This window comes from Anabrus simplex, chromosome 5, assembly GCF_040414725.1.
Source record: "Anabrus simplex isolate iqAnaSimp1 chromosome 5, ASM4041472v1, whole genome shotgun sequence".
Taxonomy (NCBI): domain Eukaryota; kingdom Metazoa; phylum Arthropoda; class Insecta; order Orthoptera; family Tettigoniidae; genus Anabrus; species Anabrus simplex.
In genome coordinates this window covers 371,106,133-371,178,221 of record NC_090269.1, presented here as the reverse complement: position 1 = coordinate 371,178,221, position 72,089 = coordinate 371,106,133, and the positions used below count along the sequence as shown (strand labels likewise).

Here is a 72,089-nt window from a genome sequence, read left to right as displayed (position 1 = left end):
ACACCTCCCTCCCCTGGGGAAAAATGAATGCAATACCTCCCGCAGTCACTTTTACTCTTACATCCTGTTGGAGGCTCTATGCTCCTGATCGTGGGTGTGCTGTGTCAAGTCATCCCTAACATTTATTCTGCCCGTAGTAGGGCGCTCATACAACTCTATTCCCGGCAGCGTTCCCGAGAGACTGGGGGCCCTTCCAGCCAGTCGAGGATGCTGAAAATGGACAGTGATGTCCTCATTAGAGACCTTAGCTCTGTGGTCATTAGTGATCACGTTTTGAAAAACACATAAGTTGGGACAGCACTCCCGGTTGTCTTCTATGCATCTGCTTATAGATTTACACCTTCTACAGCAACCACAACAGTAACAACAATAGCAACAGACTATTATAAGCACTGCATACAAAATACTACCAGTTACAATTTGATATACACTTGTATACTGTTGGGTCATTTTCCTTTAAAATTTTTCTTCTTTCTGTAATACCAGTGTTACTACTTTCTCAGTCTTATGACTGGCTAACCTTAGGTTGCTTATATGGTTCAGTAAGCTTCCTACTGTGACCCTATTTAATTCAGGTACATCACCTAATTTGATTTCACTGTCCAATTGTTCACAGCAATCATATATCAGCATCACTTCTGGCACGAAGTCCTTTTTCGTAGTAGTATTCACTGAACCTGTACTCTGAATTTTACTTGTGGGACTGTAAACTGTACATAAGTCTGTAAACTGTATTATTCCCACATCGTTTAAACTTATATCACTAGTAATAGCCTGGCATACACTAGTCACCTTTGTTTCAAGAGACGATACAAAAATATACATATTATCATCAATAGGTATCCATATGAGTTCATAAACTGACATCACACTTTCTTTGCTGTCTTCCGGAATATAACCAACACCAGTTAACAACTTGACAATACAACTACCTTGTGACATTACATTATTAATGCGAAAATTAGCTTTGCATAATCTCTGTCCATTGTCAGTCCACTTACACTGTTTCACTTGTTCATCACTTAATTCTACATATGTCTGTCTTTCTTGATCCATTAATATATACTGTTTCTCATTAGATAAATACACAAAATGGTTTGGATTACTTTTCATGGGAGTGGGAAAAGGTATACAAATTGTACTTTATTTTGTTAGTAAGAGATGTTCGTAAAATATACACCAAAGTAGCTTGAGTTATATACACACTCACTGATGATATTTTTAAAATCAAGTACCGATAAGTGACTTGCAAATCATATGGCAGATCATAACCTTTAGGAAAATCTCTTTGGGCCTTCTTATATGCCCTTACTAGATCATCGGGGCTTAATACTTGGACACTCACCGTGCCTGTCTGAGAACTTACATTACTATCTAATAAGATCTGATAATGCTCATGTAATTGCATCAAAAACCCTTGCAACTCAATTAAATGTTTGTTTAATGATATTTTCTTCTCTGACTGTATAAAAGCCTCATTTATACCCGTTGTTTCATTCTGAATGAAATTTTTAAGTTGCTCAAAATTTCCACTTAGGTTGACTTCATTCGCCGTGATGTCATACAGAGTACTATTGACAGATTGTAAAGTTGATTTTAAACTAACATTTGATTTTTTGCTACTTGTATCATGGACAATTGTTCCTGTTCTAGTTTCTTAATTTTACCCTCGTAGTAAATAGCTTCACTCTCATCCATGGTACCGAATAACGTCTTCGCGATAGTACCGATTGCATTAATAAACCCGCGCTTGCTTCGTTTCCCGTTGCCTTCTGGCGTACCGACCCTAGTAATTTTCCTAATTAAGTCCTTAATCCCTTGAATCCTTTGAAATTGTTGTTCTACTAACATTATCTCACGTTCACACTTAATATGTACTTCCTCCTCTATCTGAATACAGAGGGTTTCCAATTATACCGTCCTGTTTCAAGTTAAAGTCATTGTCCACTACATGAAAGTCCGGGCATCTACCACCAGCGGGGATACCGACCTTTCCTTTAGTTTGCTTCGAACCTTTCGTTATTCCTCTTAATTTCAACATTTCCTTGCGGTTAACCCAAGAACCGTGAGGAACACTACCTTCCTTGATAAGAGAGACATCGCTTCCGGTATCGATTAAAAATAGGTCATATCTACGCCCGGCTACCGCTACTAGTACGGTACCTTCCTCTTGCTGTCCGACCTTACTGGGACTGATGGTCTTCGGGAAGGTTTCAAGCGTCCCTGACTTGCGTCCCCTGTCTAGTTTAAAGCCTCTCTTTCAGGATTGAACCAGCACTCTTTGGCGGAATGCGACCATCTCTTAAAAATTCTACACCGCTCGTTTTCGCGTGTCTTATCACAGGATTTATTATTATTATTATTATTATTATTATTATTATTATTATTATTATTGTTATTGTTACCACTCTGGATATTCGTAGTTTGACTTCTAGGCAAGAACTCTGCCCTGCCTTTGGGCTCAGTATCGTTTCTGGCTTGACACTGCCACTGCAGGTGGCCAACCTTACCGCAAGCATAATAACGTCTGGACTCTGACTTCGAATCTCTACGTGGGCACTCTGCCTTCTTATGCCCTCTTTCATTGCACTTAAAGCACTTCGGTCCCATACTATTCGCGCGCTGTTGGTAATCAGAGATGCACACAATGTTCACCTCGTTACCTGCAACCTTATTTCGGTTCAGGTTCGCTAATTTCTTTTTGCACTGCGGTGCTCAATGGCCTGGCTTATGCAATAATTACATCTTATCTCTCCCGTGGAGTTTCTCCGAGAAGTAAAGGATTCCTTCGCCTCTGAGCCCTGATTTTTCTGCTTACAATCCTTAGCTATGCGTCCCTTCTTCTTACAATTAAAGCATATTAATAGCAACTTATTATAATGAGGAGATTTACCGGATTTTTGCGTCTTCTAGAAGCCGTACTATTCCTGAGGAGTGTCTCTCTCTCCTTCTGGGAATTAATCAAGGCCTCTTCCTGTCTAGGAATGTCTACAGCTGCCTCAAAAGTCTGAGGACTTCGATCCTGTAGCTTACCTTGTATTCGCGCCGTATGGATCCCCTGAATGAAACCCTCTATGTCGATTTTCACTAGCATTCTGCGTTGTCCTGTTCGATACTCTACCGGTTCATTTTCTAGAATGGCATTTCGGAACATTAACGCTATTTCCTCAACCCTATGTGCCCATTCGGCCACAGTTTCCTTCGGCTCTTGGCTTTTTTGGAACAATTGACACAAATACAAGTCAAACGTGCCTTGTTTACCATAATACTCCCAAATAGCGTCCTTTGCTCTTTCCCAGTTGACTATATCACCTCAAGATAACAACTTTTCGCGAGCAGAACCCGTAATCTTCGTCAAAATATATTTAAAGAACAGTGGTTGGTCCCTGTCCTTAATCATACTCTGTGCGGCATCCACATTAGCGATAAACTCACGTAATTGCTCTGGTTTAACACCACTGAATTCATGACCTATTAACCGGTATCCCTCAGTAACTCACACGTATTAATGTCCATCTTGCGCGTCCCCCGCACTATCATAAACAGAAATATTATCTAGCACGTCATTTGGTACATTAGAATCTGCCATATTTACAACACTTGTGGGTGCTTACCACTGCCAGAATATCTGCAATTTTCTCCTGACGTCCCGGCGTTGAGCTCCTCCAGGTGCCTTCTGCTTGCTACTGCTCCTTCATCCTGATGTCCGCTGGAACGGTAGGCCTCTCGTCGGCTTCTTGCTTGAGCTAGCCTCTTCTACGGGGCTCTTAAAAATCTGTCTCTTCACTGAGACGGAATCGAACCCAGCACATCACAGCTGCACACCAAACAAGTTGGTATTCAGTCGTGACACAGGTTTTGCCACGACGAGTAGTGATGAATAATCAGATTGTTTCCCCCGAGCAGTAGGAATTTTTACTTCAGTGGGTCTGGGAGATTTGCTACGTGCGAAGAGACGAAGTCCTCTGCTTCCCAAAAACATTCTTTAATTGTAGACCAATGAATATATAGAATTATATACAGTATTTACAAGCTTCTTCTCAACCTCGAATATCAATAACATTGAAGACTTGGCGTGGTCGAAATTCAGTAGTGAGTATTCTAAGTCCAGACTCGGACCTTATTGTTATTATCGGAGACCTGGCTGACAGAGCTTCCTCTCGCACTCCTGATAGAATCGTTCCAAAAAGAGCCTCGACTAGGGTGTATATCCCTGTTTTATACCCTCTCTACATTACGCCCTCCTTCTAGAAGGCAATCGAAGTTCTCTTCCTATGGTAACTGTCTTCAGACACCCCAAAACGAAAACGCCTCCTTCCGTTCACCTATTTTCCACCTTTTCTGGAGACATACTACGCATTTTAGCAGGGTGCAGCTTCCTGCTTCGTGACTCATCCTACTTCGACCAAGCCATTCTTCTTAATTGCACAACTTGTTGCTTTCTACACCTGTATGCCTTCAAACTCTTAAGACCTATATGGTTCTTAATTTTACTTTAAATTCTTCTCCCATAATTATTATAATACCTTGGCCTTACTGCCATTACATAAATATGAGTATTAACTCATAATTTCCCCATAATATCAACGCATGTCTCAGCGACACCATTCCTCCTACGTTCCCGGTCACAGGTTCAATCCTCGAAAGAATGAGTCCTGAGCTCGAACTGGGACGGACACGACACGGCAGTCCTGAAGATGGTTTTCAGTGGTTTCCCATTTTCACACCAGGCAAAGGCTAGAGCTGTACCTTAATTGAGGCCACGGCCGCTTCCTTCCCGCTCCTAGCCTTTCCGTATCCCATCGTCGCCATAAGACTTATCTGTATCGGTGCAAAGTAAAGCAAATTCTAAAATAATAATAATAATAATAATAATAATAATAATAATAATAATAATAATAATAATAATAATAATAATAACATTTCTCTACTGGTGTCTCTACTGTAACGTATGTTATGCCCTCTGCTGTTAAGATGGACTAGTAAAATCTTAAAGTAATTTTTATTCTAAGGTATCCTAAACTGACGTGATTATTCTTTGCTTTTGGTATGTTAGAGTTTGCAACATTTCTATCTCTTCCCGCCAACTTCAGATGTTGGCCAATAGAAAATTTTGTATTTTTATTTTTCAGCCAATCAACAATGTATTGTATTTATTTAATTACCCAATACAAATTGGGGGTGTGTCGGGCCTTAGCCCAGAGTTCTCTGGAACTTGCCTGTCGGGTATAAAAGCTGGCACATTTTCCATCAGGTAGTCTTATTCATCGCTCCAGTCTAGTGTGTGTGTTTGTGAAAGGAGGCGGAAGTCCATCGTCGAGAAGTCCATCAGTTTAAGATAATGACAGTCCTGGTTTAACTAAGTGATAGTCTTTGACAGCTAGCTCGAGGGGAAGGTTTGCAATCTCTTATAATGTAACTTTAATTTTCTAAAATGTAAATTTCAAACAAGTCAAAGGAACTTAACCGTAATCAGGGAAGTGAGCGACCCTCTCGTGTAACCTTTATCAGTTTGTAATACTTGTAACTTAAATATTCTCTCCATCTAGTCACCTCAGTAGTAAAGGCTTAGCCTCTGTATCTTCAGGCCATAAACCCAAATAGGGTTTTATACCTTTCATTTCAATTTCCAAGGAGCGCATGTGTCCGCCTCCTCACCATTTTGATTTTTGGGCCAGTAACTTAACCTGTTGTCTTTCCCAAAGGCCTAATAAAATTGGTACTCGATACTCCTGTTAAATTCTACTTCATTTCTTTTATGAAATGATGTAGACTGTTGAGCATATAAAACAGTGGATACTGCTTGAATTGTAAAAAGTAAGTTGTGCCTTTGATAGGGCCGGACATTTCAGGAAATAGGTTCCTAAGTGTAAATTTTATAGACCAAAGGTGCTCTGGTTATTAATGTAAAAGTTGAATGGCGCCTTTGAAAGGCTGTAATGTTATAAGGTTTGGAGGGCAGTCTCCTAGATAAACTTGTAGAGCAAATATGCTCTGATTACGTTGTAAAGGGAATTGGGAGATCTGTCTCCTTGACTATTTTTTTAAAGGCGCCGCAGCGCTCTTGGAGAATGTATAATTAGGGAGCTTTAAGCTCAAAGTGGTTAATTAATTGTTATTCGATTTTCTAAAATTGTTACCCACTTCTATGACTTTTGTACCTGAATTATTAAAATTTAGCATCTGAAAAGAAACCAAAACATAGCAGAGAAAGAAAATTTAACTCTCACTTTAAAGTTTTAATTAATCTTTGATTGTCTTAGATGGACCCATTCATGCCCGCACCTTCTTTCACCTCTCCGCTCCACAAAAACACGGTAACAACAACAACAACAACAACAATAATAATAATAATAATAATAATGAAAATTATAATAATTTGGCGTATTGCCTTTGGAGAGGTCTGATGCAGTGACAGCACAAACAAACAGCCTCACGAGCCAGAGAAATAAACGAATGAATATTAACATCCCCAAACCGGCCGGAAATCTAACCCGGGACCCCTCGGACGAAAGGTCAGTATGCTAACCGTTTAGCCACGGAGCCGGACGTAATAATAATAATAATAATAATAATAATAATAATAATAATAATAATAATAATAATAATAATAATAATAATAATAATAATAATAATAATAATAACTATTTCCGCAATAAGAAAACCAAGCCGAACTGGTTCAAGCAAACTGAGAAGGACCTACGAGAGTTACAAATTACAGAAGAGATGCCTGCAAATGGATCCGCGAAGAAGGTAGGCAAAGATAAAGTAAAGATGTTTCAGGACGGGATGATGAAGCCCAAACAGAATTTCTGAAGAAGAGAGGAAGGTAAGATCTGAAAGGATGAAAAAGTACTGGAAGGTCAGGAAAACAAGACTCACTAAACATTGATTGATCTATCCTACTCCAAAGTGGGTGAAACGGACAAAAAGGAGAAGAAGAATAGCTCTTCTTAATCTTCTTACATAATACAAGAGTATGATGACACTATGTCTCAATTGCACGAATTGCAATTCTCCATCTTTTATGGTCCTGTGTTTCGTTACGTGCTCCCCTGTTGGTGGGGAATGGGAGGGGGTGTGTGTGGAATACATCCACGGTATCTTCTGCCTGTCGAAAGAGGCGAGTACAGGGGGGCACCATGGGCTCTCAAATTGGGAGCATAGTTTGGCGATCATGGTGTCCTTAGCTTAGTCTCGTTCTTTCAGCCTTCCTTGACCAACTCTTGTTTTCTTCCGACACCGGCGGTATTAAGTTTGCGAGGCCTAGGGAGGCTTTCATTTTCACGCCTTCCGTCGCTCTTTCCTTTCTTTGCCGATAGTTTCTTTCCAGGGATCGGACCTTTCCCTTTTGCTCCTCAAGGGAGGATGGTTTCCCAGTTGCACTTCCTCTTAAATCAATAATCACTACCACCATCAGCTGCGCTCCTGGGATGGCTTTATACGTACTGTGACCTACAAATGGATTAACTTGGTCCTATAATCGATTCTCACATCTCCTTATACGTTTACCGTTATTTTTCTCTTCTAAAGTGTGTTTGCCTAGGCAATTCCATAAGTTTTCGTCTTCTTCCTGAAAAACATCTTTGTGGACCATAAACCTTCTTCGGAAGATTGAATTGGAATAAGAAGAACAACAAGAAGAAGATCGCTTTCCCTTCTGCACAAGTGACAAAAGTAACAGAGGTAGTACAGATCGATTTTCAGGGAGATTTGTGTTGGTATTTTCTATTAGTTTAGCTTAGATAAATTGCATACTTAACGCTATAAAGGCGCAAAGTGTCTTTTAAACAAACTTGGAATTTTTGCTAGAATGTTGAAAATGTAGGAGCAGTATCATTAGGGCAACGTCCAGAGAAGAGAGTATATTTCCACCAAAAGATGGCAGTGGTGCAAAGTCCCCAAGCTCTCACATAAGTAAGGTGCAAACTGTTTTTTATTTATTTGTTTAGTGTTCCTTTTTTTTGGTAGCAAATGGTCTATTTGAAGGTGTGGAATAACGGTTTCTTTTTTTTTTATTGCTAGGGGCTTTACGTCACGCCGACACAGATAGGTCTTATGACGACGATGCGGTTTCTTCTTGGCATAGTTTTCTTCCTTATGATTCCAATTTTGCTCTTATATAAAAAGAAAAAGTGTTACGCAGGCACACTTTTCCAGCGATTTCCATCAAAAAATATAAAACTGAATACTGGGCGAGTTGGGCGTGCTGTTAGCGGCACGCAGCTGTGAGCTTGCATTCGGGAGATCATGGTTTCGAGCCCCACTGTTGGCAGCCCTGATGATGGTTCCATATTCACACCAGGCAAATGCTGGCGCTGTACCTTAATTAAGGCCACGGCTGTTTCCTTCCCACTCCTAGAACTTTCCTATCCCATCGTGGCCATAAAACCTATCTGTGTCGGTGCGACGTAAAACAAATTGTAATAAAACCTCAACAATTCCCAATCTGTCAGCATCCAGTATGATTCATATTAATATTAATGTGCGTGTATCTCATGGAATGATGGGATAGGATTGAGATTGACCGTAATGTAAACGTTTAGAAAAACACGAAACACGTAAAAGGCACTCCGTCAGCAATTTTGGAAGAAACGGTCTTAACATGTTCTATGCCACTCGAGAAACTTGAAGACCATGAAACCATATGTCCACGGAAGAGCGTATAGAATATTATTTCTTATTCTGTGCCTGATAAATGCAAGAAAGCACATATGAAACGAGTGCAGGACTTAGCTACCTGTCATAAATTGGGATATTTATTTCTCAGTGTAGTAATGTTAATTTTTATCATCAATCTGTAATTAAAGATAGATCAAAATTTCTCATTTGTTCCTTTAATTTAACTATCAAAAAGAAATCCCTTAAAATGTAATCTAGCGAACATAGATTCACCGAGGAATCACATCATTCAATTCAGTAGTCGGCCTTGCGTTGCTGTGGCTATGCTGTGGACTGAAAGGAAAAGAAAATATGTTTTTCACAGAAAATAATTTTTATTCTATTGGATTTTCTTTTATGGATTGACATTTTTTGTTTGTCCCCTTTCAGCATAAACATAAACATCAGACCATTTACAGACTTTCGAGCATGCGACGTACAGTACAGTTGGCCATGAGAGAAGCAATCGCTTTCTAAATTCAAACCGCACACTTGCAAAGATTGCCCTTGCGATTTATTGATAGCCATAGCGAACGCAAGACTTATAGAAAATTGAAGTCGTTTGAATATGAACGCCATATCGGCCAGAATGAGTGGTATTCGTGGAAGCAGTACGTTTTTACTTTTGAGGTCCAGTCAGAATTGCTGCTTCATTTAGATTGTTCATCAATTTTATAATTACTAACCGTGTGCCACTGCATAACATTGGCTGATTGATGTGCCAAAATAATACAATTGGCACTCCAATTTCCAAATTCAGAATGTGTGACGGTAATCCTGGAACATCGAGAGAATGAAGAAATTTCGTTGGAAAATTCACTACTTCAGTTTAGTTCATCAAGGAGTAATGGATTGCATGTCACTGTTTCACCTGCGATTCTGTTTAGAATGATGTTGTTCATATCGTGTACGTCGACATTTTTAGCCGCTAGAATGGCTCTTCCGTTTAACCATGCGTTATTTCGATCACTTGTTTCGATGCCTTGGAAAACCGTGTCTACTAATTATTTTTCTTTTGAATTCACGATGTTTCAGAAGTTAGATGGGAAGGAGATTTTTAGGAACAGTGCCGTTATCAAACTCGAGTAATTGTCTTGATAATATGTTAGCTGTTGAATCGGTTTGAAGCTGAAATATCATATTTGTTGTTAAATGCATTTTTTTACTGTGTTCAAAAAAGTTGAATATTTCAAGGAGGCATGCAATTCAATAGCTGGTGTTGAGCGAGGTATAACTGGAAGCGTTTGCCTGAAGTCACCGGACAGTAACACCAATACTCCATCAAATGGAACCTGATTATTTCGCAAGTCTTTGATCCAGCTAAAATCCGTGCAAACGGCCATATTGGGTTAGCTCTTGCTTGTGCAGGCATTGCTGCCACATTGATGGAAGGAGGGGGAGGCACGGCATCCAGCTCTTAAACTGTCACTAAACAGGAAATTCACATTAAACCCAACATCAAATGCATCAGGAATGGGAAAGGTTCTTCAGGCGAGCAATATCTTTCAAAGTATGGTCTAATGCTTCCAATGACCTCTTGTTTTTAACGGGTTTATTCCTGATAAATCCTCTCCTTGATAGTTTCTTTGTATTAATATACAATTCCTTAGCATCTCCCCTTACTGATGACTCTTCTTCCATTCGTGCTTGTTCATGTACCCACTGTATATGATCCGTTCTTACGCTTTTATTCACACTCTTATCAGCTTCCATATATTCCTTTTGTGCTGCGGCTTTCTGTTTTCTTGTTTCACACACATATTAATCTTTGCCTTAACTAGCTTCCCAGCCCCTATTTTTTCCATGTACCATCAAGCATCCATTCCTTCTTGAGGTAACTGTGAAATACAAGTACCTTCTCACTAAATTTTTAATATGTGTCCCTAAATTTCTTCCATGATAATTCAACATCCATCATAAGATCTGCTTCAACAGCAAGAGCTTCAAAGCGGTTCCATTATTCTACCTGTAATTCTTGCAATTTACCTAAATCAAATTTCTTATTTCGCCTTTAGAATTTCCTTCCACTTGCCACAATTTTCATTCTAAACTCTGCAACTACCAAGTGATGATCACTTCCAATTTCTGTCCCTCCTTTACTTCTCACATTCGTCATTGATTTTCTGAACTTTCTACTTATGGCGATGTGCTCCATCTGGTTTTCTGTAACATGATCTGGCGACACCCGTGTAATCTTATTGTATCGTTTGTGAGGGAATAAAGTGCCACCCACTACCAAATCATGGCTATCGCAGAAATCAATGAAAAGCTCCCCAGTTTCGTTACAGTCACCAACTCCATGCACTTCCATAATTTGTTCCAGCCCCTCATTTTTAGAACCAACCTTTGCATTTTAAGTCCCCCATCATAATAATAATATCCCTCCTTTTCACTCCCTTAATAGTGTAATCTAGTTAGCAGTAGAATTCTTCCTTTTTTCAGTCTCTGACATTTCTGTGGGAGCACAACACTGGATCATGGTCACATTGTGAACCCGGGTCTTCAATCGAGTTTCTATGGAACTGCTGTCGTGTGAAGAGGACCTCTACAGACATCGGAATACAAGGATGGATTTCATCGCAGTATTGAACATCCATTGCACTATGAGGTTCTAAATCATCATCATCAGACTGTCACCAACGGAGGAGAATCGCAGGTGCATCCGCCTTAAACATGTCAAGTAAGGACGCCTTCTCATCATTCCACATGAAATGTGCAGTCTAAGTTAAGTCGATTACATCTTATACTAGATATCTCTTCTATGTAGTTATACATTTTCCTTACTTTTGTGGTGTGGTATCGTAGGTAATTACTTGCTTTATTTTCCTCATATCTCTTCTATTAATAACTTCTCCAGATGAAATATGTTGAAATGTGGATTTCCTTTTGGGTATTTTAGTCATATGGAATGGCAGGTTTTCCTAACCACGTGTTACGTACTCATAACAGTGGTGAATCATTGACAGATTTTGTGTGTGTCATCTTGGTCATCATTAAACATTTAAATAATGTTATGCTATTTGCGAATTTACATGTGTAATCTGAATCTAATGTGGTAATATTTTCCACTTTCGAGCAATATTTCGGTAATATTTTGGAGCTTACATCCACGCCTCGTGGTAATTGAACTTAATGTCATCGAGATGTTAATTCAGATATCAGGTAATCATTCAGCTTTGGAGTACTTTAGTAAAGTAAACTCGTGTCCTCATCCCGAGGTGGTGCAGCTCTTTTCAGGCACACCCCGATTGGAGGTGAGCTGCATGTACCATCTCAACCACATACCAGCCCTCCTGCCATTCTTAAATTTCTGACAGTACCGGGAATCGAACCCGGGCCCCCGAGGACGGCAGCTATTAACACTAACCTTTACACTACGGAGGCGGACTTTAGTAAAAGTGTATGACGAAGAACGTTAGTGTGGATCTTCGATATGGTTTTCGACAAATTAAGGTTTATTTCATGTATGATACTTTGCGTTATTTCTGACCCACGTGTTTTATGTGAGGTATTGTAATTAATTACAGTAGTTGATATTGTGAGTTTCATGAGTGGATTTCTTGGATGAATTTATTATTTAATGGTTGTTATAATTAGTCCTCAGATAATTGAATTCTGACGTGTGCTTAGCAACGTTGAGATATTAGACGAATATTCGGCATTTGAACGTCCGAGGTTATAAATAGCAGTGTCTTCGTGTATACGTGATCGTGGTCACATTAGCCTTGCAGTTGTAGGCTACTCCTGAATTTAGAATTTGTTACTGTGAGAATGAAACTATTCTGATTTGAAATTACTGACAGTTGTCAAGTTTACGAGTGTATTTGTTGGCTATTTACCGAGAAATGTTTAGATTATGGCATAGATTCCTCCATATTAATTCAAAATACGTGTTAGTTTAATTTCAAACGAACTCAATCCGTAATCTCTCAAACCCAGGACCACGTGCTATATTTCGTGCTCATCATCTGTATCACTTCGAAGTGAAGTTGATTGGAGAGTGTGAGTAATGAGTTATGACTTGTAGATATTGTAGATAGTTCTTCTGTACATTATTCTTAGTAGCAGAATTTTAGAACTGTGGTATATTTGTAGTTGTTGCAGAAATACAGTATTTGGAAATGTGATTTGTTTCAGACATAGGTGTTGTGCCATGTGGGCGGATTTATTTGTGATCTCATATGTAGGCTATGAGCTACGTTCCTTAAGGCGCTTCATTTAAATGCACAGGGATGAGGTGTACCTCCCGGTATAATAATAATAATAATAATAATAATAATAATAATAATAATAATAATAATAATAATAATAATAATAATAATAATAATGTTATTGGCTTTATGTTCCACTAACTACTTTGAGGGTTTTAGGAGGCTTCGTAATGTAGGTTTTATGTAACAGAAGTCCTGCCATACTTCGAGATACTTTTACGTTGTTTCATTTTTAAATAATCCCATGAGTATTATAAGATTTGCGACAGAGCAATATTCTTAAACATTTAATATTTCTGGTTGAAATACGTGCCAGATACAGATGGCTTTCATTTTCCAGACACAGTCTCGTGTTTAATAAGAACTATATCGTCGGTGAAGGAACAAAACCTCGTAGGTCACAATGCTTTTCTTATCCATTACTGTCCTCAAAACTTGACACGCCTCCCTGCCACATGGATTCCATCAGAGCAATGTCTTTTGGGTTCAATTTCCTGTACACCGGTATAAGGAAAATGAACCATAAATACAGTTTACTGTAAGAGTACGTAAATACGTCACACAAATATACATTCCTAAAGGTCGCGCTGAGTTTCTCAGACGGCTGACGTGCTGGCCTTTGGACTTGAACGTGGCCGGTTCGATCCTGGTTCAGTCCTGCGGTGTTTGAAGTTGCAAAAGTACGTCAGCCTCCTGTCGGTAGATTTACTGGTAGGTAAAAGAACTCCTGCAGGAAAAAATTTCGGTACCACGAAGTCTCCTAAAACCGTCAAAGTAGTTAGTGGGACATAAAGCCAATAACATTATTATTATTATTATTATTATTATTATTATTATTATTATTATTATTATTATTATTATTATTATTATTGTACCGGGAGGTACACCTTATCCCCGTACATTTAAATGAAGTGTCTTAAGGAACGCTATCTATCATCCGAAACTTGAAAGAGCTAGTGCATGAAGTCGGGACATTGATCAGAAGATGTCAATACTAAATGACAGAGTAATATGCTATTTTAAAGTTTCCTGAACTGACTACCGGTATATTTCGTTGTTTTATTGCATCACTGGGTTCAAGAAATTTGGACGTTCCTCCATAGATGTCTCTATGAAAGAACTGAGGTCATGCACTCTGATGCAAAGTGAAGAAAGTAGAAATCTAAAGAAGTTTTTCGTTTATAGGTTTTCTTAACTGAATGAATTTTCATTATTTTTGGTACTTCATGGTTTGCAACACTTCTTATTCATCCCGCCAGCGTTGGTTTCTAACCAATCAAAATTACATGTATTTCCCTTCAGCCAATAAAACGTTCTTTGTAGCTATTTTATCCGCCAATAAAGATGTGAGGGTGTGTCCAGATTTAGTCCAGAGCCTTCTCGAAGCTTCCTCTCGGGTATAAAAGCTCTAGCTTCTTCGAGCTAACTTCTCTTAATGATCGTCGAATTACTGAGTGTGTGTGTTAAAGACAAGAGGTGGAGGCCTCAATCTTCGGCTGGTTGAACATCAGCTAAGGTAATGGCCAAGAGTTTTTCCATCTAAGTAGTTATCGGCGCAAGCTGACCCTAGGGGAATGTTCTAATATTTAACTATGTAACCGCTGTTTTCTAATATATGAATTTTCTTCTTTCTAATGTAAAATTGTAAATTGGGGATAGAGAGTGCGTTACCCTCTCGAATTCCCCTTCAAATTAATCTTGAGGTGACTATTATTTTGAAACGTCTTTTTTCTCTTGTAAATCTTTAATTAACTTGTCCTTCTACTCATCTCAGTAGTGTGATATTAGCCTCTGCATCGTCGGGCTGCAAGGCCAAGTAGGGATTTTACCTTGTTTTTAGGAGAGCAAGTGTACGCCTCTATACATTTTGAGTACGGGTCAGTAACTTAACCTGTTCTTTTCTCGAAAGGCCTAGTAGACTGGGTACTGGATACCTCTGTGTAAGCTAAAAATTCATATGGTATTTTAAATTGCAGGTTGTGCCTAGAGCGGCCTAAAATGTAATTGTATTGAGCAGTGACGCTCTTTTCTGTCTGGTAATATTTAATGGTTGCCTTGAGTAGGCCGTAAGGGTTGGGAGCGCAGTCCCCTTGGTCGAATTTGGAGAGCATGTAAGCTCTTTTCTTGTAATGTAACAGATATTGATGTAACATTGATTGGTGCCTTTGGAAGGCTGTAAATTGTAACCGTTGGAGTAAAGTGCCCTTGAAAAATTGTGTTTTGGGAGATATCTCTCCTTTGCTACCTGTCTATTGCAACAATTTTGATGTTGGGACCTTGGTAAATTATGAACTTGAAGCTCAAATTGTAACTAGTCTTTTCTGGGCTTTTCCCTGTTTTCCTACTTTGTACCTGATACCTGTACCTGATATATTGTTTTCTAATGTTTAATTTCTGAAAAGAAATATAACCTTTATTTTAAAATTTTAAATGCATCTTTGATTATCGTAGATAGACCCATTCCCACCAGCACCTTCTTTCACCTCTGCGTTCCACGAAAACTGTAACAAGTGGTAGCAGAGCGTGGTTGAATGGGTCTAGATAAATCTCCTTTTGACGGCTAAACGTAGGATCCACTTCGAACCCTAGAAATTCTCTCGTTTGCTGGAAATTTTCCCAATTAAATATTTCCTGTCAACATGTCTGGTCCTCGCGAATTCTTCGCTTCCGGGTACTTGCGCAACGAGGAATTGATTTACGAGCTCTTCATTAGAAAGGTCCAACCTGGAGGCACGGTTGTGGCAGATATTTTCAAACTTAAAGAGTCATTAGAACTTCATATTTGCATCCCAGCTTTTGGCGAGAAAGAAATTGATGAGGCTCTATCCACTATCACAGGCAATACCGTCGACCTAGCGTCTGTAGTTAGTTTTTTTGAAGTGAGTGAACTATTTGCTAACCAACATAAAAGAGCACAGGCTAGACTGTTTCATTTCTACGATAGGGCTAGGGACCTATTGTCTCTAAAGCTAAAGGGTGATCATACTAAGGAGGATAGCAATTTTGTTGAACATCTGTCAGATATGTCCAATAGAGTTAGTCAATTGTTGTCTGGGCCCTCGGCAAAGTCACTTTGATAAACTTGGCTACTAAGGAGGATCCTAGTAAATCTATTGAGAGTAGGAAATCCGTCGCTGCTCAACAAACATCTGCCCCATCGGAAACTGAGTCTGGTCATCCAAGACAAATTCCACCTTTCATTTTGACTAATGCTGAGTTTGAACCTTCTCAACCTCCTATGCCGTCACTTACTATGTCACCCGATTTCAGTAGTTTGCCTCACCCACTGACTATGATGAAAATCTTGCAGACTTCATTCAAGATCTTTAGTTTTACACCAGGGCATTCGCTCTTCATTTCTCCAAAGACCAAATAGTGCAAACGATTGTCGAAGGCATCTCTCCTCCCTATAGGTCGTATCTATGTTTTGCAGCTCGACCTCAAACCTTTTCGGAATTAGACGCAATGGCTTTTTCAGCCGAAGGAGTAAGGTACGCTGACACATTACGGGTCGCTAAGGAGCCCCTCCGTCATCTAACAGTTCTCGGCGACCACCTCGCCGAACCTTTCTAACTCGGAAATGTTACGCTTGTGGGTCAACGGAACATCTTCCAGACAAATTCCCCTTGATAAAATCGAGCGGAAATAGGAATGAAGCTGGTCCCTCTCAAGATTGCTTTAAATGTGGCGCTTTTACTCACCTTGCTAAGAATTGCACTAACATTAACAGCACAACATCTTGCTCAACTTCTGGTGCTACCTCCGCTAACCCTGACAACAGGAAATGACTGGCATAAACGGCTGAGTCAGTATGTTTCCCTTCCCGAGACTCAACCTCCGTTAAATCAAGTAAAAGTTCTGTTAAGTGTGAAATTTCTTCTAATTCATCATTGGAAGACCCCAGAGAATGCCCGAGAATCGTGGCGGAGAAACCTGCACCCGTGCCATTTTTGAAAATTGAAATAAACAACGAACCCGTTACGGCTCTATTATTCTCTGGAAGTGTAAGCTCCATTCTGAAGAATGGTATTCTAAAATAAAACCTGTTGTAAATATTCAGACTATTGTCCCTCTTCAGGTAATGTGCTTCGGCTAACTCCTCTCCACTAGAAATTTTAGGCTTCACTTGGGCTAAAGTTCGTGTTTCAAAATTTACCTGGAAAGTGAAGTTGTTTGTAGCTAAACAATTGTCTTGCCCTGTAATATTGGCGGCCGATTTCATGTCTAATACTGGTCTTGTGTTCGACATTCAGAGTAAGTCGTGCACCTTCATAATTGCTAACAACTGTAATATTCGCCTTTTGTAACGTAATTCTGTGTCATGTTCATCTGTTTCGGCTACCCAGAGTGAGATGTTGTTAGATCTTTGGCATCTACCTGTGGAACAGGCTGAAGGTATTCGAAACTTGTGTCAGTCCTTACCTGACGTATTTTCAGATACACTCTTTGTTACTGACCTTTTCGAATATAAGATTGAGTTAACTGATTCTATTCCAGTTAGGTTCCCGCCTTATAGACTGTCCCCTCCTAAAATGAAGGCTGTTAAGGAAATCATCGATCAGATATTAAAGGATGGTACCATTCGACCTTCCAAGTCGGCGTATTCATCGCCCATTTTTCTTGTGCCGAAACCCCAAGGGGGATTCAGGCCTGTGATTGACTACAGGGCTTTGAACCGTAAGGTGGTGTTAAAATCTGTGCCCCTTCCCGATCTTCATTCTTTTTTTGCATGGTTTCTAAAAGCCAAGTTCTTTACCATCCTTGATCATAATCAGGCAAATAACCAGATACCTCTAGCAGAAGAATCGAAATATCTAACGGCGTTCCCCACGGATTGGACCTTGTACGAATACAACCGTGTGCTTTTCGGGCTCCCCACTGATGCAGCTCTTATTACTAGACTGCTAGATAGTGTCTTCTCGGATATCAAATTCGAATATCTGTTCACTATCCCGATGATGTCGCCGTGTTTTCTGAGACCTTTGAAGAACAGTTAGATCATCTAAAGGAAGTACTCAATCACCTTCGTAAGGCCGGGTTGACTGTGAAATTGTCTAAGGTAGCTTTTTCAAAGCCTTCTATGTCGTTCTTAGGGCATATTGCGTCGCCCTATGGAGTTTTCATTGACCATTCCAGAACACAGGCTATCCGGGATTTCAAACTTCCTAAGGATAACAAAAGCACTGCCAGGTTTATAGGCGTGGTGAATTTCTTCAGGAAATGTATTCCTAACTTCGCCAACAGAGCGGCGCCTCTGAACTTATTGTGTAGGAAAGGCGTCAAATTTGAATGGGGTCCGTCTCAGCAAACCGCATTAGAAGATCTGATATTAGCTCTTTGTAACGCCCCTGTATTAGCCATGCCTTATTTCTTTAAGAAATTCATTGTCCAAGCTGACTCCTCGTTATCTGCTGTTTCCACTGTCCTTCTTTAGGAAACGGAACTCGGAAGGTGGCCCATCGCCTATGCTTCTAGGACCTTATCGGATCAAGAAGCCAAATATTCCATCTACGAGCTTGAGGGTTTGGCAGTATTTTTTCCCTAGAGAAGTTCCACCTTTATCTGGAACATCTCAAATTTAAATTAGAAACGGATAACCAAGCTTTAAGTTGGGTATTAGCTAGGCCTCGTCGTACTAGACGCATCGCCCACTGGGCCATCAGGATTTCTGCATTGCAGTTTGATATGATGCACATTAAAGGATCTGAAAATGTAGTTGCTGATGGATTAAGCTGCATGTTTTCACATGAAGTGGAGACGACCGAACAGGAAGATAGTTCTTCTCTTCCCACGCCCATTCCTTTGGGTATTAATGCTATTCTGACTGATGCCCCTATGTTACTTCGAGATATTGAGAAATATCAACGTGCAGTTCTAGTGCTGGCTCCTATAATGGAAACTCTTTCTTCTAGGGAATATGTCGTCCCTTATGTATTGAGGAACAGGGTTTTGTGTTGCCCTTCGAGGCACGATCAGAAGATGAAAGTAGTGGTTCCAGCTGTGGTTGTGTCCATGATCTACAAATACTATCATGAAACCCCATTTGGGGCGCATTTAGGCATCCTCGAATCTCGGGAAAGATCCGAGAGGTGTTTATTTGGAAGGGTATGGACGGTGAAATTAGTAAAATGGGGGAAGCTTGCAAATCCTGCTTGCTTAGTAAGCCTACCTCGCCTCTACCACCTGCAAAAATATTGTCATCGCATCAAGCGTCCCGCCCCGTGGAACGCCTATATATAGACTACGTCGGACATTTCGCACAATCAAAGGGGAACGGAATAAATTCATTCTGGTGTGTGTAGACGGCTTCACTAGATTTTCATGGTTATTTTCAACTAAGCTGGCAACCTCTCAGTCTACAATTCCCTGTTTGAATACTATCTTTGCTACTTTTGGTCCTTGTCAATACATCGTTTCTGATAATGCTAAGGCGTTTAACTATAACTTATTCTATCTCACACGCTACAATTTCTGCTAATTACCCTCAACCGTCTCTGGCTGAGCGGGTCAATTATAATCTTCGATCGGCTTTAATTGCTTTTCATCATGAAGATCGTTTCAGGTGGGATACTTCCCTGCACTGGTTAGCGTTTGCTGTAAATTTGGCGGTTCATGAATCCCGCAAGTTCACTCCGTCATCTCTCACGTTTAAGTTTGTTCCTAACATGCCGCTCTCTAATCTTTGGTTACTGAATGACATATTACCAGAGGCAACAGATCCCGATAATATGAGAGAGCTATGGAAGAAGGCTAGGAGTAATCTTAAAGCTTCTCACGAAAAGGCTAGAGAAAGATATGATCGTGGACGGCGGCCCACATACAGTATTTAAAAGTCGGAGATCAGGCCATGGTTAGAAATGTTGTAACTGCGGGCAACCTTGCCCCCAGATTTCATGGGCCGTGTATCATTTTGGATTTCCTAACCCCGGTTACCTTATTGGTCAGTAACCCAGCCATAGAGAGGATTTTAGGGTTCACATTTCTCAGGTGAAACCGGTATAAATTCCTTGTTGTATATCATTGGTAACTAAATCTTGGCAGGAGGTGAAGGTTAGTTTTCTTTTAATAAGGGTGGTAGATCTTAAAATGAATTAGATGGTAATATGGAGGCCTTCTGCTCCGATTATAAAATAGGTTATATTATGTATTATAATCAGAGTTGTACAAACTTCCCCTCTGACAAAAATTCCTGTGTCCATTGCCTGGTGGCCATCAGCTAGCCCCGTCTCCCAAATCCATGTACAGCTGACACACACTCACCATCAATGACTCACGCCCCTCTACCACCTGCAAAAATAAATATTGTTCTCTCAAGCTCCATCAAACAATGTCTGTCGCCGAGTTAATTGTTGTTTCAGTGCCCTCTCAGCCGTCGGCGGGCGTGTCTCAACATCTGGCGAGCGATACCGAAGTGAGGTATGGGCCCACTCCACTCTAGTCATGTCTCCTTCTGAACGGCGCGCCGGAGTTCCATCTTTCCGGCAAGGGCTGAGGTGAGGTGCGGTAACCTTACCGCCAACCCATCTTGGAACAGTACTTCCACATCTGGTCTGCGGCGACCATCACCTTGACTACCTCTCTCATAGTAGCGGGAGAGGTGTATCTGAGGGTGGGTATCAGCAGCGGCGACCGGTCCTGCCGTCAAACTTGGACGGCATATCCCAGTCTTCTACGACTAAAAGAAGACTTCAAGATTAATTTCAAAGTTTTTTTTTTTTTTTTTTTGAAAAATGAACTTTTTCCATCTGTGAAATTCCAACATACAAATGTTCTTTTGTTAAAGTTCTACTGTGTCCCCCCAGGGAAGGAACTTTGAGGGGAGGGGAGGTCTGTACAGGGAGGTACACCTCATCCCTGTGCATTTAAATGAAGCGCCTTAAGGAACGCTATCTATCATTCGAAACTTGAAACAGATAGTGCATGAAGTCGGGACATTGATCAGAAAATGTCAATACTGAATGACAGAGTGATATGCTATTTTAAAGTTTCCTGAACTGACTATATTTCGTTGTTTTATTGTATCATTGGGTTCAAGAAATGTGGACGTTTCTCCATAGATGTCTCTATGAAAGAACTGAGGTCATGCACTCTGGTGCAAAGTGAAAAAACAAGAAATCTAAAGAAGTTTTTTCCTTATAGGTTTTCTTAACTAAATGAATTTTCATTATTTTTGGTACTTCAAGGTTTGCAACATTTCTTATTCATACCGCCAGCGTTGGTTTCTAACCAATCAAAATTTCATGTATTTATTTTTCAGCCAATCAAACGTTTCTTGTACCTATTTTCTCCGCCAATAAAAATGAGAGGGTGTGTCCGGATTTAGTTCAGAGCCTTCTCGAAGCTTCCTCTCGGGTATAAAAGCTCTAGCTTTTCCGATCTAACTTGTCTTATTGATCGTCGAATTACTGAGTGTGTGTGCTAAAGACAAGAGGTGGAGGCCTCAATCTTCGGCTGGCAGAACATCAGCTAAGGTAATGACCAACAGTTTTTCCATCTAAGTAGTTATCTGCGCAAGCTGACCCGAGGGGAAGGTTCTAATCTTTAACTATGTAACCGTCTGTTTTCTATAATATATGTTTTCTTCTTTCTAATGTAAAATTGTAAATTGGGGATAGAGAGTGCGTTACCCTCTCGAATTCCCCTTCAAATTAATCTTGAGGTGACTATGATTTTGTAACGCCTTTCTTCTCTTGTAAATCTTTAATTAACCTGTCCTTCTACTAATCTCAGTAGTGTGGGATTAGCCTCTGCATCGTTGGGCTGCAAGCCCAAGTAGGGCTTTTACTTTGTTTTCTAGGAGAACAAGTGTACGCCTCCATACAATTTGAGTTCAGGTCAGTCACTTAACCTGTTCTTTTCTCGAAAGGCCTAGTAGACTGGGTACTGGATACCCTGTGTAAGCTAAAAATTCATATGGTATTTTAAATTGCAGGTTGTGCCTAGAGCGGCCTAAATATGTGATTGTACTGAGCAGTGACGCTCTTTTCTGTCTTGTAATATTTAATGATTGCCTTGAGTAGGCTGTAAGGGTTGGGAGCGCAGTCCCCTTGGTGGAATTTGGAGAGCATGTAAGCTCTCTGTTGTATGTCCGGCGCTCCCTTCTCGCTCCGCCAGCCAGCTGCACGCGCGCCTGTGTATCATTCTGCTAGCTTCGACGCGCAGCCCTCAGTGCGCGTGCCTGACCATCGAGTGTACTATAAATAGGAGCTCCCGGCCTGCTCACTTGCCCACTTGCCCCGGTGTCCAGCTCCAGAATACACCCTACGTCGAGCACGGAGGCTACTCCTCTTGAAAATGTGCTTCGACCAGGTGGACTGAATTTCTGGCAGTACGAGGTTTCACCTCTGGTCACCGCTCCCTTACCTGTTTCCGCTGCCTAAGTCCCGTAATTCTTTTACAAGCCATTTTCATTCCCTAATTATGCAAGCTCCCTTAGTTTCGCTAGGTGGAATTTCTTCAATCAATTGAACTTGCTTTTTAGGAATTCAGGCACTTCAACAAACAAGGACTCTCATGAACATTTATATTAGTGTGCCAGATAGTTCTCGACTATCAACGTGTCAATTCACAAAGACTATCTTTTCGAGATAGAAGTGTATATAAAGACTGCAAACCTGTACATATTGTATAAAGACAGACTTTTCTCAAGATTCAATATTCCTTTTTGCTTCAAAATAAATTTCAGTTATTTGTGTAAATATCATAAAGTGAAGCAAATAAAGTTGTGTTCTGTAAACTTCAACCTTGGTTACAACACAACTCTATGGCGACGAGGTAAAAAAGCGACACTACAATTCATCGGCCCCAGTCGCCAACTCTATGGCGACGAGGTAAAAAAGCAACAAACTACAATTCTTCGGCCCCAGTTGCCAACTCTATAGCGACGAGGTACACACGAAACCAACACTACAATTCAACGGGCCCAGTTGTCAACTCTACGGCGACGTGCTAAACAACAAAACGACACTCCAACCAGTTCTGACACACAGCTTACCTTACTCTTGCTTGCACGCATCTCGCAATGGCTACTGCGGAACAACTCGCTACGGTCTTCCAAGCCTTACAGCAGCAACAACAACAGTTTATGCAACAACAACAGGCAGCATTAATTCAGGCTATTCAAGCTATTTCTGTCTCTACACAGCCATCAGCTATTCCTCCGTTCTCTGCTTTTGATCCGGCTAAGGAAGAATGGTCAGTTTATTTAGCCCGCTTGCAACAGCATTTCATCTGCCATTCTGTCACAGATGATCAACGCCGCCGCGCACTATTTCTTAGTTCGGTTGGCAATGCTACGTGTGAATTACTACGTAAATTAAGTCCAGAAGAACACTTATCTGAGGTACCCTTCACACAGCTCTTAGCCCGTCTCACGGAACACTATGCCAAAGCTCCTCACATAGTGGCTGCTCGCTATAAATTCTTTCAGAGCAGAAAGCAACCCCATCAGACACATACTGAATGGATAACTGAATTGCGTGGTCTAGCTAAACCCTGCCAGTTCATCTGCTCCAAGGACGGTTGTGGTTCATCCTACACTGATTCTCTCATTCGGGACATGATAATTTTACATACTCCTGAAGACAAAATACGTTTTGACGCTGTCAAGCAGAGTAACCCTTCTTTAGAAGACGTCCAGCGTATTGCTACGGTTTATGAGCTTACTACCAAGACTGCCGCAGCCATAGCTTCTCCACACGAAGTTGCACAAGTCTCGCCTCAGGCCCGCAAGTCCTCTGCTACAGTGAACCGTACGAATAAGGCGCTCTCCACCAAGCATTCTCGCCAGGTTCCCTCTCGTAATGCTACACGGAAGCCCAATTCTAAAAGCACCTCGAAACTCCTGCCTTCCTGCCGAGGTTGTTTCAAGCATCATGAACGTCGTGACTGTCGTTTTTTCAAAGCTACTTGTGAACGATGTAATAAACTTGGACACATTCAGACTGTCTGTCAAAGTTCGCTCCGCCCTGCTAAGACTACTGCAGCGCGCCGGAAGCATATACAGCCCCGCCAAGACATGGAAGTTGATCAGATCAATCTTATTCTTCCCACAAAGGATTCTCACAAAATCATCATTCCTCTCTCATTCTCTGATCGATCTGTCGATTTTCAATTAGACACTGGATCACCTGTCTCTATTATTAACCTGACTACCTACCATGACTTAGGTTCACCTTCATGCTCTCCAGCTGACATCCAGCTAGTAACATTTAACAAGAAGAAAATTGACATCAAAGGTCAAATTAAGCTTCAGGCTAGTTATAAAGGAATTCAGAAGGCCATTCCTCTTCTCGTAGTTAACAACTACACTGCATCAAACATTATGGGCATGGATCTATTTAACTTATTTGGTTTCCAGATACATGACAACATTAACGTCGTATCTACATTGCATCCTACTTCTGACGTTACCGCTCTCCTAGCGCAGTTTCCTGAAGTCTTCGACTCTCAGCTCGGAACAGCAAAAGACTATACAGCTCACATACAGCTGAAATCCGGAGCTAAGCCTCGCTTCCTCAAAGCACGTCCAGTACCCCTAGCACTTCAAGACCAGGTCACGAAAGAATTAGAAAGATGGATACAAACTGGAATTGTAGTACCAGTTACTTCTAGTCAATGGGCTACTCCACTCGTGGTAATCAAGAAACCTGATGGTAATGTTCGACTTTGTGGCGATTTTCGATCTACAGTCAACGCACAACTCGACACCGATATCTTTCCTATTCCACGTCCAGAAGACTTATTCCGTCGTCTCTCTGGTGGACAATTCTTCTCTCGAGTTGATCTTAAAGAAGCATATCTCCAGCTACTTTTAGACGAAGAATCTAAGAAATTTCTCACACTCAACACTCCTCTAGGACTGCTCCAGCTCCAGCGGCTCCCATTCGGTGTTTCATCCTCAGCGGCTATTTTTCAGCGCTATTTGGCTCAACTCACCGCCTCAATTCCCGGTTGTGCTAACTACCTGGATGATATTATTGTTACTGGAAAAGATCATCAGGAACATCTAACCAATCTCCGCCTTCTTCTCCAGAAATTGAAAGACAATGGCCTACGAGCGAATCTCGCTAAATGTACCTTCTTTCAGCCTCAAGTTCACTACCTCGGACATATACTTGATAAGAATGGAATTCGTCCTAGTATGCAGAATGTCTCCGCGATAGTAAACATGCCAGCACCTCAGAACCTCAAGCGGCTTCAGTCCTTCATAGGCAAAGCGAACTATTATAATAAGTTCATTCCACGCTTCGCTACAGTGGCAGCTCCATTAAACGCTCTACGTAAAAAAGGTGTTAAGTTTCAGTGGACTCCGCAATGCCAACAGGCATGGAAAACAATCAACAACGCCTTAATTCAAGCTATACAACTCACTCATTTTCAGCCTGACAAGATCATCACGCTAGCTACTGACGCTTCAGACTACGGTGTCGGTGCCGTTCTCTCCCAGAAGGATCGTTATGGACAAGAACGCCCCATCGCCTTCGCTTCGAAAACACTTAATGACCATCAACGTCGATACTCACAGATAGAGAAAGAAGCTTTAGCCATCATCTTTGGTATTCGCCGTTTCAATGAATATCTTTATGGCAACCATTTCCTGATCATTACCGATCATAAGCCTCTCGTACACTTATTCCATCCTGGTAATAAGATCCTAGAGAATTCCCTCAGAAAGCTTCAAAGATGGTCCATGTTCCTTTCTGATTATTCCTATCGGATTGTATATCGAGCCACATCCCAGCATTGTAATGCTGATGCCCTCTCCCGCTTACCCGTTGGTCCTGATACTGCCTTCGATTCTCAAGAATCTGAATGTCTTCAGTTGGACATAGAACTTGAAGATACTGTATCCAGTTTTCCTATTGATGCTACCTGCATAGCTCAAGCTACGGATAAGGACAGTACACTTGCTACTGTACGTACTTACATCCGCAACGGTTGGCCTCTTCAGAGCACACTTCCTGCCCACCTGGCACCTTATCATCGTATGCAGCATCGTCTCACGACTCGTGCCGGAGTTGTACTACTAGAAGCAGGCACCATCTTCCGAGTGGTTATCCCATTTAGCCTACAGAAACAAGTTCTCGAATTATTACACCAAAGCCATTGGGGTATCTCCAGAACAAAGCAACTCGCCCGTCAACACTGCTACTGGCCCGGTATTGATGCCGCCATCGAAAAGCTAATACGTCATTGTGAGCAATGTCAAACGAATCAGAACGCCCCGTCTTCTGATCTTGCTTCATGGCCTCCTGCTACTACTCCATGGGAACGAGTTCACATCGATTTCGCAGGTCCTTTCCTCAATTCCATGTGGTTAATAGTCATCGATTCACTGTCAAACTTTCCATCTGTCGTGGATATGCATTCGACTACTACAACCGAAGCTACCATTCGTGCTCTCCAGAAAATCTTTACTACAGAAGGTTTACCGCAAGTACTCATTTCGGACAACGGACCTCAATTTACAGCTACTGCTTTTCAGAACTTTTGTACACATAATGGCATTCGTCATATCCTAGCACCACCTTTTCACCCTCAATCTAATGGTGAAGCTGAACGCTTCGTACAAACATTTAAAAGAAGTATGAAGAAAGCTGTCTCTTCAGGCTTAACTAAAGACCAAGCCTTGCTCCAACTCTTAAACAACTACAGAACTCTACCCGGCGCTGATAATATCACTCCTGCACAGAAGCTCCATGGACGACCTCACAGAACTTTACTTTCTCTGTTACAGCCTCTTCCGGCCCAGCATAAGACCTCACCAACGAAGTTCTCCCTCAACGACAAGGTCTACACCAGGACATTCAAATCCAACCCCCTCTGGATACCTGGAGTCATCTGCAGATCTTTGGGTCATCGTCTCTACGAGATACAGACTACGGAGAAACGTATCTGCCGCCATCAAGATCAGATACGTCTGCGCTACCGCCCCTGTCCAGCTATTGATGCTATTCCTAAACCAGATAAATCTATTGCTGAACGCGCTTTAGATCATTTAATAACAATGGGTTCCTTTCAGGACGAGACAGCGCCACTCCGCCCAGTTCCAGCTCCGGACAATACAACAGAGATATCAGCAGCTCCGCCCCAGCATCGCAGTCGCCGCCAGCGCCGCCGCCGTTTCACGCCGTACCGGCGCATTTAGGAGGGGAGGGTGTTGTATGTCCGGCGCTCCCTTCTCGCTCCGCCAGCCAGCTGCACGCGCGCCTGTGTATCATTCTGCTAGCTTCGACGCGCAGCCCTCAGTGCGCGTGCCTGACCATCGAGTGTACTATAAATAGGAGCTCCCGGCCTGCTCACTTGCCCACTTGCCCCGGTGTCCAGCTCCAGAATACACCCTACGTCGAGCACGGAGGCTACTCCTCTTGAAAATGTGCTTCGACCAGGTGGACTGAATTTCTGGCAGTACGAGGTTTCACCTCTGGTCACCGCTCCCTTACCTGTTTCCGCTGCCTAAGTCCCGTAATTCTTTTACAAGCCATTTTCATTCCCTAATTATGCAAGCTCCCTTAGTTTCGCTAGGTGGAATTTCTTCAATCAATTGAACTTGCTTTTTAGGAATTCAGGCACTTCAACAAACAAGGACTCTCATGAACATTTATATTAGTGTGCCAGATAGTTCTCGACTATCAACGTGTCAATTCACAAAGACTATCTTTTCGAGATAGAAGTGTATATAAAGACTGCAAACCTGTACATATTGTATAAAGACAGACTTTTCTCAAGATTCAATATTCCTTTTTGCTTCAAAATAAATTTCAGTTATTTGTGTAAATATCATAAAGTGAAGCAAATAAAGTTGTGTTCTGTAAACTTCAACCTTGGTTACAACACTCTCTTCTTGTAATGTAACAGATATTGGTGTAACATTGATTGGTGCCTTTGGAAGGCTGTAAATTGTAACCGTTGGAGCAAAGTGGTCTTGAAAAATTCTGTTTTGGGAGATATCTCTTCTTTGCTACCTGTCTACTGCAACAATGTTTATGTTAGGACCTTGGTAAATTATTAGCGTGAATCTCAAATTTTCACTAGTCTTTCTGGGTTTTTTCTCTGTTTTTCCTACTTTGTACCGGACTACCTCTACCTGATGTATTGTTTGCTAAAGTACAAATTCTAAAAAGGAATTTAACCTTGATTTTAAAATTTTAAATTAATCCTTGACTATCGTAGATAGACCCATTACCTCCAGCACCTTCTTACACCTCTGGGTTCCACGAAAACTTTATAATAATTTTTTATTATTAGTATTCCTACAGTACGTTACGGTAAGGTTCATTTACCTTTACACAAGAGGGATTACCTGAGAGAACACAGACTTTCACTACCGGCCATCAGCTGGTAGACCATTTCCCTTTCATCGTTCCCCAAGGTTCAATCTTGGAAGCGCTTTCACTTTTATAAACACTAGCTCACTCGGGCCGACAGTACTATCCGCTTTCAGTGCAGTCATAAATCTGTACGCTGCAGCCACGTCTGTTATTCACTCATTCAGACACGGAAGATGGAAAACACATACAGTGGCTCAAAAAAGTATTGGTTTGTCGAAGTATGCTACATGTGAGGACAATGAATCGGAGAGAATGATGATAAAAATTGACATATACTACAATCCTTGATTATTTATCTTCTTGTGTAACATGCACATTGTAAGAAAAACATAATTCTTCCATATCCATATGACTAAAAAACCATAACTTAAAACTCATTTCCACTTACCACCAAAAAAGTATTGGTCTGAATTAACATAAGGCAGTTTCTTGATCCTTCGTGAACGTTTCAGTACTTGGTAGGTCCTCCTTTCCTCTTTATAATCTCAGCTAACCTATTTCGCATCGATCGTAAAAAAGTTTCCGTAGTTTCCTTTGGTATGTTATTCCATTCGGTGAGTAAAGCTTCTTTCAGGTCACCTTTGTTTGATATTGCATATTTTCTCAAGTTAAGCTTCAAATAGTGCCACAAATTCTCGATGGGGTTGATGTTGGGAGATTGTGGCGGAGTTTCCATTCAACGCGGTGTATTATGTAACAGCCATAGCTTCGTGTTCAGGGATGTGTGTTTGGAATCGTTGTCCTGCTTAAACGTATACTTTGCTGAGAGTCCCATTCTTTGTTTACTTGATGGAAGATGTGCCTTGACGACGTTAATGTATACTTTGGGATCCATAGTCCGTTTAATAAAGGCTAATACACCTACACCATTCGCACTCATGCAACCCCACACCATCAGGGAACCACCTCTATGTTTCACAGTGGCTGTCAGGTTCTTCTCTTCAAGTTCAGAATGCGTCTTCATCCACGCAGTCACTAGCCTGTCTGACCTGAAGAGGGTAAATTTACTCTCATCAGTAAAAACGACTGTCTTCTAATCCTCATAGCTGTCATTTCTGTGCTCTTTAGCGCACGTAAGTCTCTTCTTTCTGTTAGCCTTACTGATGTACGGCTTTCTACGGGCTCTTCTGCCCGCATATCCTCTTTCGCGTAGCACATTTCGGATGGTTGCAGATGGCACTTGCACTCCTACATCTTGGTGTAACGCAACTGCTATCTTTGGCGCGCTTAGCCGAGGATTTTGGGCCACTTTGCGCACAATTTGCCGTTTGTCTCGTAGTGACAACTTTGAGGGGCGGCCATTTCTTGATCTATTTCTTATTGTATTTGTTCTTTTGTACCTGTAAACAATATTTTTAACACTTGTAACAGCTCTTCCAATTATTTCACTTATGTCATTGAAATATTTACCTTTTCGAAATAAACGCACTACAGCCTTTCTTCCACGGTTCTTTCTTTCATTTTTCGGCTCATTGCCAGCTGAACACGGAAACAGTGCTGAATATTACCTTCCGACGTGTCGACAGACACAATGAGTCCGAGTTGCGGCAGACAGCACGATGTCACAATGATATTGTTTACTAGACCAATACTTGTTTGGCGTGTAATGACGCACGCCGTTGTATTGATGGTCCCTTAGCAAACAGCGTGAATCTCCTTGGCTCCAAATTCAACCTACTGATGTACTTGACTGTCCTACATATCTACATACATGTAATTCCATTATATGCACCATTATTTTTACTATACTCTTCCGTTCGTACCACGGCTATGGGCAGACCAATACTTTTTTGAGCCACTATAAGTATATGAATTATAATGTAAGAGTGTAGTTTTTCGCATTCTATTTTGTAAATAAGTAGATAATAATTCAACGCCTGTTTATGAATATAGTAGAAGCTGCGGCCTGTGAACCAACAGGCAAACGTCTTTTATAATTAAGAATTGCATCGTGCCGGCTGGTGAGTAGATCCCGTTAGGTGGACTGCTGATGCCTATTCTGCCTTTTCGTATGAATAAGATGGAACTTCCGACCTCTGGAGGACCTGAGAGCACAGAGGTTCGAGCTTCGTTCGCGCTACATCGAGATGAGTGTATTTCCATGTGTGTGTTTGTTTTCAGGTACGCGTCTTTTCACTGTGCGTGGTAATTTTTATTGTCAGTATTTGTTTGTGTTTTATTATTGTGTTTGTGTGGTCTTTCCAGTCGCTAGGGGATGCAAGCGCTGTGCGCTATTTCAAGGTCCTGGGTTCTGACTCATCCTTACTTTTCAGGCCGCGATCGTGGACGTAGACTCACAAGGGAAGAGTGCATACTGGAGAATCACCGATTTTGCGCAAATTTTGTACACACATTAAATGAGCCAAGATTAACACAATGGCTAAAATTAACTCGCACGACCTACAGAAATAATTAAATTTCGTATGTTTGAATTAGTGCGTTTGGCTACGCAGGTCGCTACTCCATACCCCACCTGCAATTCACACTGTCCAACAGTTGATTTGAGGCCATGCTGACATACGCTTGTAGTAATTGTATGGCACTAGTGGTTGTTTGAATAATGGTCATCAACATAGGCAAAGTTATTTTTACGTTGGAAGAAAAATATGGAACATGTGATATTAAGCCCTTATCCTCGTTTCCGTAGATGTGGTTGGTCTAGAACTGCTTTGTGCCTCCAATATTTCTACCACGAGCATCATTGTTGCAGAAGCTACAAAGAGTAACTTGCTTTCGTTAGTAACGTCCGTTGTTATACTGATTAACCTTTATTTTCACCATAACACTCTTATAATACTGCCTTATCCGCAATCAATCTTCTTCTTGAGGCGCCTTCTCCTAGCGGAGGTTGGCGGTCCACATAGCCAGCTCTGGACGTGATGTTGCAGCATGGAAAGCATCTTCTGAAGTGCAGTTGTGCCATCTTCGGATGTCCTTCAGCCATGAATTCTTCCTCCAGCCAACAGACCTTTTCTCCTGTATTTACCTTCAATGATGGGTTGTAATAGCTGGTACTTCTCGCATCTCATAATGTGCCCTAGATATTGGGTTTTTCTTTTTTTAACAGTAAGTAATAGTTCTTTTTGTTTCTTCATGCGATGAAGGACTTCGTCATTTGAAATTTTCAGCACCCATGATATTCGGAGTAGACGGCGATATAGATACATTTCAAAAGCATCAATTCTTTTTTCTAGATTTTGGTCAAGGGTCCAGCTTTCACATCCAAAGAGAAAAATGGAGAATACATAGCACCGAATCATTCGCATTCTTAATTGCACACTTAGGTCCGATTTTGTAAATAGCTGTTTCATGCTAAAAAATTGCCTCCTGGCCTGTTCTATTCTAGTTTTTCTATCTCAATCAATGCAGGAAGTAAATTAATGGCACTACATCATTTTCAAGACGTGCCACGCAATTACTAATAATAATAATAATAATAATGTTATTTGTTTAACGTCCCACTAACTACTCTTTTACGGTTTCCGGAGACGCCGAGGTGCTGGAATTTAGTCCCGCAGGAGTTCTTTTACGTGCCAGTAAATCTACCGACACGAGGCTGACGTATTTGAGCACCTTCAAATACCACCGGACTGAGCCAGGATCGAACCTGCCAAGTTGAGGTCAGAAGGCCAGTGCCTCAACCGTCTGAGCCACTCAGCCCGGCCTACGCAATTACTAACGGAATAGGGAAGAAGATCAGAGGCATGGTACCTCGATGAGTGAACCCAGCACGCGCCGCAGTCCTGCGTTGGCCAAGAGCGCCAGTTCAAACATGTGAACTTCAACGCTTTCTGTAGGTCACATGAGTTAATTTCCGAAAGAAATGTTTCGGCCTTTGTGTTATTCTTGGCTCATTTAAGGTGTATGCAAAATTTACGTAAGGTCCGTGATTCCCGGGTTCTCGCCGTTCGCTTGTCAGTGTTATTTTGGGGGTTGTAGATGCGGTGTCATACCAATTCGTGTACCCTGTATTTACTGGGATTTTCTGTAATTATGGATACGAGAAATAATGCTATTTTTTCACGTTGATAGATTTCTACATTGCAGGGCTCTTGGCCAAATTTTGATTCGACTTATCTGTTCGGCGTTTTCCGTGCGATAGAGTCATCTCACATTCCAAGGAATAATGTTTAATTCCATAGAGCAGTGAGACCCCATCGTCACGTCATGGCATACCTTGTACAGAGGATTTAGTTCCCGCATTCCTATGTCTTAGATCAATAAATATGTTTTTACTTCATGTTCGTGTTCTCAGATCCCAGTCCATTTAGATTAAGATTTAGGGTCGCGCAGCTTTGAGCTCGCGTTCGGGAGACAGTGTACATCATATCCATAGTGCGAGGCGTAAGTACATATATTTATAACTTACGTTTATTATTTGTTTGAAAGGATCTGCCAATTTCGTGACAATCAGGGCTGCCACAAGGAAATAATTTAACGCGAAATTGTAATCTCAAACTAAAACTTAAAATTAAACACACAACCATAACTCTAAATTTACGAAAAAGTTTTTAAACAAGCAGTCAACATCACAATAAGGAAATCTACAAAAATTCACTTCGAACAATTAAAACAAGTCCTGAAATTAAACATTTAAAGAAAGTGCCCGGGCAGAGCCTGTTACTACAGCTGGTGTATATATTGACGAATTCGTCTCTTAATGATTACAAGATATGATAGGCTAATGGTTAAATGAATAACAAATTTTGTTGAAGGAAGTGATTTATTTGAGACAGAAGATGGAACATTATTAATCTACAAGGCAATGAGGTAAAAATCTCACGAAGGAACTAGCAGGCTCTGGTTTTTCGATACACCAGATGTTCACTTCAATTTTCAAAGAAGAAAGATTGGTGCAAGAGAGATCAAATAGGCTAAATTGGAGTGCAGTCTAAGGTTTGAGGTCAGGATGAAGTTTGAAGTACTCTCCGTGGGGATCATATCGGGCAGAGATTTCCTGCCAGATCTCGGGTTTGTTCTTAAGCAGGTGTTTGATAACTTTCTCGGCATTAGCCTTCTGTTTCTCTGTGCACAGCTTGCAGTCGGTCACCAGCGCCTCGGAGAGCACCTCTGCAATGAGAGAAACATGGAATGTCGTTACGAAATAGAACATAGCAGCTATGAAGAAGTATAATAATAGCAATGGTATATATTCAACATAATTTTCACTGAAGCTGTTCTTGAATATTGAATATTTACTCTGCAGAAAAGATTTTTAAGGAAACCATACAAGGAAGAAATCTGAAAAATATTATTATTATTATTATTATTATTTGCTATTTGCTTTACGTCGCACCGACACAGATATGTCTTATGGCGACGATGGGATGGGAAAGGCATAGGAATGGGAAGGAAGCGACCGTGGCCTTAATTAAGGTACAGCCCCAGCATTTTCCTGGTGTGAAAATGGGAAACCACGGAAAACCATCTTCAGGGCTGCCGACAGTGGGGTTCGAACCCACTATCTCCCGATTACTGGATACTGGCCGCACTTAAGCGACTGCAGCTATCGAGTTCGGTGAAAAATAATTAGAGGGAGAGAATCCACAAGTGATAGCTACCGTAGAACAAGAGGTACCGTACTACAACAGCATTAAATAAATTAATTTCACACTATTTAACTCAGGATTAAATGAGCTTACATATTTTACAATTTTGAAATTCCCCTGTTGTACAGCTATCTCTGATCAAGAAAACGTCATCTTTATTTACAAATACCCTGTAAATTGTGATTGACCATTAACAATGAATTACATAAAACATGTAAACAAATATATTTTCGAAACGAGACAGAAATAACAAAAGGAAGGACGGAATTAATTGAAAATTTTCTGACAGATCCTCGCGCACCGAAGAGAAACCCAATGACCTCCCAGCAACTGTCTTGTACGTGATAGTTTTCTTCGAAGTACTTAAAACAGGGTTTTGGTGTCTCTTCTTCTTAACTTATTATTCCAGGGTTTCTAAATTATTAAATGTTATCCCTTTCGGATGTGTGTGTAAAATGGTGAGAGATTTTTTAATACTTGCTACCAGTAATTCATGTCGTGTCATATAGACGTGAAGCAAATACTGACTTTTCATGCCTGTATAGCCGAAGGGATATGATGAAATATTTTATAAACTCTACCAATTTATAGGCATCAATTAATAGATCCTCAAAACACACTCAATAACAAAACTGAAAATGAATATTTAAAAAGAGTATTGAACTTCAGCGGGTACTGTATTGAAATCTTTCTATTAAATATAAATAATAATGACTAATGGAATTTGGGAGCCATAAATATACAAATAAATAATTCTTAAACTTTGCCGGCTGTTGAAACTCATCTTCAGGGTCGTTGCCTTGTGACAAGGAGATCTGAATCACTTGATACCTAAAAAATTAATATTGGAAAAGGAGTCCATCTGGTAATTTCCCCCACCCATAGAAATTAAACAGAATATATATTAATCTCATACAATTTACTTAGTCAATTAAACCTGTATTTACCTAGAAATCCGAGCAGAGCTCGTCGTGATACACCCTTGAACATATATAACAAAATAAAGAGAATATTGATATAAATAATAAATGTCTTAATTTATGAAATAACTCTCTCTCAATAACTGGTACTCAGTTTATTCCGCAACGCAAAATATTCACACGCAGTCATGACTCATTTTTCAAGAATGGACTCCACTTTGCTGATGGCGTTGGTATAGTTTGAAAAGGCCCAACACGTTACCTTACGTAGACTCTCCGTAGAATTATATATGGCTAACATTCATAACCATAGAATGTTGTTACACTCCAGCATCTTTCTCCCTGGTTCCTTCAACAGCAGATCTCGAACTCCCCAACATGGCATGGGACATCTTCCCACAACTCGTACAAAACACCTCTCCGATTACCACCAGTATCACATCTGCACACTGCAAGCTGCAACTTCCAACTCTCGACGCGTGCTTGCACCACACTAGCCCAAGCCAACACAACAGCATCTTAAAATAGCCCAGTTCCTGGAATTTTCCACCTCAGCTCCGCCAACACGTAAACCCCCGCTCGGAGACTCGTCACGTACACAACCGGGAGATAAACTGAGTGATCGAAACACACTAGTCCCAAATAAAATATAGAGAGTATCCATAATAACGAGAGTTCCAAAAAGAGTTACTAAGCCGCGACGGCTAAATACACACATACATGAAATATACACATGAATAAATAATAATAATAATAATAATAATAATAATAATAATAATAATAATAATAATAATGATAATAATAATAATAATAATAATAATAATAATAATAATAATAATAATAATAATAATAATAATAATAATAATATCTGACCGGGGTTTGTCAGGTTACAGTATATTTCATAGGCGACACACACATGACTGACCCAACACAGATGTTACAGATTCATAACGCACAGCCCCTACTCTTAAGCCGCGTATACACTTGAGCATTCGCCCCGAATGAGCATGCGTTGCCGATGCGGGAGCGCACAAGCACGACTCGCATGCCAATCTGTTGAGCAAGTTTCCACTGTGTTCGGACCTCGCGCGGACCGAGAACACAGTCTGTGGGTGTAGTATAGTGTTTTACCTGACATGAGGCTACAATAGTGAATCGAAAATTGATCGTCGCCAGTTATTGTTATATGTATTTCTTGCATTCCTTGAAAACAAAAAGCAGGAAGCGGTGATGGCAAAGGAAACTGTATGAAGAGAGATGAAATGCTCAATTGTTAAAAACGATCGGACATGAAATAGATGACAATTTTAAAAGTTTTACGAGAATGTTATCCGAGGATTTTGAATGGATATTGCATAGTATCAGGGCTACGATTGAGAGAGAGGACACAGCTTTTAGGAAAGCCATATCTGCCGAGGAACGCCTAGCCGTGGCACTGCGATTTCTGGCTACAGGAGACTCATACACGAGTTTGCAGTACCTCTTCAAAATTTCGAAACAAGCCATTTGCAGAATCATACCTGAAGTGTGCCAAGCCATCGTAGCCTGCTTAAAGGATTATGTGAAGGTATTGTAATAGAACTCGTCCTTGTGGTTCCACAGAACGAGATGCTTGTGGTAGTACCCCAGTAGGATAAGAGAATTATCCTGGAACAATTCCATTTCAACTTGAAATTATCTTTCACACTCTTCCTTCACTTCACTTGCACGAGCGAGATCGCATATGCATAGCGATAGTAGTCGGCTCATACTGTTCGGGCTACCCCACTCGTCATCAACCGTCCACACTGAGCAAGAACAGAGCATGTGCTCACTGTGAGGTACCGATAACATTCGGATCGGGCTGAGGCATGCGGATCCATTCGATTCGCCCTGTACTCATCTGAGCAAAACTGGGCAAACGCATGCTCATTCGGGGCGAATGCTCAAGTGTATACGTGGCTTTAAATGAAATAGGTTATAGTGCCTTTGCTGGCGGGCCTAGTGTTTACAGTGCACTATGCCTTCTGGTATGGGCTAGAACAATTTTGTTACTTACACTCATCGGTCTCAGCTTTATCCTTGCTTTGACAAAATAAAAGTGACTGAGGTATGAGCGTTGTTAGTAATGCCATTCCTTATGCAACCAGTCCCTGCTATGAATGGTGTGAAACTGCTGCCCATAGGGTCGGTTGGTGCATGCATTTCAGTGGGCTTGGCAGCCCTGAAGATGGTTTTACGTGGTTTCCCATATTAATACCTGGCAAAGGCCATGGTCGCTTCATTCCCACTTCTCGGCCTTTCCTATATATCATCGTCGCCATAAGATCTATCTGTGCCGATGTAACGAAAGGCAGACTGTGTAAAAAAAAAGAAAAAAAAAGAAAAAAAAAAAGAAAAGGTATATATTGCGTATCGGATAGAGCAACAATGATTGAATGTCATCATTTCGCCACCTGACAATGCACCCTAGGCTCTGAAACGCGTTGTGACGAAGTTTCAGTAACAATATTGTGACTGGTAATAGATTTATTTATGAATTCACAGTCACGGAAAAGGCCTGAACAAAACATGGTTATGTATAAAAGAAATTTACATTTCACTCCAGACCAAAGCTAGAGTTAAAATAAATGTCTAAGATGATGTCGAGCAATGAAGAACATGCACATCAGAATATTGGGAGACCATACGGATTAACAAACAAGGATTAAAATGAATTATTATCTTCCAGGAGAACAGGTAATCGTAAGCTGCAAGAGGTAAAAAAGAAAGCCCATCCAAATGTAAAGCCAAACCAAAACCCATGGCGCAACAGCCCCGAAGGGCCTTGGCCTACCAAGTGACCGCTGCTCAGGTCGAAGGCCTGCAGATTACAAGGTGTCGTGTGGTCAGCACGACTAATCTCTCGGCCGTTATTCTTGGCTCTCTAGACCGGGGCCGCCATCTGACCGTCAGATAGCTCCTCAATTGTAATCACGTATGCTGAGTGAACCTCGAACCAGCCCTCATATCCATGTAAAAATCCATGACCTGGCTAGTAATCGAACCCGGGGCCTCCGGGTATGAGGCAGGCATGCTACTCCTACACCACGGGGCCGGCGTCCAAATGTAAACGCAAAACCAAAACAAGCACAGAATCAGAAAAGAGTTCGAAACGAAAATTGCGGGGGTGAATTATCTGTCCGAATAGATACTGGAGAGGTGATCATTTCTGATGGAAACAAGCAGGAGTGAACTGGAGAATGTGGAAACGCTACTAAAGGAAAAGAAAAATAACTTGAGTCAGTGAAGAAAGTAGGGTTTGTAAGGATGTAAAGAAGAGAGCATGTAAGTCTCTGGTAAGACCCCAACCAGAGTATGGTTCCAGTGAATGGGACCCTCATCAGGATCATTTTATTCGAGAACTGGAAGAGATCCTAAGGAAAGACGCAGGATTTGTTTTCGTTGCTTTCCAACAAAAGAGTAGCGTTACGAAAATGTTGCGAAGTTTGGGCTAGGAAGACCTGGGCGAAAGGAGACGAGCTGCTCGACTAAGTGGTATGTTTTGATCTGTCAGTGGAGAGATGGCGTGGAATGACATTAGTAGACGAATAAGTTTGAGTGGCGTTCCTAAAAGCAGGAAAGATCACAGTATGCAGATAAAGTTGCAATTCAAGAGGACAAATTGGGTCAAATATTCGCTTATAGAAATAAGAGTTGGGAATTGAAATAATTCACCAAAAGTGATGTTTAATGAATAAAAATCCACAGCATGTTTCCAGTCAATCTACCGGGTCAGGAATGCAATGAATGAAACCCCCATCTAGTGGCGAGGATAGAAATTGCACCGGCTGCCGAAGCCTGTCTCACTCCTCTGGGGCAATGTTTAATGAATGACAGATGAAATGAAATGATATTGGAGAATGTTGCTACAATGAATTATGACAGGGAAAACCAGAGTACCCTGATTAAAACCTGTCCCGCCTTCGCTTCGTCCAGCACAAATCTAACATGGAGTGACCAGGATATGAACCTTAGAACCCAGCGATGAGAGGCCGGCTCGCTGCCGCCTGAGCCACGGAGGCTCGTGATGTTCAATAAATTTTTCAATTCTTTGAAATTATTTAAGAAAACACTAGATAAACAACAGATAGGGAAAATGCCACATGGACGACTGCCCTAAATACAGATCAGTGGTGATTGATTGATTGATTGATTGATTGATTGATTGATTGATTGATTGATTGATTGATTGATTGATTGATTGATTGATTGATTGATTGATTGATTGATTGATTGGTGCAATCGCAACCCATTAATGGCTAAAATGCATCAATCAATCAGTCAATCACTTCTGATCTGCATTTAGGGCAGTCGCCCAGGTGGCAGATTCCCTATCTGTTGTTTTCCTAGCCTTTTCTTAAATTATTACAAAGAAATTGGAAATTAATTGAACATCTCCCTTGGTAAGTTATTCCAATCCTTAACTCCCCTCCTTATAAACGATTATTTGCCCCGACTTTTCCTCCTGAATTCAAACTTTATCTTCATATTGTGATCTTTCCTACTTTTAAAGACACAACTCAAACTTATTCGTCTACTGATGTTATTCCACGCCATGAAAGAACCATAGAGCTGGCCATAAACTCAGATCAGTGCAGGTTAATTACTAGATACCATGGCGTCGTACACGAGTCAAATACCACCACAAGCCTATTTGAACGCGGTAGTGTCGTTGGAATTCACGAGCCTGGTTGCCCGGGATAGTCGATTCGAGCCGCACTGTCGGCAGCCCTGAAGGTGGTTTTCCGTGGTTTCCCATTTTCACATCAGGCAAATGCTGGGGCTGTACCTTAATGAAAGCCACGGTTACTTCCTTTCCATTACCAGCCCTTTCCTGTGCCATCGTCGCCATAAGATCTATCTGTGTCAATGCGACGTAAAGCAACTGAAAAAATGGCATGGAGACAGGGTACATTGATTTGTCAGTCGTTTTATTCACCCAAACAGCGGGATGTGACATTCAATTATGTCAGTATAGTTATAATTTTTTTAATTTTGTTTTACAATTTTCTTTGTGTACCACTGACACAGATAGGTCTTACGGTGACGATGGGATAGGAGTGCCAAGGAAGCGACTGTGGCCTTAGTTAAGGTACGGCCCCAGTATTAGCCCAGTACGGTAATGAGAAACTACAGAAAAGCGTCTTCAGGGCTGTCGACGGTTGGGTTAGAACACACTGTCTCCTGAATGCAAGCTCACAGCTGGTTGAACTTAAGCGCTCTGCCAAGTCACTAGTATATGCCGCTATAATTATAGTGTCTAATCTGTATATTGATGTCATGGTGGTTATTTATCAGGGAGAAGTATAATTAATCGACCATCTCCTTTCAACCACCAGTCAGAGGAAAAGTACAAATTGTGACCTCTTTAAACAGGGCCTCTCAAACGAGGCGCAAGAGCTCCGTGCACTGTGCATCGGTTGCATTCGGCTCGGCTCGGACCAACGCTTCGTCTCTGGGCTACTCGGCTAAGGTCGGCTCAACTCGGCTCGAATTTGGAGCGCTACGGATCCAATGAGGAAGAGGGAGTCAGGGGGAGCGAGTGAGACAGACGTGGGGAAAGAGAGAGACAGAGCTATTGCTCCAAATCGAGGAGTGGGGTTCTGCACTCTGGTCAACCAAGCGAAGTCGTCTTTTGCACCGTGCATAGTGCATGCACCCAGAGAGGCCCTGTCTTTAAGTATGACGGTATAGATATTTTTTAAATGGGAAACCACGAAAGGTAGGAAGTGAAAGACCGCTGAGCCTCACAAAAGCGCAGCATACTCTGATTTGGAAGTGAGCAAGAGCTGACCAAGGAAGGTCGGATAGAAAAGCTGAAATCAAAGACGGCAGCAGCAGCAAACTGAAACAAGGCCAGACTCAGCCAGGAGACCGTGGGTAACTGTTACAATTTAAGAATCACTTACGACCTCTTACGACAACATTTCCATCATTACCACCCACACCTGTTGGTAGGATGTCCCCTTATACTATTGTGTAAACCTAACGTCCACCATATTTCAGACAAGGTAGAACCAAATACAGTGACCGGCACGTGGTCTAAGGATGACCTCATACAAGTAATTGCAGTTCAGCTTTTTCTTTAAAATAGCAAACGTGGACTAAAAGATTACTGGCCAAAAATGATGTACATACGTCAGAGAAATATTTGTATGACGGCAACATCAAGGAAAATTGCTGCGTACTCAGAAACAATGCTAATAATTGCTTGTGAAAAAGATGCGTTCATAGAAGTGACGCGTGCACGAACACGACTTAATTAGTCCATGCAAGGTCTATGTTGAAGTGTTGTGTAATGACAGGAAGCTGGAATAATTAAAAAAGAAAAACAAGGTGGTATAAGAAACTGGAAACAGCGTTAGTAAATAAACTGATGCGTAAAGACAGATTTAGATACACGGTTGTAAATATCATTCTCTTCTTATTCAAGTTATTATTATTATTATTATTATTATTATTATTATTATTATTATTATTATTATTATTATTATTATTATTATTTTTTTTGATTCGTTGTGCCCAGCTGTGGAGCGCGTTTGAACTTATTTTGCACAATGTTTCTTCTTCTTTTCTTCCCAATATCTCTTCATTTTTTCACTGTGTTCCTTTCTGCGTGTTTCTGTCCAGCTTGTATTTTTTCTTGTTGGTTTCTCTGCAAATTTATGTTTGTTTACTAAGCTTCTAAATTTCATTCTATCTTGAATGGTTTCGTCCTCAATACCCATTTCTTGTAGATCTTCATGAATTTCTGCTAACCAATTGTTGCGGATTTTCAGGGTTAGAGCTAGATTTAGAATTTTCTTTGTCAGCCTGTTGTTATCCATTCTGTGTAGGTGTCCGTAGAATTTTAGTCGTCTCTTTCTGATGGTATCTGTGATTTTTTCTGTGAATTGATAAATTTCGTGTGGTTTCTTTTTCATCCAAATTCCATTTTCGAACTTTGGTCCTAGGATTTTTCTGAGAATTTTCCTCTCTTGTTTCTCAATGCTTTTCATTTGTGACCTGCCGCCAATGAACAGTGTTTCAGATGCATAAAGTGCCTCTGGTTTGATGACTGTATTGTAGTGTCGTAATTATTATTATTATTATTATTATTATTATTTCAATTTTAACCATTAAACAGAATAACCCAATAAATTAATTTTCATTTCTTGTTTCTCGCTCCAAATCAGCTTTCCAACAGCACTTAATTTCTCCACTTTGTTTTTCCCTCCTCTCCTTTTTCTAAACGTTTTCTTTTTCTTTTCTCTATCTCCATTAAACCTTTGAAATTATGCATCAGTCAAGCTTCCCCCATGGGTCAGTGGCAGAATATCCGATTCTTGATGCCAAATTTGGGGTCAAAATTCTTTTCATTATTTGCCAATGTCGTTGGCATTTTACAGATCTCCGGTGACACACTTAGTGTCACCTGACAAAATTAAATTAACTCAGCCGTTCGGAATGTCGAATATAATAATAATAATAATAATAATAATAATAATAATAATAATAATAATAATAATAATAATAATAATAATAATAATAATAATAATAATGTGAAAATTAAAACCTACAACCTGTTTTCCAGTCATTGACCGAATCAGGTATGAAATGAATAAAGCCCCCCACTTGCGGAGAGGATAGGAATTGTGCCGGTTGCCGAGGCCTGTCGCACTCCTCTGGGGCAATGATTAATGACTGACAGATGAAATGAAATTATAATGGAGAGTTTTTCTGGAATGAAAGATGACAGAGAAAACTGGAGTACCCCGAAAGAAAAAACATTTTCCGCCTCCGCTTTGTCCATCACAAATCTCACATTGAGTGACCGGGATTTGAACCACGGAACCCAGCGGTGAGAGGCCGACGCGCTGCCACCTGAGCCACGGAGGCTTCAATAATAATAATAATAATAATAATAATAATAATAATAATAATAATAATAATAATAATAATAATAATAATAATAATAATAATAATAATAATAATAATACCTATTTGTTAGGCCCCTTTAAACAACATACATCATGTTTTCACGGATGGTTCGAGGGCAGAAGCGGGAGTGTGCTGTCCGTTCGTTGTTGACAATAACAGGTTTCTTTTTCCTCCACCGGAAGTCTGTTTACCATCCGGTAGTAGATGATTTTTGTAAAGATTTTAGGGGCAAGATTTAGATAGTATAATGCTATATGTTCTCCACACTTTTATGCACCATTCCTGTTTGGAATAGCTAAGTTAAGTCTCCGCGAATTCTGCCTTTCACGTAGGTACGTTTCTTTAATAGCTATGCAAGATATCATTTGATCTTGTTCTCTGAAGCCAGTAAGTCCTCTACAGATAATTAATCCAGTTCTGAATCCTGTGTATGTTTTATTTTAAGGCGGTATTTTCAAATTATTTTTCAGAAACTGGTGGTCACAGCTGATCTTTTTAAGCTTGGTGTCAATTTTCAATGGTTCCTGTACGAAATTTTCCTGGGTAAAAACCCTCTATTTACTGATCTAATTACCGAGCGAGTTAGCCATGCTGTTAGGGTCGCGCAGCTGAGAGCTAGCATCCTGTAGATGGCGGGTTTGAATCCCACCATCGGCAGCCCTGAAGATGATTTTCCGTGGTTTCCTCTTTGTATTTTTATTAAGGCCACGGCTACTACCTTCCCAGTCCTAGCCCTTTCTTAACTTCCTCCCGTCGCCGGGAACCTTGGGTGTGTTAGTTTGACGATAAACCAGTAGGGGAAAAAAAACCTAATATAATTAATAGAGACACTGCCTATGCAGTATTGTTTCTTATTGTTACCTGTATCAGATTCAAAATCTATATATATAAAATAAGAGTTTTGTCTGTACATTGCTCAGAATCTAAAAAGGATGGTTTTTTCTGTCTGTCTGTCTGTCTGTCTGTCTGTCTGTCTGTCTGTCTGTCTGTACACGCATCACGAGAAAACGGCCGAAGAGAATTTAATGAAAATCGGTATGCAAAGTCGGGGAATAAGTCGCTACAATCTAGGCCAGAAATAATTGTATTCACGCTGACTGAAATGGTAGTTTAGGGGAAGGCCAAAAATTTAATTCTCAAATATTTATGTTATTAGTGATCGTATGTTAATGAAAATCGGTATGCAAAGTCGGGGAAAAGGTCGCTACAATCTAGGCTGAAAATAATTGTATTCACGCTGACTGAAATGGCAGTTTAGGGGAAGGCCAAAAATTTAATTCTCAAATATTTATGTTCTTAGTGGTCGTATGTTAATGAAAATCGGTATGCAAAGTCGGAGAATAAGTCGCTACAATCTAGGCCAGAAATAATTGTATTCACGCTGACTGAAATGGTAGTTTAAGGGAAGACCAAAAATTTAATTCTCAAATATTTATGTTATTAGTGGTCGTATGTTAATGAAAATCGGTATGAAAAGTCGGGGAATAAATCGCTATAATCTACGTCGTAAATAATTTTATTCACGCTGAATAAAATAGCAGATTAGGGGAAGGCCTAAAATTTAATTCTCAAATATTTGTTATTAATGGTTGTATCTTAACGAAAATCGGTAGGTGAAGTCGGGGAATAAGTTGCTACAATTTAGGTCATAAATAATTGTATTCAGGCTGAGAAAAATTATAGTTTTGTGGAAGGCCTAAAATGGAATTCTCAAATATTTGTTATTAGTGGTCCTATCTTAATGAAAATTGGTATGAAAAGTCGGGGAATAACTCGCTATAATCTAGGCAATAAATAATTTCATTCGCGCTGAGTGAAATGGTAGTTTATGGAAAGGCCTAAAATTTAATTGCCAATTGATTATGTTATTAGTGGTCGTACCGACAAATACTACCTAACCAAAGTTATATAGTACCGGTATTACATTTTCTATCATTTATGTCTTATACATTGTTACCGTGCCGGCTATAATCACAGAGATATTCATGAATTTGGATTATTGGTAGTAAGTCCATATCAGCGCCGAGTCACGAGAAAATGGGTAAACATGATTTAATGAAAATCCGTACGTAAAGTCGGAGAATAAGGAACTACAGGCTACGCTATAAATAATTTTATAAGATGTCCTAATATCACAGACTCGGAAGAAAACTAAATGTGAAGGCCTACAATACAGAAAGCTCATAAAAATTTATCAATTGACCCTTGTGTGTTGTGATGTGGTCTGTATCTTCTGTTGCCACTCATTTCCGATATATAGGATTACTGCTGCATGCCGAGTATTTTCTTTTAATTTGCCTTATTTCGCACCGACAGAGATAGGTCTTATGGCGACGATGGGATAGGAAAGGGCTAGGAGTGTGAAGGAAGCGGCCTTGGCTTTAATAAATGTACAGCCTCAGCATTTGCCTGGTGTGAAAATGGGAAACCACGGTGTACCATCTTCAGGGCTTCCGACATTGGGGTTTGAATCCACTATCTCAAGGATGCAAGCTCACAGCTGCGTGCCCTTAACCACATGGCCAACTCACCCGGTCGTATCGAGTGTAATAGCCGGCCTGAATATTGGCGGGAAGTAGCTTGGGAACTAGATAACTTTCTTATTTAGCATGCCATTCCTCTATTTCATAAATTTTCTGATACTACTGGTACATAACACATTGGTTCATCATAGCATTCGAGCTATTCAATTCCTACTCTGAGGCACTGATTGGAATGAGCAATGTGCATATTTAACTGAATAATGGCAAAGGAGCGTTCACGGCTGTCTGCGACCTGGTCATTCCAAGTCTGGAACTTTGGATTGTTAGATCAGCACCGTAGTAGGCCTACTATTTGTTAAAAGTGAGAAAATGTGGGGGTTGTCAATATGTCGAATATTTTATATGATAACATTGCTTTTAATCGTTACTTTCCTACTGGCGTTTTTGTAATGACCTATGTTGACTTCAGTTAGGAAAGCCACAAAGTCAATCTTTCTGATAATACCGTAGCGAAGCACGGGTACTTCAGCTAGTTAATAATAAAGTGAAGACAACACAAAGCGACGAGGTAACCTTTGCAGTAATGTCGCAAGTACAACGTAAGAATTACTTAATCATATATTTGAAATTCTTAGTTTATTTGCCCATGCTATTTTTTTTTCTGCCAGTTCATAAAATATTACGCTTAACACATTTCTCAGTTCAATTTACAATTGTTTTTTCAGGAATGATTCCCGCGAGGCATATATTCTTGATCCGACAATTTGTCATGAAACAAATGATACAACTCAGTTTGCGCAAGTCGATCAGGAGAAAAAATTACACGTCTCTTACGCGGACGCCCCGGGTTCGACCCACCAAGTCAAGGAGTTTTACCTGAACCTGAGGGCTGGTTCGAGGTTCACTCAGCCTACGTGATTACAATTGAGGAGCTATCTGACGGTAGGATGGTGGCCCGGTGTAGGAAGCCAAGAATAACGGCCGAGAGGATTCGTCTTCCTGACCACATAAGACATCGTAATGTGCAGGGCTTCGGGCTGACCAGCGGTCACTTGGTAGGCCATGATCCTTCGGGGGTGTTACGCCATGGGGTGTGTTTGTTTGTTTGCATTCCTTTCCTAAAAAAGACATATCCTGAACGCTACGGGAGCCATCAGTGTTCGTTGTTCACAGCGTTGTGTTCGGCAAGCGAGAAACTAGGCCTATGTATAAATCCGAGGCCCAAGTTCTCGCAATATTGGGTATTTCACGTCAAGATCTCAAGATGATTATAAAAATCATCATCGCCGTTCCCGTGGTAATCATCCACCACCAAATACCTCGTACATGTTAAAAAAACGTACGGAAAATATTTTACCAGGTTTTATCAAATATAAATGAAAATGTGTTCACAACAGACGTCAAAGTTCGATTTGAATATATAGTGCTCTGTAGCAACTACATGAAAATATAGCAGTGGATTTGTAAATAAATGTTTTCTCACTCTCCTGGATTATAATTCATATGGCTCTTTGACTGAAAGATCATAGAGTCGCGATTTCGAATCCCAGCCGATCCGGAGATTTAGCGACATTCGGTTAAGTCCCCTAACTAGAGGACTGTCTGTCTGTGATTGTATTCATACACACAACACACCACACTACCAGACACCCCAGAAGCATATCAGAATTGAGTACTACCTTCCACATTAAGTTGGGCAGCGGTAGAACAATAAGTACACTTCAGTTTTATTGAACGTCGTTACGCCTCGAAATACCGCTATGTGACTGTTAAGGAGAGAAATACTGACCCGCAGTACACGTATCACTTAGAACGAAAATTCGTTGATATGGTCACGAAAGACTGAACCTTAGAGGGCAAAATCTTTCTGATCAGAATTCTAAGAAATATTATGAAATAGTGGTTTTCCTACGTGCAACGTCGTAAAATTCTACTACTACTAAATGTTTTCATTCCTCCCCTGAAGTGGGAGGCGGGCCTCTTACTTGTTAGACGGTGACGCCGTGTCTCAGGCCGGGAGATTTGTTACGGTGAAGGAGATGCTCGGAGAAGGTAAGGGGGTCGGCGGCCGTGGCCTTAGTGCCGGAGAGTGGAACACCACGGAAAACATTCTCAGGACAGTCGACGGTGGGGTCAAGCCGTGAGATCCAGCTCTTTCCCGTCTCACGAATGCAGAGATGTAGAGGTCCGATAGAGCCGTGGCCACCCCTCCTCTGCTCGTTTGGCCGGTTGGAGTGGAGAGCTGTTGGACTACGGACCAGCCGGGGCTACTTGTGGGCCGAGACCAACTCTGCAACCACCGACGCGTAATATTCTTGTTTTGTTCATTCCCCACCCTGAAGGTGTGGGGCGGACCACCTAAAGGGTAACGCCCTCGCTCTGGCCGGAGATTACACGGGCTTGGGAAGAATTGAGAGAAGAGGGAGGTGGGTAAAAGGCAGTATGAAGAAGTTAAGGGGATGAGAATAAAGGATGTGTAGATTATCTAGTGCTTTATGGACAGATTTACAAATAGTTGTATAGGAGAGAAGCCAAGAAGGGAAGGTTTAACCAAGGTTGCAAGGGATAAGATGAAGTACAAGGATGTGATAGAAGGAGAAGTTAACAAGAGAAGTGAGTAGGAGGCTGAGGAGGTGAGAGGTTGGCGATGGTGGGTGTGGATAGGTGGTTGAGGAGGAGGGGCAGGTCGGGGACGGCGACAAGGTGTGGTATGTCGGGGGGAGGTTTGGGGAGGCGAGCGAGATGGTTCAACTCGATGGTAACGACCATAGAGGTTTATCCCCTTGTCGATGAGACGTTGAGCGTCTTCGGAAGTTGGATGATGGAGTCTGACTAAGAAGGTCTGACTGTCGACGTTGTGGATGCGAAACGCCCTTCGTACGGGCAGTCCTGACTGGCGGAGTTCCTGGGCGATGATGTCAGCTGGTATACTTTGTTCCACACCGCGAACGACGCAGCTGTACAGGATATTACGGTCCGAAGGCGGTGGCATCGATGGTGGACGTAACATACTTCCAGGAATATCAGGAGTAATAGTTCGCTCGGCAGGTGGATGATGAGATGTGCTCTGGGGACGTGGTAGATCGGGGGCGGGAGGGATGGGGAGAGAAGTCATCATAAGGAAGAAAAGATGGGACATCGTTGTGGTGGTAATATGAGTGTTGGGTGAGGTGTGTGCAGAGGTGGTAGTGGTAGTGGTAGTAGTAATGGTAGTAACGGAGGTGGTGTAACTAGAGGACGAGGGTGCTGGTGGTGACGGGGATGGAGGGGTTGCGATGGGCGAAATGGCTGTAGCAGGTGCGTTGTCCATGAGCTGCGCTAAGACATTGGGAGGAGTAGATTCCACACGGTGAAGACGATGTTGGATGAGCGCACCATTATCGTGAATGTTGAAGTAGGCATCTGCAGAGTTGATATACAGAAGTACATCTAATAATAATAATAATAATAATAATAATAATAATAATAATAATAATAATAATAATAATAATGCTATTTGCTTTACGTCCCACTAACTACTCTTTTACGGTTTTCGGAGACGCCGAGAAGTACATCTGGTGATGGTGCGGGGTCGTCGTAGAGTCGTGCGGAATTATGAACGCCGATTATGCGGAGATCGGTCTGGATGGCCTCATCGGAGATTGAAAGGTCAACATCACGGATTATACAGGTATAATACATGGCGGGAAGGCCGACTTCCAACTTGGTGTCTGGTAGACCACACGTCTTAATGGACAAATATGGGCGGGACCCAAGTCCATTTAAGCATAAGCCCTACGGCCAATACGGCCTTGAGTGCTGCTTTCGACAGGTTGGGGGTTGGACAGAACGGTATTAGGGGGCGGGTGACCACGCCGAATGTTGCTTGATAATCTAAAGATGGGAGGGAGCGGGAGTTTAGGCCGGGGAAAGAAGAGAGGGGGTGAGAATAGTGCAAAGGCATACTTGGTTTTGGGTACAGGGTCTCAGCTGCTCGATCCACTGAGGGGGCCCTGTATGAGGGGAGAGGGTGGGAGGTTGTTCCTTGATGGGGTCTGAACAGGTCTGCAGCAAGCAGCCCCCGTGAGACCGTGTTGCCACTCCCCCGGATAGCTGGTTGCCGCATATTGGACCTGAACACAGCTTGGAGGTCAAGGGTACCAGGATAAGACCCCTGGCCATGACCCCCTTGGAATACGGGTTGCCCCCCAGGCCGTAGCCCAGGGTTCCCCCCAGCGGGCCGGTCAACCTCCATGGTGAAATGGCCAGTATCGCAGCCGCCAGGGCCATACAGCCTCGGGGTGTGCATGGGCAGAGGGGGAATATCATGGTGAGGACTCATGACCGAGGAGGGTCAAAGGCACCAGTATGGTCCTCTTGCCATGTCACCCATGGAAGACGGGTTGCCCCCGGGCCTAAGCCTAGGGTTCCCCCCAGCTGGCCGGTCAACCCCATTGGTGAGAATGGCAGGTATCGCAGCCGCCAGGGCCATACATCCTCAGGCGAGCATGGGTTGAGGAGGAAATCAGGGTGAGATCCAGTGACCGGAGAAATAGGGGGAGCGTAGGACACGGGGTCAAACGCACATGGCGGACCAATCGATGGGCTACCGAGTGCCTGAGTCGTAACAGGGGTAGTTTTTAGAGTGGTTAATGCCACAGATAAGTCACGAACACAGGACACCACGGCGCCGGGACAAATTGCTCTTTGCGGGTGGAAATTAGATGCTGGCAGGACTGACTGAAGAAAAGTAGAGCCTTGGAGATATCTCACAGGATTACTCGAAGAGCGAGATCGTGATTGGTCGTTGGGTCTATCAAGTGAGCTCTGATTGGTCGAGAGTCTTGGCGGGCCAGCGCGGGCTATTGCCACGGCTCGGGTGGAGGCGAGAGCTAGAGCTCCGTACTTGGCGGCCATCTTGTCGAGAGTCTTGGCTGGGACTAGCTCTTGAGTGCTAGCGGCTGGCAGGAGCGACGGGGAACAACCACCCTTCCGAAGAAACAGGAGCCAAGGTGGAGAGGCTCCGTCCAGGCAGAGTGCTAGGCCTGGAATGCTGCCATGCCATCCTCATGTTCGATGCATTGAGCCGTAGGCTCAATGCGAGAACTTTTTAGCCCGTCGACCGATACCGGTCTTGAGCGCTATGTCATTAATATTTGATCCCATGGCTGTAATATTGCTGGTGAATGGGGTTAGGGTGAGAATCTAGACCAGGGATGGCGAACCTATGCCACGCGTGTCATTAGGTGACACGCGAACATGATTTTGGTGGCACACCACATGCACATATTAAAATTTTTATGTACGTTTTGTTCTATAGGTTATACATATCTCGTGCATCGTACATAGTGTTTCAGGTTTAAGAAAGAAGTACCGAAAATCTACATTCTAGTTCCAATTCGAACGTGCATTATGGCAACACTACAACACTGATAGGTCCGGAAGTCAAGTGAAATAAATGTCAGATGCGGCCGACGAGCAATTCGCTCACCCATATCAGTGAATTAGTGAAGTTTGGCTTGTGTGTGGTTGCCGGCATCGCGTAATTATTCTTAGTGAGTAACGATTTATTGTTGTGAATTTTGTAAGACAAATAATTGCCAAGAAATTATCCCAATTTCGAGATTTTGAGAAACTTAATACTTGAACAGTGGAACAGCCTCCCACAAAAATTTTCGGCCATGAATAAACTTGCTACTGCGCTACTTACTTTGTTTGGGTCGTCAATACGCCTGAAAGCAGCTATTTTCTACAATGAACGTTCTGAAGACAAGTTATGCACCTAACATAAATTACACAACTACTAAGTATTTTTGCGGTATTCGCAAAATACGACCATGAAACATGCAATCAAATGTATTTGGTATTGGTGAATTGGTGAAGCGTAATTCGCGCACTCGGGCGTCGCAGCGCGACTCCTCACATGCCAGCAATAAAAAAAATGTCTCTTACAAAATTTCGTCTTGCGAGTATATCCGGTAGAAAACGGACGTTAAAGAGTAGCAATCTGGCAACACTGTAACCATATGTAGGGTAACTACCGCTGTCAGCACCTTCGCGTCGTGTTGTAAAGTTGGTGCAGTGGGTAGAGCTTTTGGTTGGCATGCAGGAGGTCGATGGTTCGATCCTGGGTCGAGGCGCATTTTTTATTTGCTAATTTCCATCTGTCATTATTTACTGTAATACAGTAAGACACCGTTTCTGAGGTCAAATGTATCCTACATTTACAACATAATAATAATAATAATAATAATAATAATAATAATAATAATAATAATGCATTGAGATACGTACTAAACAGCATGCGGTTACCAGACGCAATGTTGAAAAGCAGAATTATTGGGACCATGGTGATAACACATACAAATTGTAACCGAGTTTGGACATTATTCGCAGAGCACGTTGCTAGGCCTACTGGTAACGTAAGGCCCTAACGAAATGCAATGGACCTGAAGGAGACAAGAATAATAGTTGGTACTAATCTATAGGGCCGGGATGGTACCTAACGTAAGGCCACGGCCGCTTCCTTCCCTCTTCCTTGCCTATCCCTTCCAATCTTCCCATCCCTCCACAAGGCCCCTGTTCAGCATAGCAGGTGAGGCCGCCTGGGCGAGGTACTGGTCATTCTCCCCAGTTGTATCCCCGACCAAGAGTCTGAAGCTCCAGGACACTGCCCTTGAGGCGGTAGAGGTGGGATCCCTCGCTGTGTCCGAGGGTAAAGCCGACCCTGGAGGGTAAACAGATGATGATGATGATGACTAATCTATGGGACCACTGGAGGAGGGTACAAAGAAAAAAGGTTTCACATCTAGTAGATGAAGTGGTGCGAATAAATTCACGCCCACCACGTGGAAAGGGCGCCTTTCAAAGCTGACCAATGAAAACGATTGTTCGTCCATTTCTAGGATCGTATTATGTAAGTGCAAATGGTTTCTAGAGGACCCACTGCAATCGTTGTTGACGATTAAGGTGCCAGATACCATACCACCTGGACTACATTTAAGAAATAAAAAACATACGCCTCAACCCAGGATCGACCACTCGACCTCCTGCATTCTAACCCAAAACTTTATCCATTGCACCAACTGTACAGTACGACTAACTTCTGCTGACAGAGGTAGTTACCCTACATGTAGTTACAGTGTTGCCAGATTGCTACTCTTCAACGTCGTTTTTCTGCCGGTATACCGGTACTCGCAAGATTAAATTTTGTAAGAGACATTTTTTTATTGCTGGCATGTGAGGAGTCGCGCTGCGACGCCCGAGTGCGCGAATTACGCTTCACTCTGTATATATATGTAATAACGTAAATAACATATTATGAAACATAATTTGGAATTAGGAATGGAAGTCAGTGGTGGCGGTGGTGAGTGGGGGCAGGGGCGGTGGTTGTATCCATTACAAACGAAAATAACAAGTGGCACAGTAGACAGTTGAGAATAATAATCCAGACCTAAAATGGCACACTAGTTAGAAAAGGTTCGCCATCCCTGATCTAGACAATCTTTGGCCAGAGTATGGCCGGGCGCGTGAGCGCTGTGTTACGTAGTGAGTTGTACAGTAGCGGTGCTACGCACGTAGAGGAGAAAGTAAAATGCGCTAGGTGCGCGGAGAAGTTTACTTTACGAGTACCAGCGGTCTCTTGTGTTTGAGGCCGCGAGTATCGTAGGAGCCTAGATTGTGAATAAGAGGGTTACCACTTAGTGGGGCCCTCCTGTAAATTGTCTTGGCTAGGTTTATCATTCTCACCCTAACAGTGTCTATCTGACACAGGTCGTGGAGTTGGGTGATACGTGTATACCGATCGCAACCCGTAATAAGCCGCAGGGCCCGGTTCTGAACGGACTGCAGCCTACTCAGGTGGCAATCAGCGGCCACGCCCCATATAGGACAGGCATACTCGAGTAGCGGCCTAACCATCGTCTTGTACAGGAGGAGCCTGTTTTGTGGTGTGAGGCTGTTTTCAGCATAAATCAGAGGGAATAATTTTGATACCCTTGCATGGGCAGAGCCTGAAATGTTGGTTACATGCTGACGGTAGGTCAGTCCGCGGTCTAGGGTGACCCCCAGGTACTTGGCGCTGTCGGACCATCTGATAACCTCACCAAAGAAGTTCAGACCGCCCGCCAGTCTGCCACGTCTCTTCGTGAAGAGCGTAGCCTGACATTTGCCTACATTAATTTTGATGCGCCACTTCTCAAGCCAGGGCTCAATAGTGGTCAGCGCTGTCTGAAGGTGGTGTTCGACTCTCGGGGCCTGCCATGAGACCGCGGACAGAGCTGTATCGTCAGCATATAAATATAGATTGACATTCGCAGGTTTAGGCATGTCGGAGGTATAGATTTTGAAAAGCACCGGGGAAATTACCCCACCCTGCGGTACTCCGGCTGTGATGGGGCGTGCTGTCGATAGCCCTGGAATGCTGTATGGATGTCTGGCCGATATGCTTTGTTGGGTCGGCTGGCCCGAGTTGCTGCGTCACCCGGCCGAATCAAAAATAGTTTGGGATGAGGTAAAGGAGAAGACAGTCCACTGTAGAGACAGACGGCGAAAAGCGTGTTGTCGAGAAGAAGTGCCTTCTACCGAGAAGTTCCCCTTTCCGTAATATTCGTGGCAACTGCTTATATACTTGTGTATAGACTGTTGATAGACTAATGGACCTTAATGTAGCCAGAATAAATTAATCGCTAATGTTTTATTCAATAAGCCAATCAATCAACCAGTCTGTTTTATTTTCATTTCGGGCGTGTCTAATTGTGTTCACCAAATGTTCCAACCGATTAGAAGTAGATATTTGGCGACTATAACCTGATTGGTCGGACCTTAACTGCCTCAGGCATTAACTGTTGTTTGAAGAGTAACGATTCAGCGAACAGTTCCAAGTGAGGAGGAACATAAACTATTCGACTACTCTATGAATAGAAGGAAGTGCACACATATACATTGCATGAAATTCATCGTAATTTCTCTCGATCAGTCTGAGAGCTATTGGTTTAATCTTAATCGCCGAAGGCAATTTTTTGTAATGCCTGCCAGTGTTGCTAGGTCTTTCGAAACTTCGAGAGAAGATCCGCTTTTTAAAGAGATTTCAAAAAATACGTCATTTGGTGGAAATTTTCCGGACTGTCCTCCGTCTTCACTTCATAGAAAGAAATAATCAGATGGAACAATCATTCAGTACGCTTTAATGTTATATTTATATAAAATTAATTTTCTTTCATCTGCAATCGAGTTTAAGAAAAGTCGTCAACATCAGTTGCCAAGCAAGTCATTCAAAGAGGGTTCTCGAAGGGATAGGTTTTCAAATTTATAGCAGAATTTCATCGCTTGACGATTTGTCCCAGTTTTATAAAGGTCGGCACTTGATAGGGACTTGACCCAGTTTTGATGCCGGATACCTTTTCCGTGTTAAGATGAACACAAACACCCAGTCCCCGAGCTTGAAGAATTTGTAATTAAAATGCTCACCCCGCCGAGGAATCGAACGCAAGGCTCTCTGGACCGAAGGGCATTATGCAGACCATTGAGCCAAGAGGCCGGGCAGGAGGTAACATAGATTAATGAGTGAAAATTAGTCAACATATCGGAAGATGTTTATGAGCTTGTCATAATTTTGATTAAGTTACTTAAAATTAAATTTGCATCCGGGAGATAATGGGTTCGAATCCCACTGTCAGCAGCCCTGAAGATGGCTTTCCATTATTTCCATTTGTCACACCAGTCAAATGCTGGGGCTGTACCTTAATTAAGGCCACGGCAGCTCCCTTCCAACTCCTAGGCCTTTCCTACCCCATCCTCGCCATAAGATCTATCTGTGTCAGTGCGACGTAAAGCCACTAGCAATAATAATAATAATAATAATAATAATAATAATAATAATAATAATAATAATAATAATAATAATAATAATAATAATAATAATAATAATAATTGTACAAACCTCTGAGGGTGAATATCGTCTGAAATTAAATACAGTTGTGTTTTAAATTAGAAGAGCGAACAACCGCGTTCTCTACCAAATGAAGGAGTATTGGAAATCCAGAGAGGCTGACATATAACTGCCGTTCAGAGCGACCAAATTGATATATAAATCCTATTACTAGTACTACTATTAATAATAATGGCAAGTCTACAAATTATTTTTTGAACTATGGAGATGCCGAGGTGCCGGAATTTTGTCCCACAGCTGGTTTTCTAAGTGCCATTAAATCTAACGACATGAAGCTACTGTAACTCAGTACATTCAAACAGATAAATAATATCAATAAATATGGTGACTCACTCTTGAGGGCTTTTCCTTCCTGGCTGCAGTCGTCATCGTACCCCTGGGTTAAACATTTCCTGTAGTTATTGAGAAGTCGATCATTCGTGAGGATCTGGTCGATGTTGATCTTATCGTACTTATCAGTGTAATGCTCCTCGCCCCAAGCAACGGCCGCTAGGGCTGCCACCACAAGTAGAACGACGCACCTCACTTTTCCAAACATATTGGATGATATGCTAGGGACTAACACGAGATCTGCATTTTTATAGCACCTATTACCGTTACGTCAGTGGAGGGTGGTACTTGATCCTAGGCCAATGTCATTGAAACATACATTCTCATACATATTTAATTTATATTCAAGCTGTTTTAGTTCAGTACATAACTTTGGACTGAACGGCAATGCCAACAAGTGGACTCCAGACAATCTCTTTTTGTAACCGGTTTTCTATATTGTTATCGGCAAAAATCTTATTTGCTTTTATTAACTGTCCAAGGTAAACTTCAGTAATCCAGGACAGCCCTTTCCATAAATATTGGCACTTCCTATTCTTATACATTTCCATCAACATTATCTTCGACACTCCTATTGCCACGCGAAATACAAATTAAACTGAGAAGTTTGTTGGTTTATATACTGATTTACAGTTTTGTACACATGGCCATACATGTGGGTGAAATAGGCCTCTCTGCCTCCACATGGTGACTTTTTCAGCTGGCGGAGAGTGAGTTGTCACCTAATTTCCAAATTCTTGTTCAGGTCCTTTCTCTTTGGCCTTTAATTTAATTCGGATTTTTCTTTGTTTCTAGACCTCACACGATTTACGTGTTATATACAGTTGTCAATAACAAGTCTTCAGTTTTCAAAAGCTTCAATGTTCCCTGTTGAATAACACCGCAACATTAAATAAGGTTAATCCGTGCCAAAGGAGGATGTATATACTAATTTTGAACATTTTTATGCACTTTGTTATATGCGACACATCATTTGGATTTCACCACATCAAGACCTTGTGTATCAACATATCAAAGAACAATTTTAAGACTTTAAATCAAAGGGAGAAGAGCGCACGAATGTGCATATAACATTGTTCTATTTTTTACTGTATTCATGTAAGGTCTTTTCTCTTTTGCAGCATTTATTGAAGTGGTATCGTTCACATATTTTCCCACACAATTTGCACACGCATTCGTCGCTTGGTTCGTGATATATCTCTTTTACACATAGCATTATGATGAAATCCGTGTACAGCTAGCCTGTTGATTGCACTGCGCATGTTCTGATTTGGACCCATCCAGTCTCTACTTGTCATAGCATCTGTCACGTAAAACTCTAGTGATTACCTTGCCAAAGTATGTGTGATTTTACGACTTTATAGATGCACTTTCTATTCATATTTTAATTTGATGATTCGTCTTAGATTTTATTCAGTCATACAGTAGATTCCCATAAAGTTTACTCCATTGTTCTTTCAATATTTTAGAGTTAATGGTTTAGCTCTGATGCCATTAGCTGAGGATGTCCAATAATTGGAATAAGCATGTACTACTAGTTGTTGTCACGTAATAATTTTATCTGAATATATGTTGTATTGAACTGGTGGATCGTTTACATTTGAATTTGTACATGTTTAGTAACGTCAGTATGGAACCAAAATGAAATTTTTAATATGTAATCAAGCAGGTGTTACAGACGTGGATATCGTGAGCAAATAACGTCTGCTGTTTGTTTTCAGAATAGAATACTCCCATCTCCTACTTCCGGATCGCCAGGAACTTGGGAGAGAGTAATCATTTATTACAGTCCAAATTATGTTTGATATTTGCATTATTTTCTCGTTACAATTAATTTATCTATTATCACATTAAATATTACAATTACGCCCAATCACTATTTACACCCAATCCCTAAACTGTAGTTTTTAAGCCTTAAATGCGCGGTTCATTATTTATTTCAAATACTATGGTTTTTCATTCCAAAAGTAATATATTATTATCAGAAAATGTATGTCAAAAATATTTTTGTTTAAATATTTTATTTGGATCAGAAAAATGTTAAGAGTTCTGAATGTTTTACGTACTGGTATATGCAAAACTGTACGATTACTTCAGGTAGTGCCACACTTCAGAAGTAAATGGACACTTGTAAATAAATAAATAAATAAATAAATAAATAAATAAATAAATAAATAAATAAAATAATAAGTAAATAAATGAATAAATATTACAATATTAAACTTTAATAAAAAGTATGCAATAATTAATAATATGGACATATTTATTACACAATTTATTAGGTTAAAGCAAAAATATACCTTATACATAAAATTTACCTGTTTTTAAAGTGCAATTTTTAGTGATGTTTGCAAATTAAAATCATGAAACATCCAGTCGAATGGATTTATATGTAATGCAATCTAACACCTAAATGAAGTCAACTGGGGGGTTTCATGATGATTTTTAAGGAATATAACCTATGGCGCACTAGACAGTTGAAAGTAGCATAGCCATGCGGGGTTACTGGGGGTTAGGTCTCACCCTGAAAATGTTATAAAAATAAACACAAATTGACAATAAACTAAATAAACATTCAGAGACATAATTGTAGAACCAGCAGATCTGTTGAATATTTTCTAAGAAATCTCGAAAGCTAGATTTTAGATTGTAAACTGAACATGTTCGCCTCTGTGGTGTAGTGGTTAGTGTGATTAGCTGCCACCCCCGGAGGCCCGGGTTCGATTCCCTGCTCTGCCACGAAATTTGAAAAGTGGTACGAGACTGGAACGGGGTCCACTCAGCCTCGGGAGTTTAACTGAGTAGAGGTGCGTTCGATTCCAACCTCAGACATCCTGGAAGTGGTTTTCTGTGGTTTCCCACTTCTCCTCCAGGCAAATGCCGGGATGGTACCTAACTTAAGGCCACGGCCGCTTCCTTCCCTCTTCCTTGTCTATCCCTTCCAATCTTCCCATCCTCCACCAAGGCCCCTGTTGAGCATAGCAAGTGAGGCAGCCTGGGCGAGGTACTGGTCATCCTTCCCAGTTGTACCCCCGACCCAATGTCTCACGCTCCAGGACACTGCCGTTGAGGCGGTAGAAGTGGGATCCCTCGCTGAGTCCGAGAGAAAAACCAACCCTGGAGAGTAAGCAGATTAAGAAAGAAAGAAAGAAAGAAAGAAAGAAAGAAAGAAAGAAAGAAACTGAACATACCATTCGCTGTAAAACTGTTGGCCTTGATCGTATTATTCTTGTTCTGTATTTTAATGTAAGATTTTGTAGTTTACTGGAGTCTGAATATCTACATAATTCACTTGTATCAGTGTCCTTATAATGACACTCTTGCATGCGTGCACAACACACGCACAAGCACCTTCAATGTGTTCTATCATCCTTTTGTAATGATAACCCCCGCCCATCGGCCGACCCTGCCTGCGCTACTGAATAAACAAGACCTTATTTGACACGCTAGTTAATGCTGGGGCTGTACCTTAATTAAAGCTACGACCACTTCCTTCCCATTCCTAGGCCTTTCCTGTCCCGTCGTTGCCAAAAGACCTATCTGCGTCGGTGCGACGTAAAACAAGTAGCAAGAAAGACACGCTAGTCGGTAATGGGTGAAATTAGTTTATTTAATAGATTGGCTGCTTGATCATGAGTGTCTATGGTTATACTAATATAGGGATTGTCCTAGGAGGTTTAATAACATTAAGAGTTCGAGGGTTTAGAGGAAGTTACACACTTATAATTGCTCATGGATTATGTTCTTCTGGTCTATTCGCATTAGCTAATATTACGTATGAGCGTTTAGGAAGACGAAGAATGTTAGTAAGTAAGGGTTTAATAAATTTTATGCCTTCAATGGCTATGTGATGATTTCTCCTTAGTTCTTCTAATATGGCTGCGCCTCCTTCTTTAAACTTAATGGGTGAAATTAGTTTATTTAATAGATTGGTTGCTTGATCATGAGTGTCTATGGTTATACTAATATTATTATCATTTTTAGAGCAGTGTACACTTTATATTTATATGCTTATAGTCAACATGGTATAATATATTCTGGAATTTACTCTTGTTCAAGCGGATATAGTCGTGAATTTATTTTACTTTTGCTCCATTGATTACCGTTAAATATTTTAGTGTTAAAGGGAGATTTATGTATGTTGTGATTATGTTTAAATAGTCTAGGACAACGTGTATCTTACCCCTGAAAATGAAAACCTACAACCTGTTTTCCAGTCAGTGACCGGGTCAGGGATGGAAATGAAGGAGCCCCCCATCTTGCGGCGAGGATAGGTGCTGTGCCGGCTGCCGAAGCCTGTCGCACTCCTCTGGGGCAATGATTAATGACTTACAGATGAATTGAAATGGTATTGGAGACTGTTGCTGGAATGAAATATAACACGGAAAACCGGAGTACCCGGATAAAATCCTGTCCCGCCTCTGCTTTGTCCAGCACAAATCTCACATTGAGTGACCGGGATTTGAACCACGGAACCAAGCGGTGAGAGGCCGACGCGCTGCCCCCTGAGCCACGGATGCTACCATCTTACCCCTATACATTGTATTAGTGCAAGTATTTATATCACGCGTCTGACTAGAGTTATCCTTAGCTTACAATACACATTGAATGACTGTATAAGTCAGTGACTGACTGGATGATGAATTGTCTGATTATATTCTATTCATGCTTGCATGTGTGGATGAGCACTCCTCTCCCTGATCACGGATAGCCACCAACCGGGGAGAGAGCATTCGTTAATGAATGGGTGACTGAATGAATGAATGATCGAAGACATCCCAGCTGAAGATTCGCAGCAAGTTTTGGCACGCTGTTTTCAGTGTTATACAACAGAGGATAACATTTGCCAACAAGCCAAGTCGACGATTTTTAATGGTTGGTTTGAGTGTCGTGACACAGGCTTTGCCACGACGAGAATGATAAATAATCAGATTGACTTCCTCCGAGCGGTAATGAGGGATTGTTCAATGGGCCTGGGAGATTTGCTACGTGTGAAGAGACGAAGTCCTCTATTTCCCAAAACCTTCCTTTAATAGCAGACTGATGAGTATGTATAATTATATACAGTATTTACAATCTCCTTCCTAACTTCAAATGACGCTGACATAGAAGACTTGGCGTGGTCGAAGTATTGAAGTGAATACTCTAAGTCCACACTTGGACCTTATTATTATTATTATCGGAGACCTGACTGACAGGGCTTCCGCCCGCACTTCTAGTTGACTTGTTCCAAAAAAGCCTCGATCAGGGTGTGTACCCCTGTTTTATACCTTCACTAACTTTCGCCTCCCTTCGAGAAGGCCATCGAAGTTTCCATCCTATGGAGAATGTCCTCAGACACACGAAAACGGAATTGCCTCTTCCGTTCACTCGCTACCCACCTTTTCTGAAGATATACTACGCACCTTTAGCAGGGTGCAGCTTATGATTCACCTACTTCGACCAAGCCTTACTTCTAATTACACAACTTGTGGCTCACAGCTTTTGGTGTGCCTTCAACTCTTAAATCTTATATGATTCTTAATTTACTTATATCAGCATTACAATTATGATTCCTTGGCCTTGTTGCCATAACATAATCATTACTATTAACTTATAATTTCCCTTATAATATTAACGTATACCTCAGCGACACCATTCCTCCTACGTCCCGGTCATGGGTTCGATCCTCGGAAGAATGAGTCCTGAGCTCCAATCTGGGGCTGACACGACACCTCCCCCCTTTGGGGAAAAATGAATGCAATACCTCTGCATTCATTTTTTTTTTTATCTTACTCTTACATCCTGTTAGAGTCTCCATGCTCTTGTTCGTGGGTGCGCTGTGCCAAGTTATCTCTGATACTTGCTCTACCTGTAGTAGGGCGTTCGTGTAACTCTAATCCCGACAGCGATCCTGAGTGGCTGAGGGCCCTTTCAGCCAGTCGAGGATGCTGAAAATGGACAGTAATGTCCTCATCAGAGACCTTAGCTCTGTGGTCATTAGCGATCACATTCTGAAAAATACATAAGTTGGGACAGCGCTCTCTACTATCTTCTATGCATTTACTTAAAGGTCTACACCTTCTACAGCAACCACAACAGTAACAACAACAGCAACAGACTATTATAAGTACTGCAAACAAAATAATACCAGTTACAATTTGATATACACTTGTATACTGTTGGGTCATTTGCATTTTAAATTCCTTTTCTTTCTGCATTACCAGTGCTTCTACATCTTCAGTCTTATGACTGGCTAACCTTAGGTCGCTTATGATTCAGTAAGCTTCCTACTGTAACTCTATTTAATTCTGGTACACCTTCTAATTTGATATCACTGTCTAATTGTTCACAACAATCATATATCAGCATTACTTCTGGCACTAAGTCTTTCTTTGTTGTCGTATTCACTGAACCTGCACTCTGAATTTTACTTGTGGGACTGTAAACTGTACACAAGTCTGTGAATTGTATTATTCCCACACCATTTAAACTTATATCACTGGTAATATCCTGACAAACACTGGTGACCTTAGTTTCATGAGGCGATACAAAAATATACATGTTATCATCAATAGGTATCCACAAGAGTTCATAAATTGACATCACACTTTTCTTGCAGTCTTCTGGAATAAAGCTAACACCAGTTAACAACTTGACAATACAACTACCCTTTGACATTACATTATTAATAGGAAAAATTGCCTTGCATAATCTCTGTCCATTGTCAGTCCACTTGCATTGTTTCACTTGTTCATCACTTAATTCTACATATGTCTGTCTTTCTTGATCAACTAATACATATTGTTTTTCATTAGATATATACACAAAATGGTTTGGATTACTCTTCATGGGAGAGGGGAAAGGTATACAATGGTACAAATTGTACTTTATTTTGTTAGTAAGAGGGGTGCGTAAAATATACACCAAGGTATCTCGAGTTATATATACACTCACTGATGATATTTTTAGAATCAAGTACCCATAAGTGACTTGCAAATCATATGGCAGATCATAACCCTTAGGGAAATCTCTTTGGGCCTTCTTATATGCCCTTACTAGATCATCGGGGCTTAACACTTGGACACTCACCGTGCCTGTCTGAGAACTTACAATACTATCTAATAAGATCTGATAATGCTCGTGCAATTGCATCAGAAATCCTTGCAATTCAATTAAGTGTTTATTTAATGATATTTGCATTTCTGATTGTCTAAAAGCCTCATTTATACCCGTTGTTTCATTCTGAATGAAACTCTTAAGTTGCTCAAAACTTTCACTTAGCTTGAGTTCATTTGCTGTGATGTCATACAGAGTATTATTGACAGATTGCAAAGTTGACTTTACAACTAACATTTGACTTTTTGCTACTTGTATCATGGACAATTGTTCCTGTTCTAGTTCCTTAATTTTGCCCTCGTAATACATTGCATCACTGTCATCGAGCGTACCAAATAACGTCTTTGCGATGGTACCAATTGCATTTATTAACCCGCGCTTGCTTCGTTTCCCGTTGCCTTCCGATGTTTCGATCCTAGTAATTTTCCTAATTAAATCTTTAATCCCTTGAATCCTTTGAAATTGTTGCTCTACTAACATTATCTCATGTTCGCACTTAATATGTACTTCCTTTTCTATCTGAATACAGAGGTTTTTAGTCTTCTGTAAACTTCTACGGGCTATCACAAATAGATCTGCCAAACGTGTAAGATTAATATAAGTAACCAGTTTCCATTCTACAGTGTATAATTGTACCTCTCCTTGATAATCAAAATAGACTCCGGCTGTATTCTCGTACCGTTTCATCTTGTAATCCAATTGACTGGTGGGTATGGACACCCCTAGCAACATAACTGCGACGACCAGCATTCTCCAGGTCGTGCGGCCTGCCACCCCTTCCATTCACCTCGTTCGTTCACCTCCCTGTAAGGTAAACAGCGACCTTCACTTTCTCTTTCACTCTACCTTACACATTATACTGTTAGGTGTTGTGGAACCTACCCTCAACTGTTTATCTGTACCTGAATACACACTTAATGTGACTGACTGTCTTACTGTAACGTTTGTCTTCTCATAATTATGCTCTGTACTAGTCTACTAGTATACTCGTGAGCAATTTAAATAAATCTACGAATTCTTTTTCGTAACTGATATCTCTGTGAAACTTCATTCTTGAGCAGCTCTAACAAAATTTTAGAGCCATCATTAGCCCATTCAAAAATTCTCTCCCTGTTTGACGTACCTGCGTCACTTCTCCTTATTCTTACGGACAGATGATAGACATCATTGGCAATTAAGAATTTGAATAGCGTCTGTTAAAGACTGCAGAGGATTTACCTCCAGGAATGGTTACAGAAGTTAAAGTTAAATACAGGTATGAATCTACCGAAGTGATCTTTTTGGATTGTACTCCGTACCCTTGGAGTCACATCTCACGGGATGGTTCTCAATGTGGTGAGAAATTCCCTTCAGTGGATTCTGTTCCCACGAGAATCACACTGTTGTGGAAAATCACCGGCCTAATGGTGATATTTCCCAGGCAGGACCCGCCTCACTGGGTTCCATGCCTCACTCAGGGCGCCCGTATTCGTGCATAAAGGACTAAATACAAGGCCATTCCCTAAGTGGAACCTTTAGTCGCCTCCTACGACAGACAGGTTCGAATCGTGGTGTTATTCTGGCTGTGTAACTGTATGGGAAGAAGAGTACCAAGTGTAGAGTGTTGTTTGCGTAAATCCCCGACACCACACGGGTTGAATTTCGTTTCAGTGGAACTAAGCTTGGCTTCACGCCCTTTCTGATTTTAATGATTACAAGCAGATCTCATTTATTTTACATACAACGCTGCCTAATTTACTCATTTAATTTCTAGTGACAGTAAGTGAAGGCTTTTCAGAACGTGCATATAGCAAGTGTAGATAATTTTAATCCTCATTATGAACTCGAATTCTCTCCATATTCAGTTCGAACCCTGCGGTTCATTTTTGACGAGTTAATGGTACTCCCGTACCAAAATTCCTAGGTTCCTCTCTTACATAGGTTAAAATTTCTAGTACTTTCCTGATTCGACGCGACCTGACAGAGTATTTCAACTAACTCTATCAGCGGTACACGATAATCCACAATGCCGTTGGAGTGAGGGAAGTGTAACTCACTGCGACCTAAATAGGAACCATTACCTTACATTCTTCTCTAATTAATGTACATTTTTAATCTATTCTGGTGCACAATAATTTGTCTACCACGCTTGTTTACCTGTAACGTGCAATTCACTCCCGATACCTTAGTAATCTTATAAGGACCTTGATATGGTGGAGAAAGTTTTCTTGAACGTCCCCTTCGTAGGGCATCGTTACGTAACAACACGAGATCTCCTATTTTGAATGAAACTTCATTCTTAGCCTTATCATAGTATTCCTTATCTCGTTCTTTGGTTTTAATTAACGTCTTTCTAGCTATCTCATGGCTCTCTTGCAGTTGTCTGGTTAACTGTTCCAAGACATTCTGGCATTCATTATAATTTAGTTCTGGTTTCCTTTGGAGAACACCAGGAATATTTGCCTTTCGCCCAAATATTAACTCAAATGGTGTATAACCTGTGCTAGTGTGCTTGGTCGTGTTATACACAAACATTGCCATAGGAAGATAACTCTCCCAGTCATCTTGTGAACTGCATACATAATGTCTTAAATATTCTGCTAGCACCCTATGAGAGCGTTCCAAACTTCCGTTAGATTGCGGTCGAAATGCCGCTGTATGGACTTTCTTGATTCGCAATATTCTACATAGCTTCTTAAAAACATCTGACATGAAATTTGCACCTTGATCTGTCAGTATAATATTTGGTATACCGAATATACTAATTACTCTATTAATCAGAGTTCGTGCTATGGTTTCTGCACTTTGGTCCGGCATAGCACTCGCAATTAAATACTTAGACAGCTGGTCTTGACAGGTGAGTATGTACCTGTTTCCTGCTTCCGTTACATTTAAAGGTCCTACCACATCTAGTGCTATTTTCTCAAAGACTGCTTTCGGAGTATCTGTGATCTCCATTTTTGCTCTTACTTCAGGCCCGGTAATCTTATTCTTTTGACATGATGGGCATGAGCGTATATACCTTTCTACATCCTTTTGCATCCCTTCCCATTGATAATGGTCTTTTATCCGGGCATACGTTCTGGATATGCCCTGATGGCCCGATACTAATGACTCATGACATTCCTTAATAATCTCTAATTTATCTTGTTCTGTTAGCTCCGGGCTAGTGTTCCTAGCCTCTTCGGTTACATCCTCCCTATCACTACTACCTTCTTCACTTCCACTCTCAGGCTCTGTCACCTCTGCCGTGGCGTCCTCGGATTCAGAGCTGAGTCTCCGTGGTTGCACATTTTTATCTGAGCTAACAGGTGCTCCTAAGGGGTCATTAGCCTCACACTCTTCATTACTAGTCTCTTGGTTATTATTACTAGATTTAACTACTCGCACTTTTTGATCAGGCTCTTCGTTCCTAACTGGAATTCTACTTAAGGCATCTGCGTTGCAGTTACGCTTGCCTTCCTTGTACACTATCTCAAAGTCGTACTCTGCTAATTTCAATCGGAATTTAATTAATCTAGAAGATGGGTCTTGGACATTAAATACCCATTTCAAAGGCTTATGATCTGTTACTACCGTAAAATGCCTGCCGAACAAATACGGCCTAAAGTACTTCACACTCCAAACAATTGCTAGTAATTCTTTCTCCGTCACAGAATAATTCTTTTCGGCCTTATTTAAAGTCCTGCTAGCGTAAGCTATCGGCAAATCCTTACCTATCTGTCCTTGTGACAGCACTGCTCCTAAGGCCTCATTACTAGCGTCTGTGGTCAATATGAAAGGTTTCTCAAAGTCTGGGTACTGCAATATCGGTTTCTCTGTTAACTTTTTCTTTAAGATCTGGAATGCCTGCTCTTGCTTATCCGTCCATTCGTACGGTACTTCCTTCTTAAGCAGCTCGTACAGTGGTTTCGCTATCTTACTATAGTTCGGAATAAACCTACGATAATAGCCTGACAAGCCTAGAAATCCTTTCAGCTGTTTCGTAGTGGTAGGCTGAGGATATTCTCTTACTGCTTGAACCTTTCGATCATCAGGTTGAACACCGCCCTTAGTAATTACATGTCCTAAGAAAGCTACCTCCGTTCTTAGAAATTCGCATTTATCTGGACCTAATTTGAGATTTACCTCTCTCAATCTCTGAAAAACATCACGTAATCTCTGATTGTGGTCCTCTACAGAGCTAGCATACACAATCAAATCATCCATATACGCCAAACATTTAATGCCTTCTAAGCCTGCTAGTGCTGTTTTCATCAAACGCGTAAAAGTTGCTGGCGCGTCTCGAAGTCCCATAGCTAATCTCTTGTATTCATAGTGCCTCCCTAAGGCAGAAAATGCTGTCTTTTCTCTGTCCTCAGGCTTCAGCAATACCTGATGATATCCACTGGCCAGATCCATAGTGGAAAAATACTTCGCTTTTCCTAGGGCATCTAATATTTCAGAAATTAATGGAATAGGATACGTAGTTCCTATGGTTACGTCGTTCAAAAGTCTGTAGTCCACTACGACCCTCCACTTCTGCTTACCAGAAGCATCTAATTTCTTTGGGACTAAAAGGATGGGACTAGACCATGGGGAAGTCGAAGGAGTAATAATATCATCCTGTAACATCTGATTTATCTGACGACCTATCTCTTCTTTCTGAGCCTCGGGTAACCTATATTGCCTCACATGAATTGGAGGTTGATCTACGCGTGTGGGGATAGCATGTTGAAGTATATTCGTATGCGTTAATTTATCCCCTTCTAGGTGAAAAATATCCTGATAAGCCGTGCAGATAGCGTAAATTTTCTCCCTGTCTTGGGGAGCTAAGTGATCTACTCTAAGCAGCTCCCGTATTCGCTGTGTTCGAGATTTACCTTCCTGATTATGATTATTATTATCATCCCTCTGCGCGATCGGCCTCTTGGCCTGACTATCGCCCTTTACAGCTATGGCTTCTTCAACCTTGTGTACCTCTGCTGTAATTTCGCCTTCTACATCCAGTAACTTAACTACTGGACTTTTTAATCGCCACTCCCTGTCAGTAGTGTTCAACATACTAACGAGTGCGACATAATCTTTGGCTTTCGTTAAACACTCAGCTAGGTATACACCTGGCTTTACTTCCTGCCGCTCTATCAAGCCTTCGGCTACCCGTTTATCTACCTCTATGGCCACGATCTTTTCCACTCTTGGTTCGAGCACCACCCACATATCCTCTTTCGCCCCTAGTGGGTATCTTTTTCCTGCTATCACAGCATAGCCTTCCTTATAATTTAAGACGCTGTCTCTTAACACGTCCTTTCCAATTATACCGTCTTGTTTCAAATTAAAGTCGTTGTCCACTACATGGAAGTCTGGGCATCTACCACCAACGGGAATTCGAACTTTTCCTTTGGTTTGCTTCGAACCTTTCGTTATGCCTCTTAACTTCAGAATTTCCTTGCGGTTAACCCAAGCACCGTAAGGAACACTACCTTCCTTAATAAGAGAGACATCACTTCCTGTGTCGATTAAAAATCTTAAGGCATCCTTACGCCCGGTTACCGTTATTAATACGGTACCTTCCTCATGCTGTCCGACCTTACTGGGACTGATGGTCTTATGGGAGATCTCAAGCGTCCCTGACTTGTCTCCCTTATCTAGTTTAAAGCCTCTCTCTCGGTTTTAAACCAGCATTCTTTAGCTGAATGCGACCATCGCCTACAAATTCTACATCGCGTCTTTTCGCGTGTCCTATCACGGGAATTATTATTATTATTATTACCGTTACAACTCTGAACATTCCTAGTCTGTCTTCTAGGCAAGAACTCTGTTCTACCTTTGGGCTCGCTATCGCATCTGGTGCGACACTGCCACTGTAGGTGGCCAACCTTGCCGCAAGCGTAACAACGCCTGAATTCCGGCTTCGAATTTCTACGTGGGCACTCTGCCTTTTTGTGCCCTCTTTCATTACACTTAAAGCATTTCGGTCCCACCTTATTCGCGCTCTGTTGGTAACCAGAGGTGCGCACTATGTTCACCTCGTTACCGGTCTTACCGGTCTCTCTATTTCTGTTTTGGTTAGCTAATTTCTTTCTACACTGCCGTGCCCAATGGCCTGGCTTTCCGCAATAATTACATTTTATCTCTCCTGCGGCGTTTCTTCGAGGAGTAAGGGATTCCTTTGTCTTAGAACTCTGATTCTTCTGCTTACAATCTCTAGCTATATGTCCCTCCTTATTACAATTAAAGCATATTAGCAGCACCTTGTTATAATGGGGAGATTTACTAGGTTTTTGCGCCCCTTGCGTGGCCTTGCCTTGCCACCGACCCTTCGTGTAGCTTACCGGCTGGGTGTGCGCGCCTTCTTTTCTAGAAGCCGTACTATTCCTGAGGAGTGCCTCTCTCTCCTTCTGGGAATTAATCATGGCTTCTTCTTGTCTAGCAATAGCTACAGCCGCCTCAAAAGTTTGAGGGCTACGATCCTGTAGCTTACCCTGTATTCGCGCTGTATGAATCCCCTGAGTGAAAGCCGCTATCGCGATTTTCACTAGCATTCTGCGCTGTCCTGTACGATATTCTATTGGTTCATTCTCCAGGATAGCGTTTCGAAACATCAACGCCATTTCTTCAATTCTATGGGCCCACTCGGCCACGGTTTCTTTCGGTCCCTGGCTTTTTTGGAACAATTGACACAAATACAAGTCAAAAGTGCCCTGTTTTCCATAATATTCCCAAAGAGCTTCCTTAGCTCTTTCCCAGTTGATTATGTCACATCTAGATAATAACTTTTCGCGAGCAGAACCCGTAATCTTTGTCAAAATATATTTAAAGAATAACGGTTGGTCCCTATCCTTGATCATACTCTGTGCGGCATCCACATTAGCAATAAACTCACGCAATTGCTCTGGTTTGGCACCACTAAATTCATGACCTATTAACCGGTATCCTTCAGTAACAGACACGTATAAATGTCCATCCTGTGCATCCCCAGCACTATCATAGTCAGAAACATTATCTGACACATCATCGGGTACATTAGAATCTGCCATATTTACAACACTTGTGGGTACTTACCACTGCCCGAATATCTGCTGTCTTCTCTCGGTGTCTCGGCGTTGAGCTCCTCCAGGTGCCTCCTGCTGCTCTCCTGTCCTGATGTCCGCTTCCTTCTGCGTAGGCTGGAACGGTAGGCCTCTCGTCTGCTGCTCTGGACCGGATCTGCGAATCTTCTTGCTTGAGCTAGCCTCTTCTGCGTGGCTCTTAAAAATCTGTCTCTTCACTGAGGCGGAATCGAACCCAGTACCCCGCAGCTGCACACCAGTTTAGTTTTTCCCGTCGTGACACAGGCTTTGCCACGACGAGAATGATAAATAATCAGATTGACTTCCTCCGAGCGGTAATGAGGGATTGTTCAATGGGCCTGGGAGATTTGCTACGTGTGAAGAGACGAAGTCCTCTATTTCCCAAAACCTTCCTTTAATAGCAGACTGATGAGTATGTATAATTATATACAGTATTTACAATCTCCTTCCTAACTTCAAATGACGCTGACATAGAAGACTTGGCGTGGTCGAAGTATTGAAGTGAATACTCTAAGTCCACACTTGGACCTTATTATTATTATTATCGGAGACCTGACTGACAGGGCTTCCGCCCGCACTTCTAGTTGACTTGTTCCAAAAAAGCCTCGATCAGGGTGTGTACCCCTGTTTTATACCTTCACTAACTTTCGCCTCCCTTCGAGAAGGCCATCGAAGTTTCCATCCTATGGAGAATGTCCTCAGACACACGAAAACGGAATTGCCTCTTCCGTTCACTCGCTACCCACCTTTTCTGAAGATATACTACGCACCTTTAGCAGGGTGCAGCTTATGATTCACCTACTTCGACCAAGCCTTACTTCTAATTACACAACTTGTGGCTCACAGCTTTTGGTGTGCCTTCAACTCTTAAATCTTATATGATTCTTAATTTACTTATATCAGCATTACAATTATGATTCCTTGGCCTTGTTGCCATTACATAATCATTACTATTAACTTATAATTTCCCTTATAATATTAACGTATACCTCAGCGACACCATTCCTCCTACGTCCCGGTCATGGGTTCGATCCTCGGAAGAATGAGTCCTGAGCTCCAATCTGGGGCTGACACGACATGAGTTTGTATCTGCAAGTCTGCACCTCGCCACTCTGGGGGACGAATCCATGACGCGACTATAGGCTACTTAGTCACGTTGCTCCCGCACGTGTAAACACGGCCATATCAATTTCCTTCCTTACTTATATAGCCATCTACTGGCGCATGCGCAATGATCCATTCTTCTACCATGGCGTTACAAGAAAAGTCTCAGTTTTATTTCTCCAATATTTTGGAATGTCTTTTTCTTTCAGAGCAGTCTCCTCGGTAGAAGATGTCGGTTATCATAGCAAGTGTCTGTATATAACAAGCTGTCTCTCCTGTTTCTGAGGTTCTAGTGGTTCTTAACTTTGGAGCGTGGGCTGGCGACCACGGGGCCCTTCGTTGTGTCCTGGCATTCTTTCTACTTTGTACCCGCGTCTATGGCTAAATGGTTAGCGTGCTGGCCTTTGGTCACAAGGGTCCCGGGTTTGATTCTCGGCAGGGTTCGGAATTTTTATCATAACTGGTTAATTTCACTGGCACAGGGACTGGGTGTATGTGTTGTCTTCATCATCATTTCATCCTCATCACGACGCGCAGGTCGCCTACCGGAGTCAAATCGAAAGATCCTGCATCTGGCGAGCCGAACTTGTCCTCGGACACTCCCGGCACTAAAAGCCATACGCCATTTCATTTCTTTCCACTTACTTGTGCCAGGCTCCGCACTTTCATCTATCCTATCCCACCTCTCATTGCCAACACTTGTTCTTTCCCGACACCGACAGTGTGATTCCCGAGCCCTATGGAGTCTTTCATTTTCACGCAGTGGCCGATGACCTAGATGTTAGGCCCCTTTAAACAACAAGTAACAACAAGCATCATTTTCACGCCCTTGGTGGTCCTTGTCTTTCTTTGGCCGATACGTTAATTTTTCGAGGTGTCTGATCCCTACTATATTTTTCCCCTGATTAGCGTTCATAGATAATGGTTGCTTAGTTGTACTTCCTCTTAAATTAATAATCACCATCACCACCACTGATTCTGAATATACAGTAAAAATATATTTTATTAATAAGTAAATCAGTAGACCCAAACTTATTCATTACTGAATGTTGCTTAAAATGGATGCCTTTCTGTTACTTACAACCCCATTTTCTCTAAATATTATTTGATACAAATCATACTCTTTATGTCTGACTCCATGATTGAACGGTTAGCATGCTGGCCATTTGGTCCACGCGGTCCCGAGTTCGATCTCCAGCCGGGTTGAGGATTTTAACCTTCATCCTGATAGCTCGGAGGTGGGTGTGAGCTCAGCATTCATCATCACAATTAGTTATCCTAATAGACGCGTAGGTCGCCTAAACGACATCACCCTGCACCAGGCCTCTTCGGAGGCCACGCGCTAGTAATTAATTAATTAACACACTTGATGCGCCATGATTCTGATGTTCGCAAAGAAAATTAATTCTCATTATGTGTATACCTACTTTACCTTGCGGTGTATGGTACTATTGGAATTCGGTAATATTTTTTATTTATGGAAAGCTTCTAGCTTATTAAT

The 72,089-nt window shown here is 41.5% G+C and overlaps 1 protein-coding gene across 1 annotated transcript; it reads right to left on the bottom strand.

The window, feature by feature from the left end:
- Positions 1-32,908: 32,908 nt before the first annotated feature.
- Positions 32,909-55,563, bottom strand: LOC136874547 (ejaculatory bulb-specific protein 3). Its single transcript, XM_067148183.2, has 2 exons — positions 55,359-55,563; positions 32,909-33,274 (listed from the first exon to the last, which is right to left on the bottom strand). The coding sequence occupies exons 1-2, from the start codon at positions 55,561-55,563 to the stop codon at positions 33,096-33,098; spliced, it is 384 nt and encodes a 127-aa protein (XP_067004284.1). The 3' UTR covers positions 32,909-33,095.
- Positions 55,564-72,089: the final 16,526 nt, after the last annotated feature.

What these genes read in the sequence shown, in the direction of transcription:
- LOC136874547 (XM_067148183.2), bottom strand. Translation starts at nt 55,563, where the DNA reads ATGTTTGGAAAAGTGAGGTGCGTCGTTCTACTTGTGGTGGCAGCCCTA. An exon ending in GGAAGGAAAAGCCCTCAAGA is followed by an intron (nt 33,275 to 55,358) that starts GTGAGTCACCAT and finishes CTCTCATTGCAG; the next exon opens with AGGTGCTCTCCGAGGCGCTG.